Raw genomic sequence first — 72,089 nt, 5'->3', positions numbered from 1 at the left:
CCTAGGGGGCTGTACATTCAGACAGTGACGAGGCAGTCATGTGTTTGGGTTTACAACCAATGAGAAGGCAGAACAACATACTTTAAAAATACGAACCGAGAGGAAGTAGGTCTCTTTTCGCGAAGCTGGGACAGCAGGAGGAAGGGTGAGATTTTAGCTCTGAGCTCTGACCTCTCGGCTTTCTCTTTTACATTGTTTCTGTGTTTCTTATTTAATAAGACGGTTGGTTACATCTACATCTGGCGCCCAACGTGACAAGAATCCATTAAAAACTGCTTGGCTTGGCGGCAGGTCCGCTTTCCCGCAAGGGCGGCAGGCGGCCCGCGGCGGCGGCGGCAGCGGCGGCGGCGGCGGCGGCGGCGGCACACGGCGGCCGGCGGCGATCGGCTTCTTAGTCCGAGCTGCTGGCGTCCTAGTCCGGGTAGCAACTTCTAGCCCGGGCCTAGGTCTGTGAGCAGCTTGCCTAAAGCCGGTGCTACAAACAACTCAGACCTGCCCTGCCGAACAGGGCCTGCCTGTAAAGCCAACGCACGTGGTCGGAGCTTAAGGAAGCCAGACCCAAGCCTTGACTCGGCACAAGAGGGAACACGTGGCTGCATTTAAGCTTTAGCCAGCTACGCTTTCTTGTGCGTTCTCTCTTTCCTCTCTCTCTCTCTCTCTCTCTCTCTCTCTCTCTCTCTCTCTCTCTCTCTCTCTGGATTTACACCTGGGACACTAGGTGGCTGCTTTGAAAATCCCCTCGGATTTCTACTGTTCTACGCAGATTTGGTAAGTCATAATATATCAGATATTTTAAAGGAAACTATCTAAAAGAGAATTTTTTTCCACATTAAAAAACAAATGGGTTTTATGTGTACATTGGAAGAAAATTGGTTTTTGTTCGAAATTTTAGGCAGTCTGGCAATGGAACAACTATATAATATTAGTATTGGTGGAATTATGCACCTCATCACTATAATAATCCACATTTTAATATTTAAAAAGATAGTCAATTTAAGTGCCAGGATAACAGCGTTAGAAGAACTTGTTAAACCTGTAAAAATTCAGACAGAAGAAATTAACAGTGAAGTTGTTTCAAGTCGGGATCATAAGGTTGCAGAAAGAAAGCCTGTTTTCACACAGTCACCCTTAACTTATCCTGTAACAGTACAGCAGATGCCTGATCAAATGGCTACACAAAATACTTGGGCTCCAATTGAAATGTTGGATTTAAAAAGGTTTAAGGAGGCAATAGTATCTTATGGCATGCATTCCCCATATGTAAAGCAAATGTTAAACACTTGGTCAACATATAATAGGATAGTACCACAGGACTGGCGGGACCTCGCACAAGGTGTTCTGGAACCCAGCCAGAGACTTCAATTTCTGACTTGGTTTAAGGAGGAGGCTAAAAACATAGAAAAACAATGGAGGGATAAAGGAGTACAAGTTTGCCAGGATCAGCTTATGGGCGAAGGCCAATATGCTTCAGCACAAGCACAATGTTTATATGATGTCCAAACCCTAATTTTATGTCGAACGGCAGCCTTGAATGCATGGGACAAAGTTGAGGAACCAGGAAAAAAATCTGAGTCATTTACAAAGGTGAAGCAAGGCCCAAAAGAGTCTTTTACAGATTTTTTACAAAGACTGGCTTCAGCAGTAAAGAGAACGGTCTCGGATTCAGAAGCTGGTAAGGCAATAATTGAATCTTTGGCCTTTGAGAATGCGAATGCAGCATGCAAAAGAATAGTCAGGCCATTAAGGGCAAGATCTGCACCTATGGAAGATTGGATTAGAGAAACAATTAATGTTGAAGCTGATGAGCATGATGATACATGGGTAGGAGAAGTAATTTCAAAAGGTTTGAGGAGTGTTAGATGTTTTGGATGTGGAAAGCAAGGACATTTGAAAAGGGACTGTAGACAGGTCATTTCCAGAAACAATGTTTCTTCAAGGAACAATGGCAACAGAATGCCCCTTCCTTCTGGAGTATGCAGAAGGTGTGGTAAGGGAAAACACTGGACCAACGAATGTAGATCAACAAAGGACAGACAGGGTAATCCTTTGCCTCAGTCTTCGGGAAACTCCCAGAGGGGCCTCAGGCAGGCCCCCAGTGCAAATCCAGTTCAAACCTTTCCGGCAGCCATAGAGGAAATGCCTGCTCTGGAGAGCGATTAAATAACCAAATGCCTATTGGAATAAATCATGCTGGTCAGAATGATGAAACAGAGAGAATAGAAAATTCAGGAGAAAACATAAAGAAAATTTTTTGGCAAACTTCTATTAATGAACAAAGACCAAAATTAACGATAAAAATAAATGGTGTTTTGTTGTCTGGTCTGGTAGACACAGGTGCGGACGTTACCATAATTGCACCAGAATTTTGGCATCCAACTTGGCCTCTTCAGGAGGTAAACGTTCAACTGTTAGGAATTGGGACATTATCTCAGGTGAAACAGAGTGCAAGATGGCTCGAATGTATAGGTCCAGAAGGACAGAGAGGAAAATTAAAACCATATGTGGCTAACATAACTATGAACCTGTGGGGTCGAGACTTGTTGCAACAATGGAATACTCAGATTAACATCCCTCCAATCTCAGAAACAAATCATAAACTAGCACATGTTACTGAGAGAAATATTAGAAGATATTGTTCTAATGAGTGGTCACCAGCCATCCATATTATACAAGAACAGGGCACAATAACTGATGATCTTCCAAAGACACCAACAGCTCTACCTTTAAAATGGTTAACAGACAAGCCTGTATGGGTCCAGCAATGGCCTTTAACAACAGAGAAACTCCAGGCTTTAGAAGAGCTGGTAGAAGAACAGTTAAATGCTCAGCATATTGAAGAATCAACCAGCCCTTGGAATTCTCCTGTATTTGTTATTAAAAAGAAATCTGGTAAATGGAGAATGGTAACAGACCTTAGGGCAATTAACAAAGTAATTCAGCCAATGGGTTCTCTACAATCTGGGATGCCTTTGCCTACTCTGTTACCAAAAGGATGGCCTCTCATAGTTATTGATTTAAAAGACTGTTTCTTTTCAATACCCTTACAAGAAAAAGACAGAGAAAGATTTGCTTTTACAGTGCCTACTTATAATAATTCTCAACCGGTTAAAAGATTTCAATGGAGGGTCCTCCCACAGGGAATGTTGAATAGCCCAACTCTGTGCCAATATTTTGTACAACAGCCATTGGAAGTGATACGTAAAAAATTTCCTAAATCTATAATTTATCATTATATGGACGATATTTTACTAGCTGACTCAAATGCAGATACTTTAGAAATAATGTTTGAAGAAGTAAAGAAAATTTTGCCTCGCTGGGGATTACAAATTGCTCCTGAAAAGATACAAAGAGGAGATTCTATTAATTATTTAGGATATAAAATAGAGCTACAAAAAATTAGACCCCAAAAGGTGCAAATTCGGAGAGATAGACTACAGACTCTTAATGACTTTCAAAGATTATTTGGAGATATTTCTCATCTACGAACTATTGTTGGAGTAAAAAATGATGAACTGACTAATTTGTTCAAAACCTTAGAAGGTGACAAGGACTTAAATAGTCCAAGAGAATTATCACCTGAAGCTGAGAAAGAATTAGCATTGGTAGAAAAGAAAGTGCATGAAGGACACGTGAATCGTATTGATCCAAAGCTGGATTGCATTTTGGTTATCTTACCTTCTAGGCGTTCTCCTACTGGAATATTAATGCAGAGGGAAGATATTATATTGGAATGGATATTTTTACCAAATAAACCAAATAAAAAATTAAAAACTTATGTGGAAAAAATCTCTGACTTGATTTACAAAGGAAAATTGAGACTTCGTCAATTAGCAGGCATAGACCCAGCAGAAATTGTCGTACCATTAACTAAGGAGGACATTGAAAAATTATGGACAGAAAGTGAACCTTGGCAAAGAGCTTGCAGTAATTTTTTGGGAGAAATTAACAGCAAATATCCCAAAAGCAATAGAATTGATCTTATAAAGAGAGCTGAATGGATCTTGCCTCGAATTGTACGGCAAAAACCCATATCTGGAGTTCGTACATTTTATACAGATGCCAACAAAGAAGGAAAGGCAGGTTACAAATCAGAAAATTTAAGTAAAGTGGTTCAAAGTCCGTATAATTCAGTGCAAAAATCAGAATTGTATGCTATTCTGTTGGTATTAATGGATTTTTCAGAACCTCTCAACATAGTAACTGACTCTCAGTATGCTGAAAGAGTGGTGTTACATATTGAGACTGCAGAATTTATCCCTGATGCTTCAGAATTAACTTCACTATTTATTCAATTACAAGATACAATCAGGAAAAGGAATCATCCTTTATATATAACTCACATTCGATCCCATACTGGTCTGCCAGGCCCTCTAGCACAAGGCAATGAAGAGATTGATAAATTTTTGATAGGAAATGTGCTGGAGGCCTCAGAATTTCATAAAAAACATCACGTTAATAGTAAAGGTTTAAAAAAGGATTTTTCCATAACCTGGCAACAAGCCAAAGAAATAATAAAGAAATGTCCTACTTGTTCCTTCTACAATCAGACGCCATTACCAGCAGGATGTAACCCAAAGGGTACTCAGAGAAATGAAATCTGGCAGATGGACGTGTTTCACTTTGCAGAATTTGGAAAATTGAAATATGTACACCACACTATCGATACTTATTCAGGATTTCAATGGGCAACTGCTTTGAGTTCTGAAAAAGCTGATTCTGTAATCACTCATTTGCTAGAAGTTATGGCCATCATGGGTATACCTGCACAAATCAAAACTGACAATGCTCCATCATATGTCTCTGTTAAAATGAAACAGTTTTTTGCTTATTACAATATAAAGCATATTACAGGCATACCACATAATCCTACAGGTCAAGCAGTTATAGAAAGATCAAACAGAACTCTAAAGGATATGCTAAATAAACAGAAATGGGTAACAAAACCCCCCAGAAATAGACTGCATAATGCTCTTCTAACTTTGAATTTTCTGAATGCCAATGAGAAAGGAACAACAGCTGCAGAGAGACATTGGATAATAGAAAAAACTACAGAATTAAATCAGCCTATATACTTTAAGGATGTGCTGACCTCAGAATGGAAACCAGGGTATGTATTACATTGGGGACGTGGTTTTGCTTTTGTTTCTACAGGAGAAGATAAGCTGTGGGTACCATCAAAATTGATAAAGGTTCGATTTGAACAAGAGAGACCTCTTAATTAGAGGAGGTGATAGTTCATCAACCAGCATGAACATCCAATTTAAACTAACTTGTATCAATAACACATGCCTTTTCATTTAATCAGATAATAACTTGTCAAAAGGAAACATCCCCAAAATTAGTCTTGGGGAAAGGTTTTTGTTTTTGTCTTTTAGGAGAATGAAGGTTAAGGAATCTGAAGAACACTGGACAAATGAGACAACTGAAGAAAAGGGACAAATCATCTATCCCAAGAAACAGAGTGAAACGGTGTATGGGTATATATTATCTAAAAAAATTTTATGTCTTCCTAAATGTTTGTTTCTGCTTTTCTCTAAAGATTTAACACTATTGGTCTTCTAACAGTCCCAGTTCAATTAAAATTTAAAGCTGACTTTGGAGTTGGAGAATGGCTCTCTCCTTCTTTAAAATCAAGCATGTTGTTAAAAGGAAAATGCAAACTCCCTGTATCATGCCAGAATAAGAGCCATCTTCTGCTATGGTACAGGACAAAAGCAAAATTAATTAAGGGACTATTCTATTACTAATCTCAACTCTTTGATTCTATTCTGATTCTTTAAACTTTTCTCAAAGTATAAATTTTATATCAAAATTTACAAGATTAATATATATATATACATTTTAAACTTTGTTAAGATATGAATGGTCACATAGAGTACTAACTAATTCTAGAAAAAAGGCTAGCTGCATATATATGTTTTTGTGTTCGAGTCTCTTATCAGTTTTCTGCAGGAAATCACGGCCAGGCCTAATATCAACTGAAGTCTCCAGAAAGAAGATGGGGCCCCACAACAACAACAATTCCACGTGGACAATAATAATATCATTAAGCTGTCAAACATCATCCACAGATCAGCTTTGAACTACAAGGTGCTCAGAGCAATTTTGAGATGACTAGCTGAGATGATCCAGTCTCAAAGACTACTTGAATAAGGACTTGAGATAAACCCTGAACTTTGGCATTATACACAGACTGGATAGTGAAGGATATAGTTACCTCTCTTAGAATTTGACAATTAACCTAAAATTTTTCTTTCAGGATAAAGAAAACTTCGCCCATACCCAGCAGGAAGCAATTTTAAGAATACGACGCCCACATTCCCAAAGAGGTGGTGTGGGGCAGGTGGTTTTTTGGTCTTTTTAATGGGTTCTGGGTCTGGGATAATTTTCAGTATTTAGGGGGGTTGGTTACAAGTTATTGTCAAGGGTTAGGAAAAAGGCTAAGCAAAGGAGATTAGATTTAAGGTTCTTGTTTAAAAAAAAAAGAAAGAAAGAAAGAAAGAAAGAAAGAAAGAAAGAAAGAAAGAAAGAAAGAAAGAAAGAAAGAAAGAAGGAAAGAAAGAAAGAAAAAAAAAGAAAGAAAAGAGAAAGACAATTACTAGTTTTAAATACTTTACATTGGATTGAATTGTTTTATATTGTACACAAATTTGAAACTGATATTGTTAGAAAATGCTATATGTATATTTCTAATTGTATTTATTCCATCCATTTAACAATGTAATGCAAATTTCTGATCCTTGAATGTTATTATTATCAACTATTAGGATATAAAGAAATGAAAGCTAGTAGTTAGACATTATCATAGAACTTGTAGTCATATTGGATATGTTTTAAAAATTGAGCAGAGATGTTTTAGACAGGTTATCTTCAAACCCTTCAGAGATCTACAGAATATGGCATTTAAAATGTTTTAATAACTTAGAAAATTTTTCTTTTTTGAGACATGTCGGCTCCTGGCAGTACCAATCTACTTTAGAGAAAATATGGGCATTGAAGAAACTGCATATGGAGTCAACTTTCATTCTGGCAAAAGTTAGCCACTGGACAACAAAGTATCCTCGAATCAACAGGACAAAATGGACAGACAGATCACGAAACAAGGGACTACTGATTCTTGCCAAAACAAGTGTGGTTATGGCTTTATCAAAAGGCATCTTCTGAGGCCAGGACAATATGGCCCCATCCCTGAAGTGGCCTTCGCATCCGGAAAAGGTACGGTGCCCTTTTCTTCGAAGGCAGCTTAACAGGCAGAGGGCCGATGGATTCTGTTGTACAATGGAACAGCAGCTGAAAGCTCATGCCTCTCAAAAGTAGACTGGCATTTAATAGAGGGATGTGGAGAAGAAGGGGATGCTGAGATGAAGCCATATATACACAGCCAAGAAGAATGGACAGCTGAATTAAAAAACTGTCAACAATTTCCAGAATTTAAAATCCTGAATCATGACAGGACACTAGTGGAAATCAGGTGTTTCTGGTACGTGGACTGCTCTCACCCAATGTGAGGTTGAACTGTTGACCTTGTGTACATCCTACTTCACAAATGAGTCTGTCAGATACACTAAGCCTATAGGCTGAAGATGATGCCCCAACACTGCGGAGAAACCTCAGGTGACTGCCCAGGCAGCTGGCTGTTTCTGTCAACTCACAAAATTTTTTTGGAAGTTGCTTGCATGCACTTCCTGTTTTTATTTTTGTTAGCTAATATTATTCCCTTCTTGGGTCTCTGAGGGAGTTGAAGATTAGTTAGTTATGGTTGAAGATTAGTTAGTTATAGTTGAAAATTAATTAGGATAGAAAGTACATTAGATACATCTTGGAATTATCAAAATAGGATAGATAATGGAATTATTTTCTCTGATTCGTCAAATACCTGTTTAGGTATTTATTACTTGTATATATTGTATATAGTTATTGTACTTTTGTATATAGTTTTTCTTTTGTTAGTCATAACCTTTTGCTTTTTTTTCTTTTTATTAAAATAGAAAAGGGGAAATGTGGTGGTAATCTAATTGTATTGAAATATTATTTTGATTTGTACTGAAATATTAATTTGATTGTATGTTAATAAATAAAGTTGTCTGGGGGTCAGAGCTATTAGAGCCATAGCAAGAGTGTGGCGGTGGTGGCACACGCCTTTAATCCCATAGATATCTGTGTGTTCAGGGTCAGAGCTATTAGAGCCATAGCAAGAGTGTGGCAGTGGTGGCACACGCCTTTAATCCCATAAGATCTCTGTGTGTTCAGGGATACAGCCAGCATTGGAGACATATGCCTTTAAGACCTAGGGGGCTGTACATTCAGACAGTGACGAGGCAGTCATGTGTTTGGGTTTACAACCAATGAGAAGGCAGAACAACATACTTTAAAAATACGAACCGAGAGGAAGTAGGTCTCTTTTCGCGAAGCTGGGACAGCAGGAGGAAGGGTGAGATTTTAGCTCTGAGCTCTGACCTCTCGGCTTTCTCTTTTACATTGTTTCTGTGTTTCTTATTTAATAAGACGGTTGGTTACATCTACAGAGTAAAACAGGAGCTTCTCTGCAGTCCAATACACTGTACTGGCTGGGAACAGACGCGAATGCTATTTGCACTGTATATGGCCAGAATAGCACAAGTGTGCTGTTCTTAGCCTGAATGAACACTTGCTGCTAGAACTTGAATCTCAACGTGATTCAACTCCGTTTAGGAAGTTTAATTGAACCCTAGTGTGCCATGCAAGAAAAACACTCTGTTTTAGAGAAAACAGCATTCTTTCACTCTACTGTGTTTCCTATATGGCACATACAAAGGGCTAGCTCAGAACAAAAGAACTGTGCTTCCTACACAAACGGGTCATATCTAGTTCAACTCAGTATTGGAAACTGAGTAAAACAGGAGCTTCTCTTCAGTCCAATACACTGTACTGTCTGGGAACAGACGCGAATGCTATTTGCACTGTATATGGCCAGAATAGCACAAGTGTGCTGTTCTTAGCCTGAATAAACACTTGCTGCTAGAACTTGAATCTCAACGTGATTCAACTCCGTTTAGGAAGTTTAATTGAACCCTAGTGTGCCATGCAAGAAAAACACTCTGTTTTAGAGAAAACAGCATTCTTTCACTTTACTGTGTTTCCTATAGGGCCTGTAAGTGAGCTAGCTCAGAACAAAAGAACTGTGCTTTCTACACAAACGGGGCATATCTAGTTCAACTCAGTATTGGAAACTGAGTAAAACAGGAGCTTCTCTTAAGTCCAATGCACTGTACTGGCTGGGAACAGACACAAATGCTATTTGCACTGTATATGGCCAGAAAAGCACAAGTGTCCTGTTCTTAGCCTGAATGAACACTTGCTGCTAGAACTTGAATCTAAACGTGATTCAACTCCGTCAAGGAAGTTTAATTGAACCCTAGTGTGCCATGCAAGAAAAACACTCTGTTTTAGAGAAAACAGCATTCCTGCACTCTACTGTTTTTCCTATAGGGCCCGTACAGTGAGCTAGCTCGGAACAAAAGAACTGTGCTTCCTACACAAACGGGGCATATCTAGTTCAACTCAGTATTGGAAACTGAGTAAAACAGGAGCTTCTCTTCAGTCCAATGCACTGTACTGGCTGGGAACAGATGCGAATGCTATTTGCACTGTATATGGCCAGAAAAGCACAAGTGTGCTGTTCTTAGCCTGAATGAACACTTGCTGATAGAACTTGAATCTCAACGTGATTCAACTCCGTTTAGGAACTTTAATTAAACCCTAGTGTGCCATGCAAGAAAAACACTCTGTTTTAGAGAAAACAGCATTCTTTCACTCTACTGTGTTTCCTATAGGGCACATACAGTGAGCTAGCTCAGAACAAAAGAACTGTGCTTTCTAAACAAACAGGGCATATCTAGTTCAACTCAGTATTGGAAACTGAGTAAAACAGGAGCTTCTCTTCAGTCCAATGCACTGTACTGGCTGGGAACAGACGCGAATGCTATTTGCACTGTATATGGCCAGAAAAGCACAAGTGTGCTGTTCTTAGCCTGAATTAACACTTGCTGCTAGAACTTGAATCTAAACGTGATTCAACTCCGTTTAGGAACTTTAATTAAACCCTAGTGTGCCATGCAAGAAAAACACTCTGTTTTAGAGAAAACACCATTCTTTCACTCTACTGTGTTTCCTATATGGCACATACAAAGGGCTAGCTCAGAACAAAAGAACTGTGCTTCCTACACAAACGGGGCATATCCAGTTCAACTCAGTATTGGAAACTGAGTAAAACAGGAGCTTCTCTTCAGTCCAATACACTGTACTGTCTGGGAACAGACGCGAATGCTATTTGCACTGTATATGGCCAGAATAGCACAAGTGTGCTGTTCTTAGCCTGAATGAACACTTGCTGCTAGAACTTGAATGTCAACGTGATTCAACTGCGTTTAGGAAGTTTAATTGAACCCTAGTGTGCCATGCAAGAAAAACACTCTGTTTTAGAGAAAACAGCATTCTTTCACTTTACTGTGTTTCCTATAGGCCCTGTAAGTGAGCTAGCTCAGAACAAAAGAACTGTGCTTTCTACACAAACGGGGCATATCTAGTTCAACTCAGTATTGGAAACTGAGTAAAACAGGAGCTTCTCTTAAGTCCAATGCACTGTACTGGCTGGGAACAGACACAAATGCTATTTGCACTGTATATGGCCAGAAAAGCACAAGTGTCCTGTTCTTAGCCTGAATGAACACTTGCTGCTAGAACTTGAATCTAAACGTGATTCAACTCCGTCAAGGAAGTTTAATTGAACCCTAGTGTGCCATGCAAGAAAAACACTCTGTTTTAGAGAAAACAGCATTCTTGCACTCTACTGTTTTTCCTATAGGGCCCGTACAGTGAGTTGGCTCGGAACAAAAGAACTGTGCTTCCTACACAAACGGGGCATATCTAGTTCAACTCAGTATTGGAAACTGAGTAAAACAGGAGCTTCTCTTCAGTCCAATGCACTGTACTGGCTGGGAACAGATGCGAATGCTATTTGCACTGTATATGGCCAGAAAAGCACAAGTGTGCTGTTCTTAGCCTGAATGAACACTTGCTGCTAGAACTTGAATCTCAACGTGATTCAACTCCGTTTAGGAACTTTAATTAAACCCTAGTGTGCCATGCAAGAAAAACACTCTGTTTTAGAGAAAACAGCATTCTTTCACTCTACTGTGTTTCCTATAGGGCACATACAGTGAGCTAGCTCAGAACAAAAGAACTGTTCTTCCTACACATACAGGGTATATCTAGTTCAACTCAGTATTGGAAACTGAGTAAAACAGGAGCTTCTCTGCAGTCCAATACACTGTACTGGCTGGGAACAGACGCGAATGCTATTTGCACTGTATATGGCCAGAAAAGCACAAGTGTGCTGTTCTTAGCCTGAATGAACACTTGCTGCTAGAACTTGCATCTCAATGTGATTCAACTCCGTTTAGGAAGTTTAATTGGACCCTAGTGTGCCATGCAAGAAAAACACTCTGTTTTAGAGAAAACAGCATTCTTTCACTTTACTGTGTTTCCTATAGGGCCTGTAAGTGAGCTAGCTCAGAACAAAAGAACTGTGCTTTCTACACAAACGGGGCATATCTAGTTCAACTCAGTATTGGAAACTGAGTACAACAGGAGCTTCTCTTAAGTCCAATGCACTGTACTGGCTGGGAACAGACACAAATGCTATTTGCACTGTATATGGCCAGAAAAGCACAAGGGTCCTGTTCTTAGCCTGAATGAACACTTGCTGCTAGAACTTGAATCTAAACGTGATTCAACTCCGTCAAGGAAGTTTAATTGAACCCTAGTGTGCCATGCAAGAAAAACACTCTGTTTTAGAGAAAACTGCATTCTTGCACTGTACTGTTTTTCCTATAGGGCCCGTACAGTGAGCTAGCTCGGAACAAAAGAACTGTGCTTCCTACACAAACGGGGCATATCTAGTTCAACTCAGTATTGGAAACTGAGTAAAACAGGAGCTTCTCTTCAGTCCAATGCACTGTACTGGCTGGGAACAGATGCGAATGCTATTTGCACTGTATATGGCCAGAAAAGCACAAGTGTGCTGTTCTTAGCCTGAATGAACACTTGCTGCTAGAACTTGAATCTCAACGTGATTCAACTCCGTTTAGGAACTTTAATTAAACCCTAGTGTGCCATGCAAGAAAAACACTCTGTTTTAGAGAAAACAGCATTCTTTCACTCTACTGTGTTTCCTATAGGGCACATACAGTGAGCTAGCTCAGAAAAAAGAACTGTGCTTCCTACACAAACAGGGCATATCTAGTTCAACTCAGTATTGGAAACTGAGTAAAACAGGAGCTTCTCTGCAGTCCAATACACTGTACTGGCTGGGAACAGACGCGAATGCTATTTGCACTGTATATGGCCAGAAAAGCACAAGTGTGCTGTTCTTAGCCTGAATGAACACTTGCTGCTAGAACTTGAATCTCAACGTGATTCAACTCCGTTTAGGAAGTTTAATTGAACCCTAGTGTGCCATGCAAGAAAAACACTCTGTTTTAGAGAAAACAGCATTCTTTCACTCTACTGTGTTTCCTATAGTCCCCGTAAGTGAGCTAGCTCAGAACAAAAGAACTGTGCTTCCTACACAAACGGGGCATATCTAGTTCAACTCAGTATTGGAAACTGAGTAAAACAGGAGTTTCTCTTCAGTCCAGTACACTGTACTGGCTGGGAACAGACGCAAATGCTATTTGCACTGTATATGGCCAGAAAAGCACAAGGGTGCTGTTCTTAGCCTGAATGAACACTTGCTGCTAGAACTTGAATCTCAACGTGATTCAACTCCGTTTAGGAAGTTTAATTGAACCCTAATGTGCCATGCAAGAAAAACACTCTGTTTTAGAGAAAACAGCATTCTTTCACTTTACTGTGTTTCCTATAGGGCCTGTAAGTGAGCTAGCTCAGAACAAAAGAACTGTGCTTCCTACACAAACGGGGCATATCTAGTTCAACTCAGTATTGGAAACTGAGTAAAACAGGAGCTTCTATTCAGTCCAATACACTGTACTGGCTGGGAACAGACGCGAATGCTATTTGCACTGTATATGGCTAGAATAGCACAAGTGTGCTGTTCTTAGCCTGAATGAACACTTGCTGCTAGAACTTGAATCTCAACGTGATTCAACTCCGTTTAGGAAGTTTAATTGAACCCTAGTGTGCCATGCAAGAAAAACACTCTGTTTTAGAGAAAACAGCATTCTTTCCCTCTACTGTGTTTCCTATAGGGCCCGTAAGTGAGCTAGCTCAGAACAAAAGAACTGTGCTTTCTACAATAACGGGGCATATCTAGTTCAACTCAGTATTGGAAACTGAGTAAAACAGGAGATTCTCTTCAGTCCAATACACTGTACTGGCTGGGAACAGAAGCGAATACTATTTGCACTGTATATGGCCAGAATAGCACAAGTGTGCTGTTCTTAGCCTGAATGAACACTTGCTGCTATAACTTGAATCTCAACGTGATTCAACTCCGTTTATGAAATTTAATTGAACCCTAGTGTGCCATGCAAGAAAAAAACTCTGTTTTAGAGAAAACAGCATTCTTTCACTTTACTGTGTTTCCTATAGGGCCTGTAAGTAAGCTAGCTCAGAACAAAAGAACTGTGCTTTCTACACAAACGGGGCATATCTAGTTCAACTCAGTATTGGAAACTGAGTAAAACAGGAGCTTCTCTTAAGTCCAATGCACGGTACTGGCTGGGAACAGACGCGAATGCTATTTGCACTGTATATGGCCAGAAAAGCACAAGTGTCCTGTTCTTAGACTGAATGAACACTTGCTGCTAGAACTTGAATCTCAACGTGATTCAACTCCGTTTAGGAAGTTTAATTGAACCCTAGTGTGCCATGCAAGAAAAACACTCTGTTTTAGAGAAAACAGCATTCTTTCACTCTACTGTGTTTCCTATAGTCCCCGTAAGTGAGCTAGCTCAGAACAAAAGAACTGTGCTTCCTACACAAACGGGGCATATCTAGTTCAACTCAGTATTGGAAACTGAGTAAAACAGGAGTTTCTCTTCAGTCCAGTACACTGTACTGGCTGGGAACAGACGCAAATGCTATTTGCACTGTATATGGCCAGAAAAGCACAAGGGTGCTGTTCTTAGCCTGAATGAACACTTGCTGCTAGAACTTGAATCTCAACGTGATTCAACTCCGTTTAGGAAGTTTAATTGAACCCTAATGTGCCATGCAAGAAAAACACTCTGTTTTAGAGAAAACAGCATTCTTTCACTTTACTGTGTTTCCTATAGGGCCTGTAAGTGAGCTAGCTCAGAACAAAAGAACTGTGCTTCCTACACAAACGGGGCATATCTAGTTCAACTCAGTATTGGAAACTGAGTAAAACAGGAGCTTCTATTCAGTCCAATACACTGTACTGGCTGGGAACAGACGCGAATGCTATTTGCACTGTATATGGCTAGAATAGCACAAGTGTGCTGTTCTTAGCCTGAATGAACACTTGCTGCTAGAACTTGAATCTCAACGTGATTCAACTCCGTTTAGGAAGTTTAATTGAACCCTAGTGTGCCATGCAAGAAAAACACTCTGTTTTAGAGAAAACAGCATTCTTTCCCTCTACTGTGTTTCCTATAGGGCCCGTAAGTGAGCTAGCTCAGAACAAAAGAACTGTGCTTTCTACAATAACGGGGCATATCTAGTTCAACTCAGTATTGGAAACTGAGTAAAACAGGAGATTCTCTTCAGTCCAATACACTGTACTGGCTGGGAACAGAAGCGAATACTATTTGCACTGTATATGGCCAGAATAGCACAAGTGTGCTGTTCTTAGCCTGAATGAACACTTGCTGCTATAACTTGAATCTCAACGTGATTCAACTCCGTTTATGAAATTTAATTGAACCCTAGTGTGCCATGCAAGAAAAAAACTCTGTTTTAGAGAAAACAGCATTCTTTCACTTTACTGTGTTTCCTATAGGGCCTGTAAGTAAGCTAGCTCAGAACAAAAGAACTGTGCTTTCTACACAAACGGGGCATATCTAGTTCAACTCAGTATTGGAAACTGAGTAAAACAGGAGCTTCTCTTAAGTCCAATGCACGGTACTGGCTGGGAACAGACGCGAATGCTATTTGCACTGTATATGGCCAGAAAAGCACAAGTGTCCTGTTCTTAGACTGAATGAACACTTGCTGCTAGAACTTGAATCTAAACGTGATTCAACTCCGTCAAGGAAGTTTAATTGAACCCTAGTGTGCCATGCAAGAAAAACACTCTGTTATAGAGAAAACAGCATTCTTGCACTCTACTGTTTTTCCTATAGGGCCCATACAGTGAGCTAGCTAGGAACAAAAGAACTGTGCTTCCTACACAAACGGGGCATATCTAGCTCCACTCAGTATTAGAAACTGAGTAAAAGAGGAGCTTCTCTTCAGTCCAATGCACTGTACTGGCTGGGAGAGACGCGAATGCTATTTGCACTGTATATGGCCAGAAAAGCACAAGCGTGCTGTTCTTAGCCTGAATGAACACTTGCTGCTAGAACTTGAATCTCAACGTGATTCAACTCCGTTTAGGAACTTTAATTAAACCCTAGTGTGCCATGCAAGAAAAACACTCTGTTTTAGAGAAAACAAAATTCTTTCACTCTACTGTTTTTCCTATAGGGCACATACAGTGAGCTAGCTCAGAACAAAAGAACTGTGCTTCCTACACAAACAGGGCATATCTAGTTCAACTCAGTATTGGAAACTGAGTAAAACAGGAGCTTCTCTGCAGTCCAATACACTGTACTGGCTGGGAACAGACGCGAATGCTATTTGCACTGTATATGGCCAGAATAGCACAAGTGTGCTGTTCTTAGCCTGAATGAACACTTGCTGCTAGAACTTGAATCTCAACGTGATTCAACTCCGTTTAGGAAGTTTAATTGAACCCTAGTGTGCCATGCAAGAAAAACACTCTGTTTTAGAGAAAACAGCATTGTTTCACTCTACTGTGTTTCCTATAGGGCCCGTAAGTGAGCTAGCTCAGAACAAAAGAACTGTGCTTTCTAAACAAACAGGGCATATCTAGTTCAACTCAGTATTGGAAACTGAGTAAAACAGGAGCTTCTCTTCAGTCCAATGCACTGTACTGGCTGGGAACAGACGCGAATGCTATTTGCACTGTATATGGCCAGAAAAGCACAAGTGTGCTGTTCTTAGCCTGAATTAACACTTGCTGCTAGAACTTGAATCTAAACATGATTCAACTCCGTTTAGGAACTTTAATTAAACCCTAGTGTGCCATGCAAGAAAAACACTCTGTTTTAGAGAAAACAGCATTCTTGCACTCTACTGTGTTTCCTATAGGGCACATACAGTGAGCTAGCTCAGAACAAAAGAACTGTGCTTCCTACACAAACAGGGCATATCTAGTTCAACTCAGTATTGGAAACTGAGTAAAACAGGAGCTTCTCTGCAGTCCAATACACTGTACTGGCTGGGAACAGACGCGAATGCTATTTGCACTGTATATGGCCAGAAAAGCACAAGTGTGCTGTTCTTTCCTGAATGAACACTTGCTGCTAGAACTTGAATCTCAACGTGATTCAACTCCGTTTAGGAAGTTTAATTGAACCCTAGTGTGCCATGCAAGAAAAACACTCTGTTTTAGAGAATACAGCATTCTTTCACTCTACTGCGTTTCCTATAGGGCCCGTAAGTGAGCTAGCTCAGAACAAAAGAACTGTGCTTTCTACACAAACGGGGCATATCTAGTTCAACTCAGTATTGGAAACTGAGTAAAACAGGAGCTTCTCTTAAGTCCAATGCACGGTACTGGCTGGGAACAGACGCGAATTCTATTTGCACTGTATATGGCCAGAAAAGCACAAGTGTCCTGTTCTTAGCCTGAATGAACACTTGCTGCTAGAACTTGAATCTCAACGTGATTCAACTCCGTCAAGGAAGTTTAATTGAATCCTAGTGTGCCATGCAAGAAAAACACTCTGTTTTAGAGAAAACAGCATTCTTGCACTCTACTGTTTTTCCTATAGGGCCCGTACAGTGAGCTAGCTCGGAACAAAAGAACTGTGCTTCCTACACAAACGGGGCATATCTAGTTCAACTCAGTATTGGAAACTGAGTAAAACAGGAGCTTCTCTTCAGTCCAATGCACTGTACTGGCTGGGAACAGACGCGAATGCTATTTGCACTGTATATGTCCAGAATAGCACAAGTGTGCTTTCTTAGCCTGAATGAACACTTGCTGCTAGAACTTGAATCTCAACGTGATTCAACTCCGTTTAGGAAGTTTAATTGAACCCTAGTGTGCCATGCAAGAAAAACACTCTGTTTTAGAGAAAACAGCATTCTTTCACTCTACTGTGTTTCCTATAGGGCCTGTAAGTGAGCTAGCTCAGAACAAAAGAACTGTGCTTTCTAAACAAACAGGGCATATCTAGTTCAACTCAGTATTGGAAACTGAGTAAAACAGGAGCTTCTCTTAAGTCCAATGCACTGTACTGGCTGGGAACAGACACGAATGCTATTTGCACTGTATATGGCCAGAAAAGCACAAGTGTCCTGTTCTTAGCCTGAATGAACACTTGCTGCTAGAACTTGAATCTAAACGTGATTCAACTCCGTCAAGGAAGTTTAATTGAACCCTAGTGTGCCATGCAAGAAAAACACTCTGTTTTAGAGAAAACAGCATTCTTGCACTCTACTGTTTTTCCTATAGGGCCCGTACAGTGAGCTAGCACGGAACAAAACAACTGTGCTTCCTACACAAACGGGGCATATCTAGTTCAACTCAGTATTGGAAACTGAGTAAAACAGGAGCTTCTCTTCAGTCCAATGCACTGTACTGGCTGGGAACAGATGCGAATGCTATTTGCACTGTATATGGCCAGAAAAGCACAAGTGTGCTGTTCTTAGCCTGAATGAACACTTGCTGCTAGAACTTGAATCTCAACGTGATTCAACTCCGTTTAGGAACTTTAATTAAACCCTAGTGTGCCATGCAAGAAAAACACTCTGTTTTAGAGAAAACAGCATTCTTTCACTCTACTGTGTTTCCTATAGGGTCCGTAAGTGAGCTAGCTCAGAACCAAAGAACTGTGCTTTCTAAACAAACAGGGCATATCTAGTTCAACTCATTATTGGAAACTGAGTAAAACAGGAGCTTCTCTTCAGTCCAATACACTGTACTGGCTGGGGAAAGACACGAATGCTATTTGCACTGTATATGGCCAGAAAAGCACAAGTGTGCTTTTCTTAGCCTGAATGAACACCTGCTGCGAGAACTTGAATCTCAACGTGATTCAACTCCGTTTAGGAAGTTTAATTGAACCCTAGTGTGCCATGCAAGAAAAACACTCTGTTTTAGAGAAAACAGCATTCTTTCACTCTACTGTGTTTCCTATAGGGCCCGTAAGTGAGCTAGCTCAGAACAAAAGAACTGTGCTTCCTTCACAAACGGGGCATATCTAGTTCAACTCAGTATTGGAAACTGAGTAAAACAGGAGCTTCTCTTCAGTCCAATACACTGTACTGTCTGGGAACAGACGCAAATGCTATTTGCACTGTATATGGCCAGAAAAGCACAAGTGTGCTGTTCTTAGCCTGAATGAACACTTGCTGCTAGAACTTGAATCTCAAAGTGAGTCAACTCCGTTTGGGTAATTTAATTAAACCCTAGTGTGCCATGCAAGAAAAACACTCTGTTTTAGAGAAAACAGCATTCTTACACTCTACTGTGTTTCCTATAGGGCACGTACAGTGAGTTAGCTCAGAACAAAAGAACTGTGCTTCCTACACAAACGGGGCATATCTAGTTCAACTAAGTATTGGAAACTGAGTAAAACAGGAGCTTCTCTTCAGTCCAATACACTGTACTAGCTGGGAACAGATGCGAATGCTATTTGCACTGTATATGGCCAGAATAGCACAAGTGTGCTGTTCTTAGCCTGAATGAACACTTGCTGCTAGAATGTGAATCTCAACGTGATTCAACTCCGTTTAGGAAGTTTATATGAACCCTAGTGTGCCATGCAAGAAAAACACTCTCTTTTAGAGAAAACAGCATTCTTTCACTTTACTGTGTTTCTTATAGGGCACGTACAGTGAGCTAGCTCAGAACAAAAGAACTGTGCTTCCAACACAAACGGGATATCTAGTTCAACTCAGTATTGGAAACTGAGTAAAACAGGAGCTTCTCTGCAGTCCAATACACTGTACTGGCTGGGAACAGAGCAAATGCTATTTGCACTGTATATGGCCAGAATAGCACAAGTGTCCTGTTCTTAGCCTGAATGAACACTTGCTGCTAGAACTTGAATCTCAAAGTGATTCACCTCTGTTTAGGAAGTTTAATTGAACCCTAGTGTGCCATGCAAGAAAAACACTCTGTTTTAGAGAAAACAGCATTCTTTCACTCTACTGTGTTTCCTATAGGACCCGTAAGTGAGCTAGCTCAGAACAAAAGAACTGTGCTTTCTAAACAAACAGGGCATATCTAGTTCAACTCAGTATTGGAAACTGTGTAAAACAGGAGCTTCTCTTCAGTCCAATACACTGTACTGGCTGGGAACAGACGCGAATGCTATTTGCACTGTATATGGCCAGAAAAGCACAAGTGTGCTGTTCTTAGCCTGAATGAACACTTGCTGCTAGAACTTGAATCTCAACGTGATTCTGCTCCGTTTAGGAAGTATAATTGAACCCTAGTGTGCCATGCAAGAAAAACACTCTGTTTTAGAGAAAACAGCATTCTTTCACTCTACTGTGTTTCCTATAGGGCACGTACAGTGAGCTAGCTCAGAACAAAAGAACTGTGCTTCCTACACAAACGGGGCATATCTAGTTCCACTCAGTATTGGAAACTGAGTAAAACAGGAGCCTCTCTTCAGTCCAATACACTGTACTGGCTGGGAAAAGACACGAATGCTATTTGCACTGTATATGGCCAGAAAAGCACAAGTGTGCTGTTCTTAGCCTGAATTAACACTTGCTGCTAGAATTTGAATCTAAACGTGATTCAACTCTGTTTAGGAACTTTAATTAAACCCTAGTGTGCCATGCAAGAAAAACACTCTGTTTTTGAGAAAACAGCATTCTTTCACTCTACTGTGTTTCCTATATGGCCCGTAAGTGAGCTAGCTCAGAACAAAAGCACTGTGCTTTCTACAAAAACAGGGCATATCTAGTTCAACTCAGTATTGGAAACTGAGTAAAACAGGAGATTCTCTTCAGTCCAATACACTGTACTGGCTGGGAACAGACGCGAATACTATTTGCACTGTATATGGCCAGAAAAGCACAAGTGTCCTGTTCTTAGCCTGAATGAACACTTGCTGCTAGAACTTGAATCTAAACGTGATTCAACTCCGTCAAGGAAGTTTAATTGAACCCTAGTGTGCCATGCAAGAAAAACACTCTGTTTTAGAGAAAACAGCATTCATGCACTCTACTGTTTTTCCTATAGGGCCCGTACAGTGAGCTAGCTCGGAACAAATGAACTGTGCTTCCTACACAAACGGGGCATATCTAGTTCAACTCAGTATTGGAAACTGAGTAAAACAGGAGATTCTCTTCAGTCCAATCCACTGTACTGGCTGGGAACAGTCGCGAATGCTATTTGCACTGTATATGGCCAGAAAAGAACAAGTGTGCTGTTCTTAGCCTGAATGAACACTTGCTGCTAGAACTTGAATCTCAACGTGATTCAACTCCGTTTAGGAACTTTAATTAAACCCTAGTGTGCCATGCAAGAAAAACACTCTGTTTTAGAGAAAACAGCATTCTTTCACTCTACTGTGTTTCCTAAAGGGCACATACAGTGAGCTAGCTCAGAACAAAAGAACTGTGCTTCCTACAGAAACAGGGCATATCTAGTTCAACTCAGTATTGGAAACTGAGTAAAACAGGAGCTTCTCTTCAGTCCAATGCACTGTACAGCCTGGGAACAGACGCGAATGCTATTTGCACTGTATATGTCCAGAAAAGCACAAGTGTGCTGTTCTTAGCCTGAATGAACACTTGCTGCTAGAACTTAAATCTAAATGTGATTCAACTCCGTTTAGGAACTTTAATTGAACCCTAGTGTGCCATGCAAGAAAAACACTCTGTTTTAGAGAAAACAGCATTCTTTCACTCTACTGTGTTTCCTATAGGGCACGTACAGTGAGCTAGCTCAGAACAAAAGAACTGTGCTTCCTACACAAACGCGGCATATCTAGTTCAACTCAGTATTGGAAACTGAGTAAAACAGGAGCCTCTCTTCAGTCCAATACACTGTACTGGCTGGGAAAAGACACGAATGCTATTTGCACTGTATATGGCCAGAAAAGCACAAGGGTGCTGTTCTTAGCCTGAATGAACACTTGCTGCTAGAACTTGAATCTCAACGTGATTCAACTCCGTTTAGGAAGTTTAATTGAACCCTAGTGTGCCATGCAAGAAAAACACTCTGTTTTAGAGAAAACAGCATTCTTTCACTCTACTGTGTTTCCTATAGGGCACGTACAGTGAGTTAGCTCAGAACAAAAGAACTGTGCTTCCTACACAAAAGGGGCATATCTAGTTCAACTAAGTATTGGAAACTGAGTAAAACAGGAGCTTCTCTTCAGTCCAATACACTGTACTAGCTGGGAACAGACGCGAATGCTATTTGCACTGTATATGGCCAGAATAGCACAAGAGTGCTTTTCTTAGCCTGAATGAACACTTGCTGCTAGAACTTGAATCTCAACGTGATTCAACTCCGTTTAGGAAGTTTATATGAAACCTAGTGTGCCATGCAAGAAAAACACTCTGTTTTAGAGAAAACAGCATTCTTTAACTTTACTGTGTTTCCTATAGGCCCTGTAAGTGAGCTAGCTCAGAACAAAAGAACTGTGCTTTCTACACAAACGGGGAATATCTAGTTCAACTCAGTATTGGAAACTGAGTAAAACAGGAGCTTCTCTTCAGTCCAATACACTGTACTGGCTGGGAACAGACACGAATGCTATTTGCATTGTATATGGCCAGAAAAGCACAAGTGTCCTGTTCTTAGCCTGAATGAACACTTGCTGCTAGAACTTGAATCTAAACGTGATTCAACTCCGTCAAGGAAGTTTAATTGAACCCTAGTGTGCCATGCAAGAAAAACACTCTGTTTTAGAGAAAACAGCATTCTTGCACTCTACTGTTTTTCGTAAAAGGCCCGTACAGTGAGCTAACTCGGAAAAAAAGAACTGTGCTTCCTACACAAACGGGGCATATCTAGTTCAACTCAGTATTGGAAACTGCGTAAAACAACAGCTTCTCTTCAGTCCAATACACTGTACTGGCTGGGAACAGACGCGAATGCTATTTGCACTGTATATGGCCAGAAAAGCACAAGTGTGCTGTTCTTAGCCTGAATGAACACTTACTGCTAGAACTTGAATCTCAACGTGATTCAGCTCCGTTTAGGAAGTATAATTGAACCCTAGTGTGCCATGCAAGAAAAACACTCTGTTTTAGAGAAAACAGCATTCTTTCACTCTACTGTGTTTCCTATAGGGCACGTACAGTGAGCTAGCTCAGAACAAAAGAACTGTGCTACCTACACAAACGCGGCATATCTAGTTCAACTCAGTATAGGAAACTGAGTAAAACAGGAGCCTCTCTTCAGTCCAATACACTGTACTGGTTGGGAAAAGACACGAATGCTATTTGCACTGTATATGGCCAGGAAAGCACAAGTGTGCTGTTCTTAGCCTGAATGAACACTTGCTGCTAGAACTTGAATCTCAACGTGATTCAACTCCGTTTAGGAAGTTTAATTGAACCCTAGTGTGCCATGCAAGAAAAACACTCTGTTTTAGAGAAAACAGCATTCTTTCACTCTACTGTGTTTCCTATAGGGCCCGTAAGAGAGCTAGCTCATAACAAAAGAACTGTGCTTCCTACACAAACGGGGCATATCTAGTTCAACTCAGTATTGGAAACTGAGTAAAACAGGAGCTTCTCTTCAGTCCAATACACTGTACTAGCTGGGAACAGACGCGAATGCTATTTGCACTGTATATGGCCAGAATAGCACAAGTGTGCTGTTCTTAGCCTGAATGAACACTTGCTGCTATAACTTGAATCTCAACGTGATTCAACTCCGTTTAGGAAGTTTATATGAAACCTAGTGTGCCATGCAAGAAAAACACTCTCTTTTAGAGAAAACAGCATTCTTTCACTTAACTGTGTTTCTTATAGGGCACGTACATTGAGCTAGCTCAGAACAAAAGAACTGTGCTTCCAACACAAACGGGATATCTAGTTCAACTCAGTATTGGAAACTGAGTAAAACAGGAGCTTCTCTTCAGTCCTATACACTGTACTGGCTGGGAACAGAGCAAATGCTATTTGCACTGTATATGGCCAGAATAGCACAAGTGTCCTGTTCTTAGCCTGAATGAACACTTGCTGCTAGAACTTGAAGCTCAAAGTGATTCACCTCTGTTTAGGAAGTTTAATTGAACCCTAGTGTGCCATGCAAGAAAAACACTCTGTTTTAGAGAAAACAGCATTCTTTCACTCTACTGTGTTTCCTATAGGGCCCGTAAGTGAGCTAGCTCAGAACAAAAGAACTGTGCTTCCTACACAAACGGGGCATATCTAATTCAACTCAGTATTGGAAACTGAGTACAACAGGAGCTTCTCTTCAGTCCAATACACTGTTCTGGCTGGGAACAGACGCGAATGCTATTTGCACCTTATATGGCCAGAAAAGCACAAGTGTGCTGTTCTTAGCCTGAATGAACACTTGCTGCTAGAACTTGAATCTCAACGGGATTCAACTACGTTTAGGAAGTTTAATTGAACCCTAGTGTGCCATGCAAGAAAAACACTCTGTATTAGAGAAAACAGCATTCTTTCACTCTACTGTGTTTCCTATAGGCCCCGTAAGTGAGCTAGCTCAGAACAAAAGAACTGTGCTTCCTACACAAACGGGGCATATCTAGTTCAACTCAGTATTGGAAACTGAGTAAAACAGGAGCTTCTCTTCAGTCCAGTACACTGTACTCGCTGGGAACAGACGCAAATGCTATTCGCACTGTATATGGCCAGAAAAGCACAAGGGTGCTGTTCTTAGCCTGAATGAACACTTGCTGCTAGAACTTGAATCTCAACGTGATTCAACTCCGTTTAGGAAGTTTAATTGAACCCTAGTGTGCCATGCAAGAAAAACACTCTGTTTTAGAGAAAACAGCATTCTTTCACTTTACTGTGTTTCCTATAGGGCACGTACAGTGAGCTAGCTCAGAACAAAAGAACTGTGCTTCCTACACAAACGGGGCATATCTAGTTCAACTCAGTATTGGAAAATGAGTAAAACAGGAGCTTCTATTCAGTCCAATACACTGTACTGGCTGGGAACAGACGCGAATGCTATTTGCACTGTATATGGCTAGAATAGTACAAGTGTGCTGTTCTTAGCCTGAATGAACACTTGCTGCTAGAACTTGAATCTCACGTGATTCAACTCCGTTTAGGAAGTTTAATTGAACCCTAGTGTGCCATGCAAGAAAAACACTCTGTTTTTGAGAAAACAGCATTCTTTCACTCTACTGTGTTTCCTATAGGGCCCGTAAGTGAGCTAGCTCAGAACAAAAGAACTGTGCTTTCTACAATAACGGGGCATATCTAGTTCAACTCAGTATTGGAAACTGAGTAAAACAGGAGATTCTCTTCAGTCCAATACACTGTACTGGCTGGGAACAGACGCGAATACTATTTGCACTGAATATGGCCAGAATAGCACAAGTGTTCTGTTCTTAGCCTGAATGAACACTTGCTGCTATAACTTGAATCTCAACGTGATTCAACTCCGTTTAGGAAGTTTAATTGAACCCTAGTGTGCCATGCAAGAAAAAAACTCTGTTTTAGAGAAAACAGCATTCTTTCACTTTACTGTGTTTCCTATAGGGCCTGTAAGTGAGCTAGCTCAGAACAAAAGAACTGTGCTTTCTACACAAACGGGGCATATCTAGTTCAACTCAGTATTGGAAACTGAGTAAAACAGGAGCTTCTCTTAAGTCCAATGCACGGTACTGGCTGGGAACAGACGCGAATGCTATTTGCACTGTATATGGCCAGAAAAGCACAAGTGTCCTGTTCTAAGCCTGAATGAACACTTGCTGCTAGAACTTGAATCTAAACGTGATTCAACTCCGTCAAAAAAGTTTAATTGAATCCTAGTGTGCCATGCAAGAAAAACACTCTGTTTTAGAGAAAACAGCAATCTTGCACTCTACTGTTTTTCCTATAGGGCCCGTACAGTGAGCTAGCTCGGAACAAAAGAACTGTGCTTCCTACACAAACGGGGCTTATCTAGTTCAACTCAGTATTGGAAACTGAGTAAAACAGGAGCTTCTCTTCAGTCCAATGCACTGTACTGGCTGGGAACAGACGCGAATGCTATTTGCACTGTATATGGCCAGAAAAGCACAAGCGTGCTGTTCTTAGCCTGAATGAACACTTGCTGCTAGAACTTGAATCTCAACGTGATTCAACTCCATTTAGGAACTTTAATTAAACCCTAGTGTGCCATGCAAGAAAAGCACTCTGTTTTAGAGAAAACAGCATTCTTTCACTCTACTGTGTTTCCTATAGGGCACATACAGTGAGCTAGCTCAGAACAAAAGAACTGTGCTTCCTACACAAACAGGGCATATCTAGTTCAACTCAGTATTGGAAACTGAGTAAAACAGGAGCTTCTCTGCAGTCCAATACACTGTACTGGCTGGGAACAGACGCGAATGCTATTTGCACTGTATATGGCTAGAATAGCACAAGTGTGCTGTTCTTAGCCTGAATGAACACTTGCTGCTAGAACTTGAATCTCAACGTGATTCAACTCCGTTTAGGAAGTTTAATTGAACCCTAGTGTGCCATGCAAGAAAAACACTCTGTTTTTGAGAAAACAGCATTCTTTCACTCTACTGTGTTTCCTATAGGGCCCGTAAGTGAGCTAGCTCAGAACAAAAGAACTGTGCTTTCTACACAAACGGGGCATATCTAGTTCAACTCAGTATTGGAAACTGAGTAAAACAGGAGCTTCTCTTAAGTCCAATGCACGGTACTGGCTGGGAACAGACGCGAATTCTATTTGCACTGTATATGGCCAGAAAAGCACAAGTGTCCTGTTCTTAGCCTGAATGAACACTTGCTGCTAGAACTTGAATCTCAACGTGATTCAACTCCGTCAAGGAAGTTTAATTGAATCCTAGTGTGCCATGCAAGAAAAACACTCTGTTTTAGAGAAAACAGCATTCTTGCACTCTACTGTTTTTCCTATAGGGCCCGTACAGTGAGCTAGCTCGGAACAAAAGAACTGTGCTTCCTACACAAACGGGGCATATCTAGTTCAACTCAGTATTGGAAACTGAGTAAAACAGGAGCTTCTCTTCAGTCCAATGCACTGTACTGGCTGGGAACAGACGCGAATGCTATTTGCACTGTATATGTCCAGAATAGCACAAGTGTGCTTTCTTAGCCTGAATGAACACTTGCTGCTAGAACTTGAATCTCAACGTGATTCAACTCCGTTTAGGATGTTTAATTGAACCCTAGTGTGCCATGCAAGAAAAACACTCTGTTTTAGAGAAAACAGCATTCTTTCACTCTACTGTGTTTCCTATAGGGCCTGTAAGTGAGCTAGCTCAGAACAAAAGAACTGTGCTTTCTAAACAAACAGGGCATATCTAGTTCAACTCAGTATTGGAAACTGAGTAAAACAGGAGCTTCTCTTAAGTCCAATGCACTGTACTGGCTGGGAACAGACACGAATGCTATTTGCACTGTATATGGCCAGAAAAGCACAAGTGTCCTGTTCTTAGCCTGAATGAACACTTGCTGCTAGAACTTGAATCTAAACGTGATTCAACTCCGTCAAGGAAGTTTAATTGAACCCTAGTGTGCCATGCAAGAAAAACACTCTGTTTTAGAGAAAACAGCATTCTTGCACTCTACTGTTTTTCCTATAGGGCCCGTACAGTGAGCTAGCACGGAACAAAACAACTGTGCTTCCTACACAAACGGGGCATATCTAGTTCAACTCAGTATTGGAAACTGAGTAAAACAGGAGCTTCTCTTCAGTCCAATGCACTGTACTGGCTGGGAACAGACGCGAATGCTATTTGCACTGTATATGGCCAGAAAAGCACAAGTGTGCTGTTCTTAGCCTGAATGAACACTTGCTGCTAGAACTTGAATCTCAACGTGATTCAACTCCGTTTAGGAACTTTAATTAAACCCTAGTGTGCCATGCAAGAAAAACACTCTGTTTTAGAGAAAACAGCATTCTTTCACTCTACTGTGTTTCCTATAGGGTCCATAAGTGAGCTAGCTCAGAACCAAAGAACTGTGCTTTCTAAACAAACAGGGCATATCTAGTTCAACTCATTATTGGAAACTGAGTAAAACAGGAGCTTCTCTTCAGTCCAATACACTGTACTGGCTGGGGAAAGACACGAATGCTATTTGCACTGTATATGGCCAGAAAAGCACAAGTGTGCTTTTCTTAGCCTGAATGAACACCTGCTGCGAGAACTTGAATCTCAACGTGATTCAACTCCGTTTAGGAAGTTTAATTGAACCCTAGTGTGCCATGCAAGAAAAACACTCTGTTTTAGAGAAAACAGCATTCTTTCACTCTACTGTGTTTCCTATAGGGCCCGTAAGTGAGCTAGCTCAGAACAAAAGAACTGTGCTTCCTTCACAAACGGGGCATATCTAGTTCAACTCAGTATTGGAAACTGAGTAAAACAGGAGCTTCTCTTCAGTCCAATACACTGTACTGTCTGGGAACAGACGCAAATGCTATTTGCACTGTATATGGCCAGAAAAGCACAAGTGTGCTGTTCTTAGCCTGAATGAACACTTGCTGCTAGAACTTGAATCTCAAAGTGAGTCAACTCCGTTTGGGTAGTTTAATTAAACCCTAGTGTGCCATGCAAGAAAAACACTCTGTTTTAGAGAAAACAGCATTCTTACACTCTACTGTGTTTCCTATAGGGCACGTACAGTGAGTTAGCTCAGAACAAAAGAACTGTGCTTCCTACACAAACGGGGCATATCTAGTTCAACTAAGTATTGGAAACTGAGTAAAACAGGAGCTTCTCTTCAGTCCAATACACTGTACTAGCTGGGAACAGATGCGAATGCTATTTGCACTGTATATGGCCAGAATAGCACAAGTGTGCTGTTCTTAGCCTGAATGAACACTTGTTGCTAGAACTTGAATCTCAACGTGATTCAACTCCGTTTAGGAAGTTTATATGAACCCTAGTGTGCCATGCAAGAAAAACACTCTCTTTTAGAGAAAACAGCATTCTTTCACTTTACTGTGTTTCTTATAGGGCACGTACAGTGAGCTAGCTCAGAACAAAAGAACTGTGCTTCCAACACAAACGGGATATCTAGTTCAACTCAGTATTGGAAACTGAGTAAAACAGGAGCTTCTCTGCAGTCCAATACACTGTACTGGCTGGGAACAGAGCAAATGCTATTTGCACTGTATATGGCCAGAATAGCACAAGTGTCCTGTTCTTAGCCTGAATGAACACTTGCTGCTAGAACTTGAATCTCAAAGTGATTCACCTCTGTTTAGGAAGTTTAATTGAACCCTAGTGTGCCATGCAAGAAAAACACTCTGTTTTAGAGAAAACAGCATTCTTTCACTCTACTGTGTTTCCTATAGGGCCCGTAAGTGAGCTAGCTCAGAACAAAAGAACTGTGCTTTCTAAACAAACAGGGCATATCTAGTTCAACTCAGTATTGGAAACTGAGTAAAACAGGAGCTTCTCTTCAGTCCAATACACTGTACTGGCTGGGAACAGACGCGAATGCTATTTGCACTGTATATGGCCAGAAAAGCACAAGTGTGCTGTTCTTAGCCTGAATGAACACTTGCTGCTAGAACTTGAATCTCAACGTGATTCTGCTCCGTTTAGGAAGTATAATTGAACCCTAGTGTGCCATGCAAGAAAAACACTCTGTTTTAGAGAAAACAGCATTCTTTCACTCTACTGTGTTTCCTATAGGGCACGTACAGTGAGCTAGCTCAGAACAAAATAACTGTGCTTCCTACACAAACGGGGCATATCTAGTTCAACTCAGTATTGGAAACTGAGTAAAACAGGATCCTCTCTTCAGTCCAATACACTGTACTGGCTGGGAAAAGACACGAATGCTATTTGCACTGTATATGGCCAGAAAAGCACAAGTGTGCTTTTCTTAGCCTGAATGAACACCTGCTGCGAGAACTTGAATCTCAAGGTGATTCAACTCCGTTTAGGAAGTTTAATTAAACCCTAGTGTGCCATGCAAGAAAAACACTCTGTTTTAGAGAAAACAGCATTCTTTCACTCTACTGTGTTTCCTATAGGGCCCGTAAGTGAGCTAGCTCAGAACAAAAGAACTGTGCTTCCTACACAAACGGGGCATATCTAGTTCAACTCAGTATTGGAAACTGAGTAAAACAGGAGCTTCTCTTCAGTCCAATACACTGTACTGTCTGGGAACAGACGCGAATGCTATTTGCACTGTATATGGCCAGAAAAGCACAAGTGTGCTGTTCTTAGCCTGAATGAACACTTGCTGCTAGAACTTGAATCTCAAAGTGATTCAACTCCGTTTGGGTAGTTTAATTAAACCCTAGTGTGCCATGCAAGAAAAACACTCTGTTTTAGAGAAAACAGCATTCTTTCACTCTACTGTGTTTCCTATAGGGCCCGTACAGTGAGTTAGCTCAGAACAAAAGAACTGTGCTTCCTACACAAACGGGGCATATCTAGTTCAACTCAGTATTGGAAACTGAGTAAAACAGGAGCTTCTCTTCAGTCCAATACACTGTACTGGCTGGGAACAGAGGCGAATGCTATTTGCACTGTATATGGCCAGAATAGCACAAGTGTGCTGTTCTTAGCCTGAATGAACACTTGCTGCTAGAACTTGAATCTCAACGTGATTCAACTCCGTTTAGGAAGTTTATATGAACCCTAGTGTGCCATGCAAGAAAAACACTCTCTTTTAGAGAAAACAGCATTCTTTCACTTTACTGTGTTTCTTATAGGGCACGTACAGTGAGCTAGCTCAGAACAAAAGAACTGTGCTTCCAACACAAACGGGATATCTAGTTCAACTCAGTATTGGAAACTGAGTAAAACAGGAGCTTCTCTTCAGTCCAATACACTGTACTGGCTGGGAACAGAGCAAATGCTATTTGCACTGTATATGGCCAGAATAGCACAAGTGTCCTGTTCTTAGCCTGAATGAACACTTGCTGCTAGAACTTGAATCTCAAAGTGATTCACCTCTGTTTAGGAAGTTTAATTGAACCCTAGTGTTCCATGCAAGAAAAACACTCTGTTTTAAAGAAAACAGCATTCTTTCACTCTACTGTGTTTCCTATAGGGCACATAGAGTGAGCTAGCTCAGAACAAAAGAACTGTGCTTCCTACACAAACAGGGCATATCTAGTTCAACTCAGTATTGGAAGCTGAGTAAAACAGGAGCGTCTCTGCAGTCCAATACACTGTACTGGCTGGGAACAGACGCGAATGCTATTTGCACTGTATATGGCCAGAAAAGCACAAGTGTGCTGTTCTTAGCCTGAATGTACACTTGCTGCTAGAACTTGAATCTCAACGTGATTCAACTCCGTTTAGGAAGTTTAATTGAACCCTAGTGTGCCATGCAAGAAAAACACTCTGTTTTAGAGAAAACAACATTCTTTCACTCTACTGTGTTTCCTATAGGGCCCGTAAGTGAGCTAGCTCAGAACAAAAGAACTGTGCTTTCTAAACAAACAGGGCATATCTAGTTCAACTCAGTATTGGAAACTGAGTAAAACAGGAGCTTCTCTTCAGTCCAATACACTGTACTGGCTGGGAACAGACGCGAATGCTATTTGCACTGTATATGGCCAGAAAAGCACAAGTGTGCTGTTCTTAGCCAGAATGAACACTTGCTGCTAGAATTTGAATCTCAACGTGATTCAGCTCCGATTAGGAAGTATAATTGAACCCTAGTGTGCCATGCAAGAAAAACACTCTCTTTTAGAGAAAACAGCATTCTTTCACTTTAGTGTGTTTCTTATAGGGCACGTACAGTGAGCTAGCTCAGAACAAAAGAACTGTGTTTCCAACACAAACGGGATATCTAGTTCAACTCAGTATTGGAAACTGAGTAAAACAGGAGCTTCTCTTCAGTCCAATACACTGTACTGGCTGGGAACAGAGCAAATGCTATTTGCACTGTATATGGCCAGAATAGCACAAGTGTCCTGTTCTTAGCCTGAATGAACACTTGCTGCTAGAACTTGAATCTCAAAGTGATTCACCTCTGTTTAGGAAGTTTAATTGAACCCTAGTGTGCCATGCAAGAAAAACACTCTGTTTTAGAGAAAACAGCATTCTTTCACTCTACTGTGTTTCCTATAGGGCCCGTAAGTGAGCTAGCTCAGAACAAAAGAACTGTGCTTTCTAAACAAACAGGGCATATCTAGTTCAACTCATATTGGAAACTGAGTAAAACAGGAGCTTCTCTTCAGTCCAATACACTGTACTGGCTGGGAACAGACGCGAATGCTATTTGCACTGTATATGGCCAGAAAAGCACAAGTGTGCTGTTCTTAGCCTGAATGAACACTTGCTGCTAGAACTTGAATCTCAACGTGATTCTGCTCCGTTTAGGAAGTATAATTGAACCCTAGTGTGCCATGCAAGAAAAACACTCTGTTTTAGAGAAAACAGCATTCTTTCACTCTACTGTGTATCCTATAGGGCACGTACAGTGAGCTAGCTCAGAACAAAAGAACTGTGCTTCCTACACAAACGGGGCATATCTAGTTCAACTCAGTATTGGAAACTGAGTAAAACAGGAGCCTCTCTTCAGTCCAATACACTGTACTGGCTGGGAAAAGACACGAATGCTATTTGCACTGTATATGGCCAGAAAAGCACAAGTGTGCTGTTCTTAGCCTGAATGAACACTTGCTGCTAGAACTTGAATCTCAACGTGATTCAACTCCGTTTAGGAAGTTTAATTGAACCCTAGTGTGCCATGCAAGAAAAACACTCTGTTTTAGAGAAAACAGCATTCTTTCACTCTACTGTGTTTCCTATAGGGCTCGTAAGTGAGCTAGCTCAGAACAAAAGAACTGTGCTTCCTACACAAACGGGGCATATCTAGTTCAACTCAGTATTGGAAACTGAGTAAAACAGGAGCTTCTCTTCAGTCCAATACACTGTACTGTCTGGGAACAGACGCGAATGCTATTTGCACTGTATATGGCCAGAAAAGCACAAGTGTGCTGTTCTTAGCCTGAATGAACACTTGCTGCTAGAACTTGAATCTCAAAGTGATTCAACTCCGTTTGGGTAGTTTAATTAAACCCTAGTGTGCCATGCAAGAAAAACACTCTGTTTTAGAGAAAACAGCATTCTTTCACTCTACTGTGTTTCCTATAGGGCCCGTACAGTGAGTTAGCTCAGAACAAAAGAACTGTGCTTCCTACACAAACGGGGCATATCTAGTTCAACTCAGTATTGGAAACTGAGTAAAACAGGAGCTTCTCTTCAGTCCAATACACTGTACTGGCTGGGAACAGAGGCGAATGCTATTTGCACTGTATATGGCCAGAATAGCACAAGTGTGCTGTTCTTAGCCTGAATGAACACTTGCTGCTAGAACTTGAATCTCAACGTGATTCAACTCCGTTTAGGAAGTTTATATGAACCCTAGTGTGCCATGCAAGAAAAACACTCTCTTTTAGAGAAAACAGCATTCTTTCACTTTACTGTGTTTCTTATAGGGCACGTACAGTGAGCTAGCTCAGAACAAAAGAACTGTGCTTCCAACACAAACGGGATATCTAGTTCAACTCAGTATTGGAAACTGAGTAAAACAGGAGCTTCTCTTCAGTCCAACACACTGTACTGGCTGGGAACAGAGCAAATGCTATTTGCACTGTATATGGCCAGAATAGCACAAGTGTCCTGTTCATAGCCTGAATGAACACTTGCTGCTAGAACTTGAATCTCAAAGTGATTCACCTCTGTTTAGGAAGTTTAATTGAACCCTAGTGTGCCATGCAAGAAAAACACTCTGTTTTAGAGACAACAGCATTCTTTCACTCTACTGTGTTTCCTATAGGGCCTGTAAGTGAGCTAGCTCAGAACAAAAAAATGTGCTTTCTACACAAACGGGGCATATCTAGTTCAACTCAGTATTGGAAACTGAGTAAAACAGGAGCTTCTCTTCAGTCCAATACACTGTACTGGCTGGGAACAGACGCGAATGCTATTTGCACCTTATATGGCCAGAAAAGCACAAGTGTGCTGTTCTTATCCTAAATGAACACTTGCTGCTAGAACTTGAATCTCAACGTGATTCAACTCCGTTTAGGAAGTTTAATTGAACCCTAGTGTGCCATGCAAGAAAAACACTCTGTTTTTGAGAAAACAGCATTCTTGCACTCTACTGTGTTTCCTATAGGGCCCGTAAGTGAGCTAGCTCAGAACAAAAGAACTGTGCTTCTTACACAAACGGGGCATATCTAGTTCAACTCAGTATTGGAAACTGAGTAAAACAGGAGCTTCTCTTCAGTCCAATACACTGTACTTGCCTGGAACAGACGCGAATGCTATTTGCACTGTATATGGCCAGAAAAGCACAAGTGTGCTGTTCTTAGCCTGAATGAACACTTGCTGCTAGAACTTGAATCTCAACTTGATTCAACTCTGTTTAGGAAGTTTAATTGAACCCTAGTGTGCCATGCAAGAAAAACATTCTGTTTTAGAGAAAACAGCATTCTTTCACTCTACTGTGTTTCCTATAGGGCCCGTACAGTGAGCTAGCTCAGAACAAAAGAACTGTGCTTCCTACACAAACGGGGCATATCTAGTTCAACTCAGTATTGGAAACTGAGTAAAACAGGAGCTTCTCTTCAGTCCAATACACTGTACTGGCTGGGAACAGACGCGAATGCTATTTGCACTGTATATGGCCAGAATAGCACAAGTGTGCTGTTCTTAGCCTGAATGAACACTTGCTGCTATAACTTGAATCTCAACGTGATTCAACTCCGTTTAGGAAGTTTAATTGAACCCTAGTGTGCCATGCAAGAACAACACTCTGTTTTAGAGAAAACAGCATTCTTTCACTCTACTGTGTTTCCTATAGGGCCCGTAAAGTGAGCTAGCTCAGAACAAAAGAACTGTGCTTCCTACACAAACGGGGCATATCTAGTTCAACTCAGTATTGGAAACTGAGTAAAACAGGAGCTTCTCTTCAGTCCAATACACTGTACTGTCTGGGAACAGACGCGAATGCTATTTGCACTGTATATGGCCAGAAAAGCACAAGTGTGCTGTTCTTAGCCTTAATGAACACTTGCTGCTAGAACTTGAGTCTCAAAGTGATTCAACTCCGTTTGGGTAGTTTAATTAAACCCTAGTGTGCCATGCAAGAAAAACACTCTGTTTTAGAGAAAACAGCATTCTTTCACTCTACTGTGTTTCCTATAGGGCCCGTACAGTGAGTTAGCTCAGAACAAAAGAACTGTGCTTCCTACACAAACGGGGCATATCTAGTTCAACTAAGTATTGGAAACTGAGTAAAACAGGAGCTTCTCTTCAGTCCAATACACTGTACTGGCTGGGAACAGAGGCGAATGCTATTTGTACTGTATATGGCCAGAATAGCACAAGTGTGCTGTTCTTAGCCTGAATGAACACTTGCTGCTAGAACTTGAATCTCAACGTGATTCAACTCCGTTTAGGAAGTTTATATGAACCCTAGTGTGCCATGCAAGAAAAACACTCTCTTTTAGAGAAAACAGCATTCTTTCACTTTACTGTGTTTCTTATAGGGCACGTACAGTGAGCTAGCTCAGAACAAAAGAACTGTGCTTCCAACACAAACGGGATATCTAGTTCAACTCAGTATTGGAAACTGAGTAAAACAGGAGCTTCTCTTCAGTCCAACACACTGTACTGGCTGGGAACAGAGCAAATGCTATTTGCACTGTATATGGCCAGAATAGCACAAGTGTCCTGTTCTTAGCCTGAATGAACACTTGCTGCTAGAACTTGAATCTCAAAGTGATTCACCTCTGTTTAGGAAGTTTAATTGAACCCTAGTGTGCCATGCAAGAAAAACACTCTGTTTTAGAGAAAACAGCATTCTTTCACTCTACTGTGTTTCCTATAGGGCCTGTAAGTGAGCTAGCTCAGAACAAAAGAACTGTGCTTTCTACACAAACGGGGCATATCTAGTTCAACTCAGTATTGGAAACTGAGTAAAACAGGAGCTTCTCTTCAGTCCAATACACTGTACTGGCTGGGAACAGACGCGAATGCTATTTGCACCTTATATGGCCAGAAAAGCACAAGTGTGCTGTTCTTATCCTAAATGAACACTTGCTGCTAGAACTTGAATCTCAACGTGATTCAACTCCGTTTAGGAAGTTTAATTGAACCCTAGTGTGCCATGCAAGAAAAACACTCTGTTTTAGAGAAAACAGCATTCTTTCACTCTACTGTGTTTCCTATAGGGCCCGTAAGTGAGCTAGCTCAGAACAAAAGAACTGTGCTTCTTACACAAACGGGGCATATCTAGTTCAACTCAGTATTGGAAACTGAGTAAAACAGGAGCTTCTCTTCAGTCCAATACACTGTACTGGCTGGGAACAGACGCGAATGCTATTTGCACTGTATATGGCCAGAAAAGCACAAGTGTGCTGTTCTTAGCCTGAATGAACACTTGCTGCTAGAACTTGAATCTCAACTTGATTCAACTCCGTTTAGGAAGTTTAATTGAACCCTAGTGTGCCACGCAAGAAAAACATTCTGTTTTAGAGAAAACAGCATTCTTTCACTCTACTGTGTTTCCTATAGGGCCCGTACAGTGAGCTAGCTCAGAACAAAAGAACTGTGCTTCCTACACAAACGGGGCATATCTAGTTCAACTCAGTATTGGAAACTGAGTAAAACAGGAGCTTCTCTTCAGTCCAATACACTGTACTGGCTGGGAACAGACGCGAATGCTATTTCCACTGTATATGGCCAGAAAAGCACAAGTGTGCTGTTCTTAGGTGAATGAACACTTGCTGCTAGAACTTGAATCTCAACTTGATTCAACTCCGTTTAGGAAGTTTAATTAAACCCTAGTGTGCCATGCAAAAAAACACTCTGTTTTAGAGAAAACAGCATTCATTCACTCTACTCCTGTTTCCTATAGGGCACGTACAGTGAGCTAGCTAAGAACAAAAGAACTGTGCTTCCTACACAAAATGGGCATATCTAGCTCAACTCAGTATTGGAAACTGAGTAAAACAGGAGCTTCTCTTCAGTCCAATACACTGTACTGGCTGGGAACAGACGCGAATGTTATTTGCACTGTATATGGCCAGAATAGCACAAGAGTGCTGTTCTTAGCCTGAATGAACACTTGCTGCTAGAACTTGAATCTCAACGTGATTCAACTCCGTTTAGGAAGTTTATATGAACCCTAGTGTGCCATGCAAGAAAAACACTCTCTTTTAGAGAAAACAGCATTCTTTCACTTTACTGTGTTTCTTATAGGGCACGTACAGTGAGCTAGCTCAGAACAAAAGAACTGTGCTTCCAACACAAACGGGATATCTAGTTCAACTCAGTATTGGAAACTGAGTAAAACAGGAGCTTCTCTTCAGTCCAACACACTGTACTGGCTGGGAACAGAGCAAATGCTATTTGCACTGTATATGGCCAGAATAGCACAAGTGTCCTGTTCTTAGCCTGAATGAACACTTGCTGCTAGAACTTGAATATCAAAGTGATTCACCTCTGTTTAGGAAGTTTAATTGAACCCTAGTGTGCCATGCAAGAAAAACACTCTGTTTTAGAGAAAACAGCATTCTTTCACTCTACTGTGTTTTCTATAGGGCCTGTAAGTGAGCTAGCTCAGAACAAAAGAACTGTGCTTTCTACACAAACGGGGCATATCTAGTTCAACTCAGTATTGGAAACTGAGTAAAACAGGTGCTTCTCTTCAGTCCAATACACTGTACTGGCTGGGAACAGACGCGAATGCTATTTGTACCTTATATGGCCAGAAAAGCACAAGTGTGCTGTTCTTATCCTAAATGAACACTTGCTGCTAGAACTTGAATCTCAACGTGATTCAACTCCGTTTAGGAAGTTTAATTGAACCCTAGTGTGCCATGCAAGAAAAACACTCTGTTTTAGAGAAAACAGCATTCTTTCACTCTACTGTGTTTCCTATAGGTCCCGTAAGTGAGCTAGCTCAGAACAAAAGAACTGTGCTTCTTACACAAACGGGGCATATCTAGTTCAACTCAGTATTGGAAACTGAGTAAAACAGGAGCTTCTCTTCAGTCCAATACACTGTACTGGCTGGGAACAGACGCGAATGCTATTTGCACTGTATATGGCCAGAAAAGCACAAGTGTGCTGTTCTTAGCTTGAATGAACACTTGCTGCTAGAACTTGAATCTCAACTTGATTCAACTCCGTTTAGGAAGTTTAATTGAACCCTAGTGTGCCATGCAAGAAAAACATTCTGTTTTAGAGAAAACAGCATTCTTTCACTCTACTGTGTTTCCTATAGGGCCCGTACAGTGAGCTAGCTCAGAACAAAAGAACTGTGCTTCCTACACAAACGGGGCATATCTAGTTCAACTCAGTATTGGAAACTGAGTAAAACAGGAGCTTCTCTTCAGTCCAATACACTGTACTGGCTGGGAACAGACGCGAATGCTATTTGCACTGTATATGGCCAGAATAGCACAAGTGTGCTGTTCTTAGCCTGAATGAACACCTGCTGCTATAAATTGAATCTCAACGTGATTCAACTCCGTTTAGGAAGTTTAATTGAACCCTAGTGTGCCATGCAAGAACAACACTCTGTTTTAGAGAAAACAGCATTCTTTCACTCTACTGTGTTTCCTATAGGGCCCGTAAGTGAGCTAGCTCAGAACAAAAGAACTGTGCTTCCTACACAAACGGGGCATATCTAGTTCAACTCAGTATTGGAAACTGAGTAAAACAGGAGCTTCTCTTCAGTCCAATACACTGTACTGGCTGGGAACAGACGCGAATGCTATTTCCACTGTATATGGCCAGAAAAGCACAAGTGTGCTGTTCTTAGGTGAATGAACACTTGCTGCTAGAACTTGAATCTCAACTTGATTCAACTCCGTTTAGGAAGTTTAATTAAACCCTAGTGTGCCATGCAAGAAAAACACTCTGTTTTAGAGAAAACAGCATTCATTCACTCTACTCCTGTTTCCTATAGGGAACGTACAGTGAGCTAGCTAAGAACAAAAGAACTGTGCTTCCTACACAAACGGGGCATATCTAGCTCAACTCAGTATTGGAAACTGAGTAAAACAGGAGCTTCTCTTCAGTCCAATACACTGTACTGGCTGGGAACAGACGCGAATGTTATTTGCACTGTATATGGCCAGAATAGCACAAGAGTGCTGTTCTTAGCCTGAATGAACACTTGCTGCTAGAACTTGAATCTCAACGTGATTCAACTCCATTTAGGAAGTTTAATTGAACCCTAGTGTGCCATGCAAAAGACACTCTGTTTTAGAGAAAACAGCATTCTTGCACTCTACTGTGTTTCCTATAGAGCCCGTACAGTGAGTTAGCTCAGAACAAAAGAACTGTGCTTCCTACACAAACGGGGCATATCTAGTTCAACTAAGTATTGGAAACTGAGTAAAACAGGAGCTTCTCTTCAGTCCAATACACTGTACTGGCTGGGAACAGAGGCGAATGCTATTTGCACTGTATATGGCCAGAATAGCACAAGTGTGCTGTTCTTAGCCTGAATGAACACTTGCTGCTAGAACTTGAATCTCAACGTGATTCAACTCCGTTTAGGAAGTTTATATGAACCCTAGTGTGCCATGCAAGAAAAACACTCTCTTTTAGAGAAAACAGCATTCTTTCACTTTACTGTGTTTCTTATAGGGCACGTACAGTGAGCTAGCTCAGAACAAAAGAACTGTGCTTCCAACACAAACGGGATATCTAGTTCAACTCAGTATTGGAAACTGAGTAAAACAGGAGCTTCTCTTCAGTCCAACACACTGTACTGGCTGGGAACAGAGCAAATGCTATTTGCACTGTATATGGCCAGAATAGCACAAGTGTCCTGTTCTTAGCCTGAATGAACACTTGCTGCTAGAACTTGAATCTCAAAGTGATTCACCTCTGTTTAGGAAGTTTAATTGAACCCTAGTGTGCCATGCAAGAAAAACACTCTGTTTTAGAGAAAACAGCATTCTTTCACTCTACTGTGTTTCCTATAGGGCCTGTAAGTGAGCTAGCTCAGAACAAAAGAACTGTGCTTTCTACACAAACGGGGCATATCTAGTTCAACTCAGTATTGGAAACTGAGTAAAACAGGAGCTTCTCTTCAGTCCAATACACTGTACTTGCTGGGAACAGACGCGAATGCTATTTGCACCTTATATGGCCAGAAAAGCACAAGTGTGCTGTTCTTATCCTAAATGAACACTTGCTGCTAGAACTTGAATCTCAACGTGATTCAACTCCGTTTAGGAAGTTTAATTGAACCCTAGTGTGCCATGCAAGAAAAACACTCTGTTTTAGAGAAAACAGCATTCTTTCACTCTACTGTGTTTCCTATAGGTCCCGTAAGTGAGCTAGCTCAGAACAAAAGAACTGTGCTTCTTACACAAACGGGGCATATCTAGTTCAACTCAGTATTGGAAACTGAGTAAAACAGGAGCTTCTCTTCAGTCCAATACACTGTACTGGCTGGGAACAGACGCGAATGCTATTTGCACTGTATATGGCCAGAATAGCACAAGTGTGCTGTTCTTAGCCTGAATGAACACTTGCTGCTAGAACTTGAATCTCAACGTGATTCAACTCCGTTTAGGAAGTTTAATTGAACCCTAGTGTGCCATGCAAGAACAACACTCTGTTTTAGAGAAAACAGCATTCTTTCACTCTACTGTGTTTCCTATAGGGCCCGTAAGTGAGCTAGCTCAGAACAAAAGAACTGTGCTTCCTACACAAACGGGGCATATCTAGTTCAACTCAGTATTGGAAACTGAGTAAAACAGGAGCTTCTCTTCAGTCCAATACACTGTACTGGCTGGGAACAGACGCGAATGCTATTTCCACTGTATATGGCCAGAAAAGCACAAGTGTGCTGTTCTTAGGTGAATGAACACTTGCTGCTAGAACTTGAATCTCAACTTGATTCAACTCCGTTTAGGAAGTTTAATTAAACCCTAGTGTGCCATGCAAGAAAAACACTCTGTTTTAGAGAAAACAGCATTCATTCACTCTACTCCTGTTTCCTATAGGGCACGTACAGTGAGCTAGCTAAGAACAAAAGAACTGTGCTTCCTACACAAAATGGGCATATCTAGCTCAACTCAGTATTGGAAACTGAGTAAAACAGGAGCTTCTCTTCAGTCCAATACACTGTACTGGCTGGGAACAGACGCGAATGTTATTTGCACTGTATATGGCCAGAATAGCACAAGAGTGCTGTTCTTAGCCTGAATGAACACTTGCTGCTAGAACTTGAATCTCAACGTGATTCAACTCCGTTTAGGAAGTTTATATGAACCCTAGTGTGCCATGCAAGAAAAACACTCTCTTTTAGAGAAAACAGCATTCTTTCACTTTACTGTGTTTCTTATAGGGCACGTACAGTGAGCTAGCTCAGAACAAAAGAACTGTGCTTCCAACACAAACGGGATATCTAGTTCAACTCAGTATTGGAAACTGAGTAAAACAGGAGCTTCTCTTCAGTCCAACACACTGTACTGGCTGGGAACAGAGCAAATGCTATTTGCACTGTATATGGCCAGAATAGCACAAGTGTCCTGTTCTTAGCCTGAATGAACACTTGCTGCTAGAACTTGAATATCAAAGTGATTCAACTCCGTTTAGGAAGTTTAATTGAACCCTAGTGTGCCATGCAAGAAAAACACTCTGTTTTAGAGAAAACAGCATTCTTTCACTCTACTGTGTTTCCTATAGGGCCTGTAAGTGAGCTAGCTCAGAACAAAAGAACTGTGCTTTCTACACAAACGGGGCATATCTAGTTCAACTCAGTATTGGAAACTGAGTAAAACAGGTGCTTCTCTTCAGTCCAATACACTGTACTGGCTGGGAACAGACGCGAATGCTATTTGTACCTTATATGGCCAGAAAAGCACAAGTGTGCTGTTCTTATCCTAAATGAACACTTGCTGCTAGAACTTGAATCTCAACGTGATTCAACTCCGTTTAGGAAGTTTAATTGAACCCTAGTGTGCCATGCAAGAAAAACACTCTGTTTTAGAGAAAACAGCATTCTTTCACTCTATTGTGTTTCCTATAGGTCCCGTAAGTGAGCTAGCTCAGAACAAAAGAACTGTGCTTCTTACACAAACGGGGCATATCTAGTTCAACTCAGTATTGGAAACTGAGTAAAACAGGAGCTTCTCTTCAGTCCAATACACTGTACTGGCTGGGAACAGACGCGAATGCTATTTGCACTGTATATGGCCAGAAAAGCACAAGTGTGCTGTTCTTAGCCTGAATGAACACTTGCTGCTAGAACTTGAATCTCAACTTGATTCAACTCCGTTTAGGAAGTTTAATTTAACCCTAGTGTGCCATGCAAGAAAAACATTCTGTTTTAGAGAAAACAGCATTCTTTCACTCTACTGTGTTTCCTATAGGGCCCGTACAGTGAGCTAGCTCAGAACAAAAGAACTGTGCTTCCTACACAAACGGGGCATATCTAGTTCAACTCAGTATTGGAAACTGAGTAAAACAGGAGCTTCTCTTCAGTCCAATACACTGTACTGGCTGGGAACAGACGCGAATGCTATTTGCACTGTATATGGCCAGAATAGCACAAGTGTGCTGTTCTTAGCCTGAATGAACACTTGCTGCTATAAATTGAATCTCAACGTGATTCAACTCCGTTTAGGAAGTTTAATTGAACCCTAGTGTGCCATGCAAGAACAACACTCTGTTTTAGAGAAAACAGCATTCTTTCACTCTACTGTGTTTCCTATAGGGCCCGTAAGTGAGCTAGCTCAGAACAAAAGAACTGTGCTTCCTACACAAACGGGGCATATCTAGTTCAACTCAGTATTGGAAACTGAGTAAAACAGGAGCTTCTCTTCAGTCCAATACACTGTACTGGCTGGGAACAGACGCGAATGCTATTTCCACTGTATATGGCCAGAAAAGCACAAGTGTGCTGTTCTTAGGTGAATGAACACTTGCTGCTAGAACTTGAATCTCAACTTGATTCAACTCCGTTTAGGAAGTTTAATTAAACCCTAGTGTGCCATGCAAGAAAAACACTCTGTTTTAGAGAAAACAGCATTCATTCACTCTACTCCTGTTTCCTATAGGGAACGTACAGTGAGCTAGCTAAGAACAAAAGAACTGTGCTTCCTACACAATCGGGGCATATCTAGCTCAACTCAGTATTGGAAACTGAGTAAAACAGGAGCTTCTCTTCAGTCCAATACACTGTACTGGCTGGGAACAGACGCGAATGTTATTTGCACTGTATATGGCCAGAATAGCACAAGAGTGCTGTTCTTAGCCTGAATGAACACTTGCTGCTAGAACTTGAATCTCAACGTGATTCAACTCCATTTAGGAAGTTTAATTGAACCCTAGTGTGCCATGCAAGAAAGACACTCTGTTTTAGAGAAAACAGCATTCTTGCACTCTACTGTGTTTCCTATACGGCCCGTAAGTGAGCTAGCTCAGAACAAAAGAACTGTGCTTCCTACACAAACGGGGCATATCTAGTTCAACTCAGTATTGGAAACTGAGTAAAACAGGAGCTTCTCTTCAGTCCAATACACTGTACTGGCTGGGAACAGACTCGAATGCTATTTGCACTGTATATGGCCAGAAAAGCATAAGTGTGCTGTTCTTAGCCTGAATGAACACTTGCTGCTGGAACTTGAATCTAAACGTGATTCAACTCCGTTTAGGAAGTTTAATTGAACCCTAGTGTGCCATGCAAGAACAACACTCTGTTTTAGAGAAAACAGCATTCTTTCACTCTACTTTGTTTCCTATAGGGCCCGTAAGTGAGCTAGCTCAGAAAAAAAGAACTGTGCTTCCTACACAAACGGGGCATATCTAGTTCAACTCAGTATTGGAAACTGAGTAAAACAGGAGCTTTTCTTCAGTCCAATACACTGTACTGGCTGGGAACAGACGCAAATGCTATTTGCACTGTATATGGCCAGAAAAGCACAAGTGTGCTGTTCTTAGCCTGAATGAACACTTGCTGCTAGAACTAGAATCTCAACGTGATTCAACTCCGTTTAGGAAGTTTAATTGAACCCTAGTGTGCCATGCAAAAAAAAACACTCTGTTTTAGAGAACACAGCATTCTTTCACTCTACTGTGTTTCCTATAGGGCCCGCACAGTGAGCTAGCTCAGAAAAAAAGAACTGTGCTTCCTACACAAACGGGGCATATCTAGTTCAACTCAGTATTGGAAACTGAGTAAAACAGGAGCTTCTCTTCAGTCCAATACACTGTACTTGCTGGGTACAGACGCGAATGCTATTTGCACTGTATATGTCCAGAATAGCACAAGTGTGCTGTTCTTAGCCTGAATGAACACTTGCTGCTATAACTTGAATATCAACGTGATTCAACTCCGTTTAGGAAGTTTAATTGAACCCTAGTGTGCCATGCAAGAACAACACTCTGTTTTAGAGAAAACAGCATTCTTTCACTCTACATTGTTTCCTATAGGGCCCGTAAGTGAGCTAGCTCAGAACAAAAGAACTGTGCTTCCTACACAAACGGGGCATATCTAGATCAACTCAGTATTGGAAACTGAGTAAAACAGGAGCTTCTCTTCAGTCCAATACACTGTACTGGCTGGGAACAGACTCGAATGCTATTTGCACAGTATATGGCCAGAATAGCACAAGAGTGCTGTTCTTAGCCTGAATGAACACTTGCTGCTAGAACTTGAATCTCAACGTGATTCAACTCCGTTTAGGAAGTTTAATTGAACCCTAGTGTGCCATGCAAGAAAGACACTCTGTTTTAGAGAAAACAGCACTCTTGCACTCTACTGTGTTTCCTATAGGGCCCCTAAGTGAGCTAGTTCAGAACAAAAGAACTGTGCTTCCTACACAAACGGGGCATACCTAGTTCAACTCAGTATTGGAAACTGAGTAAAACAGGAGCTTCTCTTCAGTCCAATACACTGTACTGGCTGGGAACAGACGCGAATGCTATTTGCACTGTATATGGCCAGAAAAGCACAAGTGTGCTGTTCTTAGCCTGAATGAACACTTGCTGCTAGTACTAGAATCTCAACGTGATTCAACCCCGTTTAGGAAGTTTAATTGAACCCTAGTGTGCCATGCAAAAAAAAAACACTCTGTTTTAGAGAAAACAGCATTCTTTCACTCTACTGTATTTCCTATATGTCCCGTAGAGTGACCTAGCTCAGAACAAAAGAACTGTGCTTCCTACACAAACGGGGCATATCTAGTTCAACTCAGTATTGGAAACTGAGTAAAACAGGAGCTTCTCTTCAGTCCAATACACTGTACTGGCTGGGAACAGACGCGAATGCAATTTGCACTGTATATGGCCAGAAAAGCACAAGTGTGCTGTTCTTAGGTGAATGAACACTTGCTGCTAGAACTTGAATCTCAACTTGATTCAACTCCGTTTAGGAAGTTTAATTAAACCCTAGTGTGCCATGCAAAAAAATACACTCTGTTTTAGAGAAAACAGCTTTCTTTCACTCTACTGTATTTCCTATAGGGCCCGTACAGTGAGCTAGCTCAGAACAAAAGAACTGTGCTTCCTACACAAACGGGGCATATCTAGTTCAACTCAGTGTTGGAAACTGAGTAAAACAGGAGCTTCTCTTCAGTCCAATACACTGTACTGGCTGGGAACAGACTCGAATGCTATTTGCACTGTATATGGCCAGAAAAGCACAAGTGTGCTGTTCTTAGGTGAATGAACACTTGCTGCTAGAACTTGAATCTCAACGTGATTCAACTCCGTTTAGGAAGTTTAATTGAACCCTAGTGTGCCATGCAAGAAAAACACTCTGTTTTAGAGAAAACAGCATTCTTTCACTCTACTGTGTTTCCTATAGGGCCCGTAAGTGAGCTAGCTCAGAACAAAAGAACTGTGCTTCCTACACAAACGGGGCATATCTAGTTCAACTCAGTATTGGAAACTGAGTAAAACAGGAGCTTCTCTTCAGTCCAATACACTGTACTGGCTGGGAACAGACTCGAATGCTATTTGCACTGTATATGGCCAGAATAGCACAAGAGTGCTGTTCTTTTCCTGAATGAACACTTGCTGCTAGAACTTGAATCTCACCGTGATTCAACTCCGTTTAGGAAGTTTAATTGAACCCTAGTGTGCCATGCAAGAAAGACACTCTGTTTTAGAGAAAACAGCACTCTTGCACTCTACTGTGTTTCCTATAGGGCCCGTAAGTGAGCTAGTTCAGAACAAAAGAACTGTGCTTCCTACACAAACGGGGCATATCTAGTTCAACTCAGTAATGGAAACTGAGTAAAACAGGAGCTTCTCTTCAGTCCAATACACTGTACTGGCTGGGAACAGACGCGAATGCTATTTGCACTGTATATGGCCAGAAAAGCACAAGTGTGCTGTTCTTAGCCTGAATGAACACTTGCTGCTAGAACTAGAATCTCAACGTGATTCAACTCCGTTTAGGAAGTTTAATTGAACCCTAGTGTGCCATGCAAGAAAGACACTCTGTTTTAGAGAAAACAGCACTCTTGCACTCTACTGTGTTTCCTATAGGGGCCGTAAGTGAGCTAGCTCAGAACAAAAGAACTGTGCTTCCTACACAAACGGGGCATATCTAGTTCAACTCAGTATTGGAAACTGAGTAAAACAGGAGCTTCTCTTCAGTCCAATACACTGTACTGGCTGGGAACAGACGCGAATGCTATTTGCACTGTATATGGCCAGAAAAGCACAAGTGTGCTGTTCTGAGGTGAATGAACACTTGCTGCTAGAACTTGAATCTCAACGTGATTCAACTCCGTTTAGGAAGTTTAATTGAACCCTAGTGTGCCATGCAAGAAAAACACTCTGTTTTAGAGAAAACAGCATTCTTGCACTCTACTGTGTTTCCTATAGGGCCCGTAAGTGAGCTAGCTCAGAAAAAAAGAACTGTGCTTCCTACACAAACGGGGCATATCTAGTTCAACTCAGTATTGGAAACTGAGTAAAACAGGAGCTTCTCTTCAGTCCAATACACTGTACTCGCTGGGTACAGACGCGAATGCTATTTGCACTGTATATGGCCAGAATAGCACAAGTGTGCTGTTCTTAGCCTGAATGAACACTTGCTGTTATAACTTGAATCTCAACGTGATTCAACTCCGTTTAGGAAGTTTAATTGAACCCTAGTGTGCCATGCAAGAAAAACACTCTGTTTTAGAGAAAACAGCATTCTTTCCCTCTACTGTGTTTCCTATAGGGCCCGTAAGTGAGCTAGTTCAGAACAAAAGAACTGTGCTTCCTACACAAACGGGGCATATCTAGTTCAACTCAGTATTGGAAACTGAGTAAAACAGGAGCTTCTCTTCAGTCCATACACTGTACTGGCTGGGAAAAGACGCGAATGCTATTTGCACTGTATATGGCCAGAAAAACACAAGTGTGCTGTTCTTAGCCTGAATGAACACTTGCTGCTAGAACTAGAATCTCAACGTGATTCAACTCCGTTTAGGAAGTTTAATTGAACCCTAGTGTGCCATGCAAAAAAATACACTCTGTTTTAGAGAAAACAGCTTTCTTTCACTCTACTGTATTTCCTATAGGGCCCGTACAGTGAGCTAGCTCAGAACAAAAGAACTGTGCTTCCTACACAAACGGGGCATATCTAGTTCAACTCAGTATTGGAAACTGAGTAAAACAGGAGCTTCTCTTCAGTCCAATACACTGTACTGGCTGGGAACAGACGTGAATGCTATTTGCACTGTATATGGCCAGAAAAGCACAAGTGTGCTGTTCTTAGCCTGAATGAACACTTGCTGCTAGAACTTGAATCTCAACGTGATTCAACTCCGTTTAGGAAGTTTAATTGAACCCTAGTGTGCCATGCAAGAAAGACACTCTGTTTTAGAGAAAACAGCACTCTTGCACTCTACTGTGTTTCCTATAGGGCCCGTAAGTGAGCTAGTTCAGAACAAAAGAACTGTGCTTCCTACACAAACGGGGCATATCTAGTTCAACTCAGTATTGGAAACTGAGTAAAACAGGAGCTTCTCTTCAGTCCATACACTGTACTGGCTGGGAAAAGACGCGAATGCTATTTGCACTGTATATGGCCAGAAAAGCACAAGTGTGCTGTTCTTAGCCTGAATGAACACTTGCTGCTAGAACTAGAATCTCAACGTGATTCAACTCCGTTTAGGAAGTTTAATTGAACCCTAGTGTGCCATGCAAAAAAATACACTCTGTTTTAGAGAAAACAGCTTTATTTCACTCTACTGTATTTCCTATAGGGCCCGTACAGTGAGCTAGCTCAGAACAAAAGAACTGTGCTTCCTACACAAACGGGGCATATCTAGTTCAACTCAGTATTGGAAACTGAGTAAAACAGGAGCTTCTCTTCAGTCCAATACACTGTACTGGCTGGGAACAGACGTGAATGCTATTTGCACTGTATATGGCCAGAAAAGCACAAGTGTGCTGTTCTTAGGTGAATGAACACTTGCTGCTAGAACTTGAATCTCAACGTGATTCAACTCCGTTTAGGAATTTTAATTGAACCCTAGTGTGCCATGCAAGAAAATCACTCTGTTTTAGAGAAAACAGCATTCTTGCACTCTACTGTGTTTCCTATAGGGCCCGTAAGTGAGCTAGCTCAGAACAAAAGAACTGTGCTTCCTACACAAACGGGGCATATCTAGTTCAACTCAGTATTGGAAACTGAGTAAAACAGGAGCTTCTCTTCAGTCCAATACACTGTACTGGCTTAGAACAGACTCGAATGCTATTTGCACTGTATATGGCCAGAATAGCACAAGAGTGCTGTTCTTAGCCTGAATGAACACTTGCTGCTAGAACTTGAATCTCAACGTGATTCAACTCCGTTTAGGAAGTTTAATTGAACCCTAGTGTGCCATGCAAGAAAGACACTCTGTTTTAGAGAAAACAGCACTCTTGCACTCTACTGTGTTTCCTATAGGGCCCGTAAGTGAGCTAGTTCAGAACAAAAGAACTGTGCTTCCTACACAAACGGGGCATATCTAGTTCAACTCAGTATTGGAAACTGAGTAAAACAGGAGCTTCTCTTCAGTCCAATACACTGTACTGGCTGGGAACAGACGCGAATGCTATTTGCACCGTATATGGCCAGAAAAGGACAAGTGTGCTGTTCTTAGCCTGAATGAACACTTGCTGCTAGAACTAGAATCTCAACGTGATTCAACTCCGTTTAGGAAGTTTAATTGAACCCTAGTGTGCCATGCAAGAAAAACACTCTGTTTTAGAGAAAACAGCATTCTTGCACTCTACTGTGTTTCCTATAGGGCCCGTAAGTGAGCTAGCTCAGAAAAAAAGAACTGTGCTTCCTACACAAACGGGGCATATCTAGTTCAACTCAGTATTGGAAACTGAGTAAAACAGGAGCTTCTCTTCAGTCCAATACACTGTACTGGCTGGGAACAGACTCGAATGCTATTTGCACTGTATATGGCCAGAATAGCACAAGAGTGCTGTTCTTAGCCTGAATGAACACTTGCTGCTAGAACTTGAATCTCAACGTGATTCAACTCCGTTTAGGAAGTTTAATTGAACCCTAGTGTGCCATGCAAGAAAGACACTCTGTTTTAGAGAAAACAGCACTCTTGCACTCTACTGTGTTTCCTATAGGGCCCGTAGAGTGAGCTAGCTCAGAACAAAAGAACTGTGCTTCCTACAAAAACGGGGCATATCTAGTTCAACTCAGTATTGGAAACTGAGTAAAACAGGAGCTTCTCTTCAGTCCAATACACTGTACTGGCTGTCAACAGACGCGAATGCTATTTGCACTGTATATGGCCAGAATAGCACAAGTGTGCTGTTCTTAGCCTGAATGAACACTTGCTGCTATAAATTGAATCTCAACGTGATTCAACTCCGTTTAGGAAGTTTAATTGAACCCTAGTGTGCCATGCAAGAACAACACTCTGTTTTAGAGAAAACAGCATTCTTTCACTCTACTGTGTTTCCTATAGGGCCCGTAAGTGAGCTAGCTCAGAACAAAAGAACTGTGCTTCCTACACAAACGGGGCATATCTAGTGTAACTCAGTATTGGAAACTGAGTAAAACAGGAGCTTCTCTTCAGTCCAATACACTGTACTGGCTGGGAACAGACGCGAATGCTATTTCCAATGTATATGGCCAGAAAAGCACAAGTGTGCTGTTCTTAGGTGAATGAACACTTGCTGCTAGAACTTGAATCTCAACTTGATTCAACTCCGTTTAAGAAGTTTAATTAAACCCAAGTGTGCCATGCAAGAACAACACTCTGTTTTAGAGAAAACAGCATTCTTTCACACTACTGTGTTTCCTATAGGGCATGTACAGTGAGCTAGCTCAGAACAAAAGAACTGTGCTTCCTACACAAACGGGGCATATCTAGTTCAACTCAGTATTGGAAACTGAGTAAAACAGGAGCTTCTATTCAGTCCAATACACTGTACTGGCTGGGAACAGACGCGAATGTTATTTGCACTGTATATGGCCAGAATAGCACAAGAGTGCTGTTCTTAGCCTGAATGAACACTTGCTGCTAGAACTTGAATCTCAACGTGATTCAACTCCGTTTAGGAATTTTAATTGAACCCTAGTGTGCCATGCAAGAAAGACACTCTGTTTTAGAGAAAACAGCATTCTTTCACTCTACTGTGTTTCCTATAGGGCCCGTAAGTGAGCTAGTTCAGAACAAAAGAACTGTGCTTCCTACACAAACGGGGCGTATCTAGTTCAACTCAGTATTGGAAACTGAGTAAAACAGTAGCTTCTCTTCAGTCCAATACACTGTACTGGCTGGGAACAGACACGAATGCTATTTGCACTGTACATGGCCAGAAAAGCACAAGAGTGCTGTTCTTAGCCTGAATGAACACTTGCTGCTGGAACTTGAATCTAAACGTGATTCAACTCCGTTTAGGAAGTTTAATTGAACCCTAGTGTGCCATGCAAGAACAACACTCTATTTTAGAGAAAACAGCATTCTTTCACTCTACTTTGTTTCCTATAGGGCCCGTAAGTGAGCTAGCTCAGAAAAAAAGAACTGTGCTTCCTACACAAACGGGGCATATCTAGATCAACTCAGTATTGGAAACTGAGTAAAACAGGAGCTTCTCTTCAGTCCAATACACTGTACTGGCTGGGAACAGACGCGAATGCTATTTGCACTGTATATGTCCAGAAAAGCACAAGTGTGCTGTTCTTAGCCTGAATGAACACTTGCTGCTAGAACTAGAATCTCAACGTGATTCAACTCCGTTTAGGAAGTTTAATTGAACCCTAGTGTGCCATGCAAAAAAAAAAACACTCTGTTTTAGAGAACACAGCATTCTTTCACTCTACTGTGTTTCCTATAGGGCACGTACAGTGAGCTAGCTCAGAAAAAAAGAACTGTGCTTCCTACACAAACGGGGCATATCTAGTTCAACTCAGTATTGGAAACTGAGTAAAACAGGAGCTTCTCTTCAGTCCAATACACTGTACTGGCTGGGAACAGACGCGAATGCTATTTGCACTGTATATGGCCAGAATAGCACAAGTGTGCTGTTCTTAGCCTGAATGAACACTTGCTGCTAGAACTTGAATCTCAACGTGATTCAACTCCGTTTAGGAAGTTTAATTGAACCCTAGTGTGCCATGCAAGAAAAACACTCTGTTTTATAGAAAACAGCATTCTTTCACTCTACTGTGTTTCCTATAGGGCACGTACAGTGAGCTAGCTCAGAACAAATGAACTGTGCTTCCTACACAAACGGGGCATATCTAGTTCAACTCAGTATTGGAAACTGAGTAAAACAGGAGCTTCTCTTCAGTCCAATACACTGTACTGGCTGGGAACAGACGTGAATGCTATTTGCACTGTATATGGCCACAAAAGCACAAGTGTGCTGTTCTTAGCCTGAATGAACACTTGCTGCTAGAACTTGAATCTCAACGTGATTCAACTCCGTTTAGGAAGTTTAATTGAACCCTAGTGTGCCATGCAAGAAAAACACTCTGTTTTAGAGAAAACAGCATTCTTGCACTCTAATGTGTTTCCTATAGGGCCCGTAAGTGAGCTAGCTCAGAAAAAAAGAACTGTGCTTCCTACACAAACGGGGCATATCTAGTTCAACTCAGTATTGGAAACTGAGTAAAACAGGAGCTTCTCTTCAGTCCAATACACTGTACTCGCTGGGTACAGACGCGAATGCTATTTGCACTGTATATGTCCAGAATAGCACAAGAGTGCTGTTCTTAGCCTGAATGAACACTTGCTGCTATAACTTGAATCTCAACGTGATTCAACTCCGTTTAGGAAGTTTAATTGAACCCTAGTGTGCCATGCAAGAACAACACTCTGTTTTAGAGAAAACAGCATTCTTTTACTCTACATTGTTTCCTATAGTGCCCGTAAGTGAGCTAGCTCAGAACAAAAGAACTGTGCTTCCTACACAAACGGGGCATATCTAGTTCAACTCAGTATTGGAAACTGAGTAAAACAGGAGCTTCTCTTCAGTCCAATACACTGTACTGGCTGGGAACAGACTCGAATGCTATTTGCACTGTATATGGCCAGAATAGCACAAGAGTGCTGTTCTTAGCCTGAATGAACACTTGATGCTAGAACTTGAATCTCAACGTGATTCAACTCCGTTTAGGAAGTTTAATTGAAACCTAGTGTGCCATGCAAGAAAGACACTCTGTTTTAGAGAAAACATCACTCTTGCACTCTACTGTGTTTCCTATAGGGCCCGTAAGTGAGCTAGTTCAGAACAAAAGAACTGTGCTTCCTACACAAACGGGGCATATCTAGTTCAACTCAGTATTGGAAACTGAGTAAAACAAGAGCTTCTCTTCAGTCCAATACACTGTACTGGCTGAGAACAGACGTGAATGCTATTTGCACTGTATATGGCCAGAAAAGCACAAGTGTGCTGTTCTTAGCCTGAATGAACACTTGCTGCTACAACTAGAATCTCAACGTGATTCACCCCCGTTTAAGAAGTTTAATTGAACCCTAGTGTGCCATGCAAAAAAAAACACTCTGTTTTAGAGTAAATAGCATTCTTTCACTCTACTGTATTTCCTATAGGTCCCGTACAGTGACCTAGCTCAGAACAAAGAAACTGTGCATCCTACACAAACGGGGCATATCTAGTTCAACTCAGTATTGGAAACTGAGTAAAACAGGAGCTTCTCTTCAGTCCAATACACTGTACTGGCTGGGAACAGACGCGAATGCTATTTGCACTGTATATGGCCAGAAAAGCACAAGTGTGCTGTTCTTAGGTGAATGAACACTTGCTGCTAGAACTTGAATCTCAACGTGATTCAACTCCGTTTAGGAAGTTTAATTGAACCCTAGTGTGCCATGCAAGAAAAACACTCTGTTTTAGAGAAAACAGCATTCTTGCACTCTACTGTGTTTCCTATAGGGCCCGTAAGTGAGCTAGCTCAGAAAAAAAGAACTGTGCTTCCTACACAAACGGGGCATATCTAGTTCAACTCAGTATTGGAAACTGAGTAAAACAGGAGCTTCTCTTCAGTCCAATACACTGTACTTGCTGGGTACAGACGCGAATGCTATTTGCACTGTATATGGCCAGAATAGCACAAGTGTGCTGTTCTTAGCCTGAATGAACACTTGCTGCTATAACTTGAATCTCAACGTGATTCAACTCCGTTTAGGAAGTTTAATTGAACCCTAGTGTGCCATGCAAGAACAACACTCTGTTTTAGAGAAAACAGCATTCTTTCACTCTACTTTGTTTCCTATAGGGCCCGTAAGTGAGCTAGCTCAGAACAAAAGAACTGTGCTTCCTACACAAACGGGGCATATCTAGTTCAACTCAGTATTGGAAACTGAGTAAAACAGGAGCTTCTCTTCAGTCCAATACACTGTACTGGCTGAGAACAGACTCGAATGCTATTTGCACTGTATATGGCCAGAATAGCACAAGAGTGCTGTTCTTAGCCTGAATGAACACTTGCTGCTAGAACTTGAATCTCAACGTGATTCAACTCCGTTTAGGAAGTTTAATTGAACCCTAGTGTGCCATGCAAGAAAGACACTCTGTTTTAGAGAAAACAGCACTCTTGCACTCTACTGTGTTTCCTATAGGGCCCGTAAGTGAGCTAGTTCAGAACAAAAGAACTGTGCTTCCTACACAAACGGGGCATATCTAGTTCAACTCAGTATTGGAAACTGAGTAAAACAAGAGCTTCTCTTCAGTCCAATACACTGTACTGGCTGAGAACAGACATGAATGCTATTTGCACTGTATATGGCCAGAAAAGCACAAGTGTGCTGTTCTTAGCCTGAATGAACACTTGCTGCTACAACTAGAATCTCAACGTGATTCAACCCCGTTTAAGAAGTTTAATTGAACTCTAGTGTGCCATGCAAAAAAAAAACACTCTGTTTTAGAGAAAACAGCATTCTTTCACTCTACTGTATTTCCTATAGGTCCCGTACAGTGACCTAGCTCAGAACAAAAGAACTGTGCTTCCTACACAAACGGGGCATATCTAGTTCAACTCAGTATTGGAAACTGAGTAAAACAGGAGCTTCTCTTCAGTCCAATACACTGTACTGGCTGGGAACAGACGCGAATGCTATTTGCACTGTATATGGCCAGAAAAGCACAAGTGTGCTGTTCTTAGGTGAATGAACACTTGCTGCTAGAACTTGAATCTCAACGTGATTCAACTCCGTTTAGGAAGTTTAATTGAACCCTAGTGTGCCATGCAAGAAAAACACTCTGTTTTAGAGAAAACAGCATTCTTGCACTCTACTGTGTTTCATATAGGGCCCGTAAGTGAGCTAGCTCAGAAAAAAAGAACTGTGCTTCCTACACAAACGGGGCATATCTAGTTCAACTCAGTATTGGAAACTGAGTAAAACAGGAGCTTCTCTTCAGTCCAATACACTGTACTCGCTGGGTACAGACGCGAATGCTATTTGCACTGTATATGGCCAGAATAGCACAAGTGTGCGGTTCTTAGCCTGAATGAACACTTGCTGCTATAACTTGAATCTCAACGTGATTCAACTCCGTTTAGGAAGTTTAATTGAACCCTAGTGTGCCATGCAAGAACAACACTCTGTTTTAGAGAAAACAGCATTCTTTCACTCTACTTTGTTTCCTATAGGGCCCGTAAGTGAGCTAGCTCTGAACAAAAGAACTGTGCTTCCTACACAAACGGGGCATATCTAGTTCAACTCAGTATTGGAAACTGAGTAAAACAGGAGCTTCTCTTCAGTCCAATACACTGTACTGGCTGGGAACAGACTCAAATGCTATTTGCACTGTATATGGCCAGAATAGCACAAGAGTGCTGTTCTTAGCCTGAATGAACACTTGCTGCTAGAACTAGAATCTCAACGTGATTCAACTCCGTTTAGGAAGTTTAATTGAACCCTAGTGTGCCATGCAAAAAAAAAACACTCTGTTTTAGAGACAACAGCATTCTTTCACTCTACCGTGTTTCCTATAGGGCCCGTACAGTGAGCTAGCTCAGAAAAAAAGAACTGTGCTTCCTACACAAACGGGGCATATCTAGTTCAACTCAGTATTGGAAACTGAGTAAAACAGGAGCTTCTCTTCAGTCCAATAGACTGTACTGGCTGGGAACAGACGTGAATGCTATTTGCACTGTATATGGCCAGAATAGCACAAGTGTGCTGTTCTTAGCCTGAAAGAACACTTGCTGCTAGAACTTGAATCTCAACGTGATTCAACTCCGTTTAGGAAGTTTAATTGAACCCTAGTGTGCCATGCAAGAAAAACACTCTGTTTTATTGAAAACAGCATTCTTTCACTCTACTGTGTTTCCTATAGGGCACGTACAGTGAGCTAGCTCAGAACAAATGAACTGTGCTTCCTACACAAACGGGGCATATCCAGTTCAACTCAGTATTGGAAACTGAGTAAAACAGGAGCTTCTCATCAGTCCAATACACTGTACTGGCTGGGAACAGACGCGAATGCTATTTGCACTGTATATGGCCAGAAAAGCACAAGTGTTCTGTTCTTAGCCTGAATGAACACTTGCTGCTAGAACTAGAATCTCAACGTGATTCAACTCCATTTAGGAAGTTTAATTGAACCCTAGTGTGCCATGCAAGAAAAACACTCTGTTTTAGAGAAAACAGCATTCTTTCACTCTACTGTGTTTCCTATAGGGCACGTACAGTGAGCTAGCTCAGAAAAAAAGAACTGTGCTTCCTACACAAACGGGGCATATCTAGTTCAACTCAGTATTGGAAACTGAGTAAAACAGGAGCTTCTCTTCAGTCCAATACACTGTACTGGCTGGGAACAGACGTGAATGCTATTTGCACTGTATATGGCCAGAATAGCACAAGTGTGCTGTTCTTAGCCTGAATGAACACTTGCTGCTAGAACTTGAATCTCAACGTGATTCAACTCCGTTTAGGAAGTTTTTGAACCCTAGTGTGCCATGCAAGAAAAACACTCTGTTTTATAGAAAACAGCATTCTTTCACTCTACTGTGTTTCCTATAGGGCACGTACAGTGAGCTAGCTCAGAACAAATGAACTGTGCTTCCTACACAAACGGGGCATATCTAGTTCAACTCAGTATTGGAAACTGAGTAAAACAGGAGCTTCTCTTCAGTCCAATACACTGTAATGGCTGGGAACAGACGTGAATGCTATTTGCACTGTATATGGCCACAAAAGCACAAGTGTGCTGTTCTTAGCCTGAATGAACACTTGCTGCTAGAACTTGAATCTCAACGTGATTCAACTCCGTTTAGGAAGTTTAATTGAACCCTAGTGTGCCATGCAAGAAAAACACTCTGTTTTAGAGAAAACAGCATTCTTGCACTCTAATGTGTTTCCTATAGGGCCCGTAAGTGAGCTAGCTCAGAAAAAAAGAACTATGCTTCCTACACAAACGGGGCATATCTAGTTCAACTCAGTATTGGAAACTGAGTAAAACAGGAGCTTCTCTTCAGTCCAATACACTGTACTCGCTGGGTACAGACGCGAATGCTATTTGCAATGTATATGTCCAGAATAGCACAAGTGTGCTGTTCTTAGCCTGAATGAACACTTGCTGCTATAACTTGAATCTCAACGTGATTCAACTCCGTTTAGGAAGTTTAGTTGAACCCTAGTGTGCCATGCAAGAACAACACTCTGTTTTAGAGAAAACAGCATTCTTTTACTCTACATTGTTTCCTATAGTGCCCGTAAGTGAGCTAGCTCAGAACAAAAGAACTGTGCTTCCTACACAAACGGGGCATATCTAGTTCAACTCAGTATTGGAAACTGAGTAAAACAGGAGCTTCTCTTCAGTCCAATACACTGTACTGGCTGGGAACAGACTCGAGTGCTATTTGCACTGTATATGGCCAGAAAAGCACAAGTGTTCTGTTCTTAGCCTGAATGAACACTTGCTGCTACAACTAGAATCTCAACGTGATTCAACCCCGTTTAAGAAGTTTAATTGAACCCTAGTGTGCCATGCAAAAAAAAACACTCTGTTTTAGAGTAAACAGCATTCTTTCACTCTACTGTATTTCCTATAGGTCCCGTACAGTGACCTAGCTCAGAACAAAGGAACTGTGCTTCCTACACAAACGGGGCATATCTAGTTCAACTCAGTATTGGAAACTGAGTAAAACAAGAGCTTCTCTTCAGTCCAATACACTGTACTGGCTGGGAACAGACATGAATGCTATTTGCACTGTATATGGCCAGAAAAGCACAAGTGTGCTGTTCTTAGCCTGAATGAACACTTGCTGCTACAACTAGAATCTCAACGTGATTCAACCCCGTTTAAGAAGTTTATTTGAACCCTAGTGTGCCATGCAAAAAAAAACACTCTGTTTTAGAGAAAACAGCATTCTTTCACTCTACTGTATTTCCTATAGGTCCCGTAGAGTGACCTAGCTCAGAACAAAAGAACTGTGCTTCCTACACAAACGGGGCATATCTAGTTCAACTCAGTATTGGAAACTGAGTAAAACAGGAGCTTCTCTTCAGTCCAATACACTGTACTGGCTGGGAACAGACGCGAATGCTATTTGCACTGTATATGGCCAGAATAGCACAACTGTGCTGTTCTTAGCCTGAATGAACACTTGCTGCTATAACTTGAATCTCAACGTGATTCAACTCCGTTTAGGAAGTTTAATTGAACCCTAGTGTGCCATGCAAGAACAACACTCTGTTTTAGAGAAAACAGCATTCTTTCACTCTACTTTGTTTCCTATAGGGCCCGTAAGTGAGCTAGCTCTGAACAAAAGAACTGTGCTTCCTACACAAACGGGGCATATCTAGTTCAACTCAGTATTGGAAACTGAGTAAAACAGGAGCTTCTCTTCAGTCCAATACACTGTACTGGCTGGGAACAGACTCAAATGCTATTTGCACTGTATATGGCCAGAATAGCACAAGAGTGCTGTTCTTAGCCTGAATGAACACTTGCTGCTAGAACTTGAATCTCAACGTGATTCAACTCCGTTTAGGAAGTTTAATTGAACCCTAGTGTGCCATGCAAGAAAGACACTCTGTTTTAGAGAAAACAGCACTCTTGCACTCTACTGTGTTTCCTATAGGACCCGTAAGTGAGCTAGTTCAGAACAAAAGAACTGTGCTTCCTACACAAACGGGGCATATCTAGTTCAACTCAGTATTGGAAACTGAGTAAAACAGGAGCTTCTCTTCAGTCCAATACACTGTACTGGCTGGGAAAAGACGCGAATGCTATTTGCACTGTATATGGCCAGAAAAGCACAAGTGTGCTGTTCTTAGCCTGAATGAACACTTGCTGCTAGAACTAGAATCTCAACGTGATTCAACTCCGTTTAGGAAGTTTAATTGAACCCCAGTGTGCCATGCAAAAAAATACACTCTGTTTTAGAGAAAACAGCTTTCTTTCACTCTACTGTATTTCCTATAGGGCCCGTACAGTGAGCTAGCTCAGAACAAAAGAACTGTGCTTCCTACACAAACGGAGCATATCTAGTTCAACTCAGTATTGGAAACTGAGTAAAACAGGAGCTTCTCTTCAGTCCAATACACTGTACTGGCTGGGAACAGACGTGAATGCTATTTGCACTGTATATGGCCAGAAAAGCACAAGTGTGCTGTTCTTAGGTGAATGAACACTTGCTGCTAGAACTTGAATTTCAACGTGATTCAACTCCGTTTAGGAAGTTTAATTGAACCCTAGTGTGCCATGCAAGAAAAACACTCTGTTTTAGAGAAAACAGCATTCTTGCACTCTACTGTGTTTCCTATAGGGCCCGTAAGTGAGCTAGCTCAGAAAAAAAGAACTGTGCTTCCTACACAAACGGGGCATATCTAGTTCAACTCAGTATTGGAAACTGAGTAAAACAGGAGCTTCTCTTCAGTCCAATACACTGTACTGGCTGGGTACAGACGCGAATGCTATTTGCACTGTATATGGCCAGAATAGCACAAGTGTGCTGTTCTTAGCCTGAATGAACACTTGCTGCTATAACTTGAATCTCAACGTGATTCAACTCCGTTTAGGAAGTTTAATTGAACCCTAGTGTGCCATGCAAGAACAACACTCTGTTTTAGAGAAAACAGCATTCTTTCACTCTACTTTGTTTCCTATAGGGCCCGTAAGAGAGCTAGCTCAGAACAAAAGAACTGTGCTTCCTACACAAACGGGGCATATCTAGTTCAACTCAGTATTGGAAACTGAGTACAACAGGAGCTTCTCTAGGTCCAATACACTGTACTGGCTGGGAACAGACGTGAATGCTATTTGCACTGTATATGACCAGAATAGCACAAGTGTGCTGTTCTTAGCCTGAAAGAACACTTTCTGCTAGAACTTGAATCTCAACGTGATTCAACTCCGTTTAGGAAGTTTAATTGAACCCTAGTGTGCCATGCAAGAAAAACACTCTGTTTTATTGAAAACAGCATTCTTTCACTCTACTGTGTTTCCTATAGGGCACGTACAGTGAGCTAGCTCAGAACAAATGAACTGTGCTTCCTACACAAACGGGGCATATCTAGTTCAACTCAGTATTGGAAACTGAGTAAAACAGGAGCTTCTCATCAGTCCAATACACTGTACTGGCTGGGAACAGACGCGAATGCTATTTGCACTGTATATGGCCAGAAAAGCACAAGTGTTCTGTTCTTAGCCTGAATGAACACTTGCTGCTAGAACTAGAATCTCAACGTGATTCAACTCCATTTAGGAAGTTTAATTGAACCCTAGTGTGCCATGCAAGAAAAACACTCTGTTTTAGAGAAAACAGCATTCTTTCACTCTACTGTGTTTCCTATAGGGCCCGTAAGTGAGCTAGCTCAGAAAAAAAGAACTGTGCTTCCTACACAAATGGGGCATATCTAGTTCAACTCAGTATTGGAAACTGAGTAAAACAGGAGCTTCTCTTCAGTCCAATACACTGTACTGGCTGGGTACAGACGCGAATGCTATTTGCACTGTATATGGCCAGAATAGCACAAGTGTGCTGTTCTTAGCCTGAATGAACACTTGCTGCTATAACTTGAATCTCAACGTGATTCAACTCCGTTTAGGAAGTTTAATTGAACCCTAGTGTGCCATGCAAGAACAACACTCTGTTTTAGAGAAAACAGCATTCTTTCACTCTACTTTGTTTCCTATAGGGCCCGTAAGAGAGCTAGCTCAGAACAAAAGAACTGTGCTTCCTACACAAACGGGGCATATCTAGTTCAACTCAGTATTGGAAACTGAGTAAAACAGGAGCTTCTCTAGGTCCAATACACTGTACTGGCTGGGAACAGATGCGAATGCTCTTTGCACTGTATATGGCCAGAAAAGCACAAGTGTGCTGTTCTTAGCCTGAATGAACACTTGCTGCTAGAACTAGAATCTCAACGTGATTCAACTCCGTTTAGGAAGTTTAATTGAACCCTAGTGTGCCATGCAAAAAAAACACTCTGTTTTAGAGACAACAGCATTCTTTCACTCTACCGTGTTTCCTATAGGGCCCGTACAGTGAGCTAGCTCAGAAAAAAAGAACTGTGCTTCCTACACAAACGGGGCATATCTAGTTCAACTCAGTATTGGAAACTGAGTAAAACAGGAGCTTCTCTTCAGTCCAATACACTGTACTGGCTGGGAACAGACGTGAATGCTATTTGCACTGTATATGGCCAGAATAGCACAAGTGTGCTGTTCTTAGCCTGAAAGAACACTTGCTGCTAGAACTTGAATCTCAACGTGATTCAACTCCGTTTAGGAAGTTTAATTGAACCCTAGTGTGCCATGCAAGAAAAACACTCTGTTTTATTGAAAACAGCATTCTTTCACTCTACTGTGTTTCCTATAGGGCACGTACAGTGAGCTAGCTCAGAACAAATGAACTGTGCTTCCTACACAAACGGGGCATATCTAGTTCAACTCAGTATTGGAAACTGAGTAAAACAGGAGCTTCTCATCAGTCCAATACACTGTACTGGCTGGGAACAGACGCGAATGCTATTTGCACTGTATATGGCCAGAAAAGCACAAGTGTTCTGTTCTTAGCCTGAATGAACACTTGCTGCTAGAACTAGAATCTCAACGTGATTCAACTCCATTTAGGAAGTTTAATTGAACCCTAGTGTGCCATGCAAGAAAAACACTCTGTTTTAGAGAAAACAGCATTCTTTCACTCTAATGTGTTTCCTATAGGGCCCGTAAGTGAGCTAGCTCAGAAAAAAAGAACTGTGCTTCCTACACAAATGAGGCATATCTAGTTCAACTCAGTATTGGAAACTGAGTAAAACAGGAGCTTCTCTTCAGTCCAATACACTGTACTGGCTGGGTACAGACGCGAATGCTATTTGCACTGTATATGGCCAGAATAGCACAAGTGTGCTGTTCTTAGCCTGAATGAACACTTGCTGCTATAACTTGAATCTCAACGTGATTCAACTCCGTTTAAGAAGTTTAATTGAACCCTAGTGTGCCATGGAAGAACAACACTCTGTTTTAGAGAAAACAGCATTCTTGCACTCTACTGTGTTTCCTATAGGGCCCGTAAGTGAGCTAGTTCAGAACAAAAGAACTGTGCTTCCTACACAAACGGGGCATATCTAGTTCAACTCAGTATTGGAAACTGAGTAAAACAGGAGCTTCTCTTCAGTCCAATACACTGTACTGGCTGGGAACAGACGCGAATGCTATTTGCACTGTATATGGCCAGAAAAGCACAAGTGTGCTGTTCTTAGCCTGAATGAACACTTGCTGCTAGAACTAGAATCTCAACGTGATTCAACTCCGTTTAGGAAGTTTAATTGAACCCTAGTGTGCCATGCAAAAAAAAACACTCTGTTTTAGAGAAAACAGCATTCTTTCACTCTACTGTGTTTCCTATAGGGCCCGTAGAGTGAGCTAGCTCAGAACAAAAGAACTATGCTTCCTACCAAAACGGGGCATATCTAGTTCAACTCAGTATTGGAAACTGAGTAAAACAGGAGCTTCTCTTCAGTCCAATACACTGTACTGGCTGGGAACAGACGCGAATGCTATTTGCATTGTATATGGCCAGAATAGCACAAGTGTGCTGTTCTTAGCCTGAATGAACACTTGCTGCTATAAATTGAATCTCAACGTGATTCAACTCCGTTTAGGAAGTTTAATTGAACCCTAGTGTGCCATGCAAGAACAACACTCTGTTTTAGAGAAAACAGCATTCTTTCACTCTACTGTGTTTCCTATAGGGCCCGTAAGTGAGCTAGCTCAGAACAAAAGAACTGTGCTTCCTACACAAACGGATCATATCTAGTTCAACTCAGTATTGGAAACTGAGTAAAACAGGAGCTTCTCTTCAGTCCAATACACTGTACTGGCTGGGAACAGACGCGAATGCTATTTCCACTGTATATGGCCAGAAAAGCACAAGTGTGCTGTTCTTAGGTGAATGAACACTTGCTGCTAGAACTTGAATCTCAACTTGATTCAACTCCGTTTAGGAAGTTTAATTAAACCCTAGTGTGCCATGCAAGAACAACACTCTGTTTTAGAGAAAACAGCATTCTTTCACACTACTGTGTTTCCTATAGGGCACGTACAGTGAGCTAGCTAAGAACAAAAGAACTGTGCTTCCTACACAAACGGGGCATATCTAGTTCAACTCAGTATTGGAAACTGAGTAAAACAGGAGCTTCTATTCAGTCCAATACACTGTACTGGCTGGGAAGAGACGCGAATGTTATTTGCACTGTATATGGCCAGAATAGCACAAGAGTGCTGTTCTTAGCCTGAATGAACACTTGCTGCTAGAACTTGAATCTAAACGTGATTCAACTCCGTTTAGGAAGTTTAATTAAACCCTAGCGTGCCATGCAAGAAAAACACTCTGTTTTAGAGAAAACAGCTTTCTTTCACTCTACTGTGTTTCCTATAGGGCTCGTAAGTGAGCTAGCTCAGAAAAAAAGAACTGTGCTTCCTACACAAACGGGGCATATCTAGTTCAACTCAGTATTGGAAACTGAGTAAAACAGGAGCTTCTCTTCAGTCCAATACACTGTACTGGCTGGGTACAGACGCGAATGCTATTTGCACTGTATATGGCCAGAATAGCACAAGTGTGCTGTTCTTAACCTGAATGAACACTTGCTGCTATAACTTGAATCTCAACGTGATTCAACTCCGTTTAGGAAGTTTAATTGAACCCTAGTGTGCCATGGAAGAACAACACTCTGTTTAAGAGAAAACAGCATTCTTTCACTCTACTTTGTTTCCTATAGGGCCCGTAAGTGAGCTAGCTCAGAACAAAAGAACTGTGCTTCCTACACAAACGGGGCATATCTAGTTCAACTCAGTATTGGAAACTGAGTAAAACAGGAGCTTCTCTTCAGTCCAATACACTGTACTGGCTGGGAACAGACTCGAATGCTATTTGCACTATATAGGGCCAGAATAGCACAAGAGTGCTGTTCTTAGCCTGAATGAACACTTGCTGCTAGAACTTGAATCTCAACGTGATTCAACTCCGTTTAGGAAGTTTAATTGAACCCTAGTGTGCCATGCAAGAAAGACACTCTGTTTTAGAGAAAACAGCATTCTTGCACTCTACTGTGTTTCCTATAGGGCCCGTAAGTGAGCTCGTTCAGAACAAAAGAACTGTGCTTCCTACACAAACGGGGCATATCTAGTTCAACTCAGTATTGGAAACTGAGTAAAACAGGAGCTTCTCTTCAGTCCAATACACTGTACTGGCTGGGAACAGACGCGAATGCTATTTGCACTGTATATGGCCAGAAAAGCACAAGTGTGCTGTTCTTAGCCTGAATGAACACTTGCTGCTAGAACTTGAATCTCAACGTGATTCAACTCCGTTTAGGAAGTTTAATTGAACCCTAGTGTGCCATGCAAGAAAAACACTCTGTTTTAGAGAAAACAGCATTCTTTCCCTCTACTGTGTTTCCTATAGGGCCCGTAAGTGAGCTAGCTCAGAACAAAAGAACTGTGCTTCCTACACAAACGGGGCATATCTAGTTCAACTCAGTATTGGAAACTGAGTAAAACAGGAGCTTCTCTTCAGTCCAATACACTGTACTGGCTGGGAACAGACGCGAATGCTATTTGCACTGTATTAGCCAGAAAAGCACAAGTGTGCTGTTCTTAGTCTGAATGAACACTTGCTGCTAGAACTTGAATCTCAACGTGATTCAACTCCGTTTAGGAAGTTTAATTGAACCCTTGTGTGCCATGCAAGAAAAACACTCTGTTTTAAAGAAAACAGCATTCTTTCACTCCGCTGTGTTTCCTATAGGGCACATACAGTGAGCTAGCTCAGAACAAAAGAACTGTGCTTCCTACACAAACGGGGCATATCTAGTTCAACTCAGTATTGGAAACTGAGTAAAACAGGAGCTTCTCTTCAGTCCAATACACTGTACTGGCTGGGAACAGACGTGAATGCTATTTGCACTGTATATGGCCAGAATAGCACAAGTGTGCTGTTCTTAGCCTGAATGAACACTTGCTGCTAGAACTTGAATCTCAACGTGATTCAACTCCGTTTAGGAAGTTTAATTGAACCCTAGTGTGCCATGCAAGAAAAACACTCTGTTTTATAGAAAACAGCATTCTTTCACTCTACTGTGTTTCCTATAGGGCACGTACAGTGAGCTAGCTCAGAACAAATGAACTGTGCTTCCTACACAAACGGGGCATATCTAGTTCAACTCAGTATTGGAAACTGAGTAAAACAGGAGCTTCTCATCAGTCCAATACACTGTACTGGCTGGGAACAGACGCGAATGCTATTTGCACTGTATATGGCCAGAAAAGCACAAGTGTGCTGTTCTTAGCCTGAATGAACACTTGCTGCTAGAACTAGAATCTCAACGTGATTCAACTCCGTTTAGGAAGTTTAATTGAACCCTAGTGTGCCATGCAAGAAAAACACTCTGTTTTAGAGAAAACAGCTTTCTTTCACTCTACTGTGTTTCCTATAGGGCTCGTAAGTGAGCTAGCTCAGAAAAAAAGAACTGTGCTTCCTACACAAACGGGGCATATCTAGTTCAACTCAGTATTGGAAACTGAGTAAAACAGGAGCTTCTCTTCAGTCCAATACACTGTACTGGCTGGGTACAGACGCGAATGCTATTTGCACTGTATATGGCCAGAATAGCACAAGTGTGCTGTTCTTAACCTGAATGAACACTTGCTGCTATAACTTGAATCTCAACGTGATTCAACTCCGTTTAGGAAGTTTAATTGAACCCTAGTGTGCCATGGAAGAACAACACTCTGTTTCAGAGAAAACAGCATTCTTTCACTCTACTTTGTTTCCTATAGGGCCCGTAAGTGAGCTAGCTCAGAACAAAAGAACTGTGCTTCCTACACAAACGGGGCATATCTAGTTCAACTCAGTATTGGAAACTGAGTAAAACAGGAGCTTCTCTTCAGTCCAATACACTGTACTGGCTGGGAACAGACTCGAATGCTATTTGCACTGTATATGGCCAGAATAGCACAAGAGTGCTGTTCTTAGCCTGAATGAACACTTGCTGCTAGAACTTGAATCTCAACGTGATTCAACTCCGTTTAGGAAGTTTAATTGAACCCAAGTGTGCCATGCAAGAAAGACACTCTGTTTTAGAGAAAACAGCATTCTTGCACTCTACTGTGTTTCCTATAGGGCCCGTAAGTGAGCTCGTTCAGAACAAAAGAACTGTGCTTCCTACACAAACGGGGCATATCTAGTTCAACTCAGTATTTTAAACTGAGTAAAACAGGAGCTTCTCTTCAGTCCAATACACTGTACTGGCTGGGAACAGACGCGAATGCTATTTGCACTGTATTAGCCAGAAAAGCACAAGTGTTCTGTTCTTAGTCTGAATGAACACTTGCTGCTAGAACATGAATCTCAACGTGATTCAACTCCGTTTAGGAAGTTTAATTGAACCCTTGTGTGCCATGCAAGAAAAACACTCTGTTTTAAAGAAAACAGCATTCTTTCACTCCGCTGTGTTTCCTATAGGGCACGTACAGTGAGCTAGCTCAGAACAAAAGAACTGTGCTTCCTACACAAACGGGGCATATCTAGTTCAACTCAGTATTGGAAACTGAGAAAAACAGGAGCTTCTCTTCAGTCCAATACACTGTACTGGCTGAGAACAGACGCGAATGCTATTTGCACTGTATATGGCCAGAATAGCACAAGTGTGCTGTTCTTAGCCTGAATAAACACTTGCTGCTAGAACGTGAATCTCAACGTGATTCAACTCCGTTTAGGAAGTTTAATTGAACCCTAGTGTGCCATGCAAGAAAAACACTCTGTTTTAGAGAAAACAGCATTCTTTCACTCCACTGTGTTTCCTATAGTGCACGTACAGTGAGCTAGCTCAGAACAAAAGAACTGTGCTTCCTACACAAACGGGGCATATCCAGTTCAACTCAGTATTGGAAACTGAGAAAAACAGGAGCTTCTCTTCAGTCCACTACACTGTACTGGCTGGGAACAGACGCGAATGCTATTTGCACTGTATATGGCCAGAATAGCACAAGTGTGCTGTTCTTAGCCTGAATGAACACTTGCTGCTAGAACTTGAATCTCAACGTGATTCAACTCCGTTTAGGAAGTTTAATTGAACCCTAGTGTGCCATGCAAGAAAAACACTCTGTTTTAGAGAAAACAGCATTCTTTCACTCTACTGTGTTTCCTATAGGGAGCATAAGTGAGCTAGCTCAGAACAAAAGAGCTGTGCTTCCTACACAAACGGGGCATATCTAGTTCAACTCAGTATTGGAAACTGAGTAAAACAGGAGCTTCTCTTCAGTCCAATACATTGTACTGCCTGGGAGAGACGCGAATGCTATTTGCACTGTATATGGCAAGAAAAGCACAAGTGTGCTGTTCTTAGCCTGAATGAACACTTGCTGCTAGAACTTGAATCTCAACGTGATTCAACTCCGTTTAGGAAGTTTAATTGAACCCTAGTGTGCCATGCAAGAAAAACACTCTGTTTTAGAGAAAACAGCATTCTTTCCCTCTACTGTGTTTCCTATAGGGCCCGTAAGTGAGCTAGCTCAGAACAAAAGAACTGTGCTTCCTACACAAACGGGGCATATCTAGTTCAACTCAGTATTGGAAACTGAGTAAAACAGGAGCTTCTCTTCAGTCCAATACACTGTACTGGCTGGGAACAGACGCGAATGCTATTTGCACTGTATTAGCCAGAAAAGCACAAGTGTTCTGTTCTTAGTCTGAATGAACACTTGCTGCTAGAACTTGAATCTCAACGTGATTCAACTCCGTTTAGGAAGTTTAATTGAACCCTTGTGTGCCATGCAAGAAAAACACTCTGTTTTAAAGAAAACAGCATTCTTTCACTCCGCTGTGTTTCCTATAGGGCACGTACAGTGAGCTAGCTCAGAACAAAAGAACTGTGCTTCCTACACAAACGGGGCATATCTAGTTCAACTCAGTATTGGAAACTGAGAAAAACAGGAGCTTCTCTTCAGTCCAATACACTGTACTGGCTGAGAACAGACGCGAATGCTATTTGCACTGTATATGGCCAGAATAGCACAAGTGTGCTGTTCTTAGCCTGAATGAACACTTGCTGCTAGAACTTGAATCTCAACGTGATTCAACTCCGTTTAGGAAGTTTAATTGAACCCTAGTGTGCCATGCAAGAAAAACACTCTGTTTTAGAGAAAACAGCATTCTTTCACTCTACTGTGTTTCCTGTAGTGCCCGTAAGTGAGCTAGCTCAGAACAAAAGAACTGTGCTTCCTACACAAACGGGGCATATCTAGGTCAACTCAGTATTGGAAACTGAGTAAAACAGGAGCTTCTCTTCAGTCCAATACACTGTACTGGCTGGGAACAGACGCGAATGCTATTTGCACTGTATTAGCCAGAAAAGCACAAGTGTGCTGTTCTTAGTCTGAATGAACACTTGCTGCTAGAACTTGAATCTCAACGTGATTCAACTCCGTTTAGGAAGTTTAATTGAACCCTTGTGTGCCATGCAAGAAAAACACTCTGTTTTAAAGAAAACAGCATTCTTTCACTCCGCTGTGTTTCCTATAGGGCACGAACAGTGAGCTAGCTCAGAACAAAAGAACTGTGCTTCCTACACAAACGGGGCATATCTAGTTCAACTCAGTATTGGAAACTGAGAAAAACAGGAGCTTCTCTTCAGTCCAATACACTGTACTGGCTGAGAACAGACGCGAATGCTATTTGCACTGTATATGGCCAGAATAGCACAAGTGTGCTGTTCTTAGCCTGAATGAACACTTGCTGCTAGAACGTGAATCTCAACGTGATTCAACTCCGTTTAGGAAGTTTAATTGAACCATAGTGTGCCATGCAAGAAAAACACTCTGTTTTAGAGACAACAGCTTTCTTTCACTCCGCTGTGTTTCCTATAGGGCCCGTAAGTGAGCTAGCTCAGAACAAAAGAACTGTGCGTCCTACACAAACAGGGCATATCTAGTTCAACTCAGTATTGGAAATTGATTAAAACAGGAGCTTCTCTTCAGTCCAATACATTGTACTGGCTGGGAACAGACGCGAATGCTATTTGCACTGTATATGGCCAGAAAAGCACAAGTGTGCTGTTCTTAGCCTGAATGAACACTTGCTGCTAGAACTTGAATCTCAACGTGTTTCAACTCCGTTTAGGAAGTTTAATTGAACCCTAGTGTGCCATGCAAGAAAAACGCTCTGTTTTAGAGAAAACAGCATTCTTTCCCTCTACTGTGTTTCCTATAGGGCCCGTAAGTGAGCTAGCTCAGAACAAAAGAACTGTGCTTCCTACACAAACGGGGCATATCTAGTTCAACTCACTATTGGAAACTGAGTAAAACAGGAACTTCTCTTCAGTCCAATACACTGTACTGGCTGGGAGAGACGCGAATGCTCTTTGCACTGTATATGGCTAGAAAAGCACAAGTGTTCTGTTCTTAGCCTGAATGAACACTTGCTGCTAGAACTTGAATCTCAACCTGATTCAACTCCGTTTAGGAAGTTTAATTGAACCCTAGTGTGCCATGCAAGAAAAACGCTCTGTTTTAGAGAAAACAGAATTCTTTCACTCTACTGTGTTTCCTATAGGAAAGTGAGCTAGCTCAGAACAAAAGAACTGTGCTTCCTACACAAACGGGGCATATCTACACAAACGGGGCATATCTAGTTCAACTCAGTATTGGAAACTGAGTAAAACAGGAGCTTCTCTTCAGTCCAATACACTGTACTGGCTGGGAACAGATGCGAATGCTATTTGCACTTTATATGGCCAGAAAAGCACAAGAGTGCTGTTCTTAGCCTGAATGAACACTTGCTGCTAGAACTTGAATCTCAACGTGATTCAACTCCGTTTAGGAAGTTTAATTGAACCCTAGTGTGCCATGCAAGAAAGACACTCTGTTTTAGAGAAAACAGCATTCTTGCACTCTACTGTGTTTCCTATAGGGCCCGTAAGTGAGCTCGTTCAGAACAAAAGAACTGTGCTTCCTACACAAACGGGGCATATCTAGTTCAACTCAGTATTGGAAACTGAGTAAAACAGGAGCTTCTCTTCAGTCCAATACACTGTACTGGCTGGGAACAGACGCGAATGCTATTTGCACTGTATATGGCCAGAAAAGCACAAGTGTGCTGTTCTTAGCCTGAATGAACACTTGCTGCTAGAACTTGAATCTCAACGTGATTCAACTCCGTTTAGGAAGTTTAATTGAACCCTAGTGTGCCATGCAAGAAAAACACTCTGTTTTAGAGAAAACAGCATTCTTTCCCTCTACTGTGTTTCCTATAGGGCCCGTAAGTGAGCTAGCTCAGAACAAAAAACTGTGCTTCCTACACAAACAGGGCATATCTAGTTCAACTCAGTATTGGAAACTGAGTAAAACAGGAGCTTCTCTTCAGTCCAATACACTGTACTGGCTGGGAACAGACGCGAATGCTATTCGCACTGTATTAGCCAGAAAAGCACAAGTGTGCTGTTCTTAGTCTGAATGAACACTTGCTGCTAGAACTTGAATCTCAACGTGATTCAACTCCGTTTAGGAAGTTTAATTGAACCCTTGTGTGCCATGCAAGAAAAACACTCTGTTTTAAAGAAAACAGCATTCTTTCACTCCGCTGTGTTTCCTATAGGGCACGTACAGTGAGCTAGCTCAGAACAAAAGAACTGTGCTTCCTACACAAACGGGGCATATCTAGTTCAACTCAGTATTGGAAACTGAGTAAAACAGGAGCTTCTCTTCAGTCCAATACACTGTACTGGCTGGGAACAGACGTGAATGCTATTTGCACTGTATATGGCCAGAATAGCACAAGTGTGCTGTTCTTAGCCTGAATGAACACTTGCTGCTAGAACTTGAATCTCAACGTGATTCAACTCCGTTTAGGAAGTTTAATTGAACCCTAGTGTGCCATGCAAGAAAAACACTCTGTTTTAGAGAAAACAGCATTCTTTCACTCTACTGTGTTTCCTATAGGGCACGTACAGTGAGCTAGCTCAGAACAAATGAACTGTGCTTCCTACACAAACGGGGCATATCTAGTTCAACTCAGTATTGGAAACTGAGTAAAACAGGAGCTTCTCATCAGTCCAATACACTGTACTGGCTGGGAACAGACGCGAATGCTATTTGCACTGTATATGGCCAGAAAAGCACAAGTGTGCTGTTCTTAGCCTGAATGAACACTTGCTGCTAGAACTAGAATCTCAACGTGATTCAACTCCGTTTAGGAAGTTTAATTGAACCCTAGTGTGCCATGCAAGAAAAACACTCTGTTTTAGAGAAAACAGCTTTCTTTCACTCTACTGTGTTTCCTATAGGGCTCGTAAGTGAGCTAGCTCAGAAAAAAAGAACTGTGCTTCCTACACAAACGGGGCATATCTAGTTCAACTCAGTATTGGAAACTGAGTAAAACAGGAGCTTCTCTTCAGTCCAATACACTGTACTGGCTGGGTACAGACGCGAATGCTATTTGCACTGTATATGGCCAGAATAGCACAAGTGTGCTGTTCTTAACCTGAATGAACACTTGCTGCTATAACTTGAATCTCAACGTGATTCAACTCCGTTTAGGAAGTTTAATTGAACCCTAGTGTGCCATGGAAGAACAACACTCTGTTTCAGAGAAAACAGCATTCTTTCACTCTACTTTGTTTCCTATAGGGCCCGTAAGTGAGCTAGCTCAGAACAAAAGAACTGTGCTTCCTACACAAACGGGGCATATCTAGTTCAACTCAGTATTGGAAACTGAGTAAAACAGGAGCTTCTCTTCAGTCCAATACACTGTACTGGCTGGGAACAGACTCGAATGCTATTTGCACTGTATATGGCCAGAATAGCACAAGAGTGCTGTTCTTAGCCTGAATGAACACTTGCTGCTAGAACTTGAATCTCAACGTGATTCAACTCCGTTTAGGAAGTTTAATTGAACCCAAGTGTGCCATGCAAGAAAGACACTCTGTTTTAGAGAAAACAGCATTCTTGCACTCTACTGTGTTTCCTATAGGGCCCGTAAGTGAGCTCGTTCAGAACAAAAGAACTGTGCTTCCTACACAAACGGGGCATATCTAGTTCAACTCAGTATTTTAAACTGAGTAAAACAGGAGCTTCTCTTCAGTCCAATACACTGTACTGGCTGGGAACAGACGCGAATGCTATTTGCACTGTATTAGCCAGAAAAGCACAAGTGTTCTGTTCTTAGTCTGAATGAACACTTGCTGCTAGAACATGAATCTCAACGTGATTCAACTCCGTTTAGGAAGTTTAATTGAACCCTTGTGTGCCATGCAAGAAAAACACTCTGTTTTAAAGAAAACAGCATTCTTTCACTCCGCTGTGTTTCCTATAGGGCACGTACAGTGAGCTAGCTCAGAACAAAAGAACTGTGCTTCCTACACAAACGGGGCATATCTAGTTCAACTCAGTATTGGAAACTGAGAAAAACAGGAGCTTCTCTTCAGTCCAATACACTGTACTGGCTGAGAACAGACGCGAATGCTATTTGCACTGTATATGGCCAGAATAGCACAAGTGTGCTGTTCTTAGCCTGAATAAACACTTGCTGCTAGAACGTGAATCTCAACGTGATTCAACTCCGTTTAGGAAGTTTAATTGAACCCTAGTGTGCCATGCAAGAAAAACACTCTGTTTTAGAGAAAACAGCATTCTTTCACTCCACTGTGTTTCCTATAGTGCACGTACAGTGAGCTAGCTCAGAACAAAAGAACTGTGCTTCCTACACAAACGGGGCATATCCAGTTCAACTCAGTATTGGAAACTGAGAAAAACAGGAGCTTCTCTTCAGTCCACTACACTGTACTGGCTGGGAACAGACGC

Source organism: Peromyscus maniculatus, chromosome 11 (genome assembly GCF_049852395.1).
Source record: "Peromyscus maniculatus bairdii isolate BWxNUB_F1_BW_parent chromosome 11, HU_Pman_BW_mat_3.1, whole genome shotgun sequence".
NCBI lineage: Eukaryota > Metazoa > Chordata > Mammalia > Rodentia > Cricetidae > Peromyscus > Peromyscus maniculatus.
The sequence above is the reverse complement of the archived record's forward strand: the minus strand, read 5'-3'. Positions refer to the sequence as shown.